This window comes from Phaethon aethereus, assembly GCF_964289735.1.
Source record: "Phaethon aethereus genome assembly, chromosome: 20".
Lineage (NCBI taxonomy): Eukaryota > Metazoa > Chordata > Aves > Phaethontiformes > Phaethontidae > Phaethon > Phaethon aethereus.
The window spans coordinates 10,823,928-10,895,221 of NC_138596.1; the positions used below are offsets into that span (position 1 = coordinate 10,823,928).

Genomic DNA, 71,294 nt, shown 5'->3' on the forward strand with positions numbered 1-71,294 from the left:
GCGGCTCTATCTGCGTGCGGGAGGCGTTGGCGGTGGCGGGGCTGGGCTCCGCGAGCCTAATGAGTCTGAGCTGAAGATGATGAATATGATTGCTGAAAGCGCTTTCCTGAGTCCTCCTTTCCTGGGGCTCAGGTTACGAGTTCCCAGACAGCCTGTCCAGCCCCAGCTTTTCAGCTCTGATTTGTAGCCCCCCAAACAGCGTCTGTCAGCTCCCCATGCCGGAGGAAACGCTGGGCCCTCTGCTGCCATGCCTGGCGGAGCTGGAGAAGGGGCCGCTAGCCCTGCTTGGCCACTGCAGACGGCTTCGCTCCCCAGGCTGCCCCACTGTTGCCCCGCTTGGTCCCACACCCCCACAGCCCCTCTGAGCCCAGCGCGGGGTGGATGGCACCAGGCTGATGCCCCGTGCGGGGTCTCCAGCCACCAGCATCTGCTGCGCTGTTGTGCTGGACTGAAGTATCTGTGGCTGTCGGGGACTTTCCCCACAGAGGACTTGGCACTAGTTGCCTCTTAACCTTTTGGGAGAAAAAAGGGGGGCTTTGGCTTCCCTGTTCTCTGCCCAGACCCCTACAACCCATGGGCGAGGGTCCACCCACTGAGCCACATTCCTCGCCAGGAGCCTCTCGGGGGATGTGCAGAAACGGATCAGGCCAGGGGTGCTCCACGGCCCCCGCAGGTCCCCTGGGATCAGGGGGACACGCTCTTCCCAGGCGCGACCACCCCCAGAGCACTGGATTGGGGGGCCACGGGGGTGTCCCTGCCCGGCCGCCCCACGGCCCCGCTCCCTGCGCAGGGCGCGGGCAGGCTCCCTGAGCTGTCGCCTCCCGACCCACCCCGTGGCTGTGGGGCTGCGGGACGGGGTGTCCCCACGGTTCCAGCATCCCTGGCAAGACGAGAGGGAAGGAGCGTGAGGTGCCGACCCGCCACAGGCTCTTGGGTCCCGCCGTCCAGCCCCCCTGGCGTTGCGGCTCAGGGACGCGGCATCACCCCAAACCCGGGGTAGGGGGTCCCGGGGGGCGGGAGAGGCGCTGCGGGGCGGCCCGAGGCAGAGCAGCGCGGGATCCGCGGCGCCCGGTGCCTCCCGGTGCCGCCCGGTGCTCGGGCCGGCGCCGCGCTGCCATAGACGGTGTTCTGCTGCCTCCCTACGGGAGGACGTGGCCGGCAGCACCGGCTCCCGCGGCTCCGCCGCTCCTCCGCCGGCATCGGGGCCTCGCCGGCCCCTGCCCGGGGATGCACATGTGGCGGGCCCGGGATGGGGTCACGGCACGGCAGTGGCCTCTCACCGGCACCTCAGGCCTTGCACCGGGTGGGCAGAGCCGCTGCTCTGCCGGAGGGGCTTGGGGTGCACGCAAGCGCGGCTGCAGCGCACCTGCGGAAACGCCTTCGCCGGCCTATTTTAGATTGGAGCAAGACCACCATGGCAGTTCCCATGCCCGTCCCGCCCGGCTGCCTCGGCAGAGAGCGAGCGCCGGTGCCGGCACATCACCAGAGCGGCACCAGCAGCACCGAGGCAGCCGGAGCTGGAGCAGGGCCATGGTTGCGTGCCTCCTGCACTGGGGAGGGGGGAGAAAAAGGAAGCAAAACTCCGGCGGTGTCCCTGGAAGGAGGAGGGAAGCCGCGGGAGGAAAAGGGGCGAAGTCGCAGCCCCGATGCCACGGCCACTGCTGCAAAAACCAGCGTGCAGCCAGCTGAGAGCATGGCACGAGGCACGGAGAGGCGCCCGCACCGCCCTGGAGAGGGGAGATCCCTCAGGCATCAGGACCTGCTCCGCCACCTCCGAGAAGGTCTTGGGTGCTCAGAGCTGAAACCCTCCCGCCAGAGCCCGACCACCCCAGCATGGCTGGCCATGCTGCTGCCGTGGCCCTCCGGCCGCTGCTCAGTGAGGAGCGCTCCCAGGAGCGGCGGCAAGGCCACATCCCCGCTCTCGGAGGAGCAGCAGCCACCCCCCTCAGCCCCACGCCCACCTGGCCCCGGGGAGCCTCTTGCTCTTCCCAAAAGCCACTCGTGTGAATTTATTTTGCCAGCGCTGACTCCAGGCTGTCCGTGCGCTTTGGGGAACTCGCACGCTCCACCTCTGGCTCCATGACTGCTGACAGTGGGGCCACACACGAGGCCACGATCTGGGGTCAAGGCACTAGGGGAGACCCCTTGTGCTGCTCGCCTCCCCCAGCCCTGCCAGCTCCTGCGCCAGGACCACCAAGGGCAGAGTCCCCTCCCTGCAGCGGGGAGGAGGAGGAAAGTCTCCGGTGAAGCACCAGATGCGGCTGGACCTCGGCCCGTCGATCGCCTGCGTGGTGCTTGGCGTGGGGCCCCACGGCGCCCGTGCTTCCAGCCGGGCCCAGCTGCTGCGGCGTGAGCAGCCGGCCCCCAGCAGGCTCTGCTCCGCGCTCCCCCGCGCTGGCGCCGGCCCAGCAGCCGCTTCGTCCTGCCCTGCGCGCGCCGCAGACACAGCAGCTGCCGGTGCTGCTGCCCCACGAGAGCCTCCCTCGCCCCTCCGAGGGCATTCATCAGGCCAAAGGAAACCTTTTTACTCGTCTGGCTCCCTCCTGCTGTCCCCCAGGGCCATGGCGGTCATGCACGCGGGGGCTTGGCAGCACGGCACTGGAGCTTCCCCTTGCTATGGCAGAGCGATGTCGGGGCGTTTGCTGGCTGGATCCAGTTCCCACACTGCCAAGGCTGTGGCAAACCCCTGGACGTGTCCTCTGTGCCCCGGCCTCGTGCTCGCGCTGAGGGAGGCTGCAAGGCCGCAGTCCCACCCCAACGCCCAGGCAGCACTGCCGCCCTTGCCCTGGCCGGGGACAGGGACCAGCCTGGGGACCCGGGGCTGGGTCCCATCCTGGGACATGAGGACAGACACGCTCAGACAGACAGCCATCATGAAGGGGAGGTTTGTTGGCAGCCAGGGCTGGCAGCACCGGCATCGGTAGCTGATGGTTTTGTGCTGAGCAGCCCAGTGGGGCACTGAGCGCCTGGAGCGAGGGGTCTGGGTACCGGGCGAGATGCCAGGAGTGGTGAGGGTGTGCAGGATGGCCAGGCCACCCCCCGCCCTGCAGCTGCCAGCAGCAGCCCCCTCCCTCGCCCTGCAGCTTGGGGGCAGCCCCTCCAAGGCAGAGACAGCCGCCCCTGGGGCTCTTGCAGCCGTTTCCCACACTGTGCAAGGAAATGATTATCAAAACCTGATGAGAGGGAAAAGAGCGCAGCAGTGAGCGCAGGAGAGGTCCCAGAGCTGGGACATCCCCCAGGCCTGCCAGGCTGGCCCGGGGGGATGCAGGAGGGTCAGGCTCTGCCAGGTCCCAATGCTAAGGCCAACAGCACCGGGCATTGGGTGCAGGGAGGGAGGGGAAAGGCCAGAGCTGGGGCTGGCTGTGCTGCCTGCAGGGATGGAGGGGAAAAACACCCACTCACAGGGTAAACTGTTCCGCTGTCTGTGGGGCTGTGACACCATGGGGCCGGTGACAGCAGCAGGTGGGGGACACGGCACTGCCCCATTCCTGCGGCACTGCCCCATTCCTGCAGCCCTGCAGCGCACAGGCACGGGATATGGGGGACGGGGCAGCGTGTTTGACACCATTCCCCGCCATGCTTCTGCTGAAACCATCCCAACGTCCTGCCAAAATCCACCCCTCTGTGCTGAACCGCCAACCTGCCATGGCTTTGTATTTAGTGCCCATCCACACAGCTCGGCTGCTCTTCGTCTCGGAGGCGAGCGGACAGGAGGAGCGGCTGGGCGCGCAGGGCCCAGCGGGACGGCGCTGCCCGCAGGCAGGCTCGCAGCAGGCAGGAGCAGCCCTGGCACACGCTGACCGCACGGACTGCACGCGTACAGCAAAACCTGCCCCTCATTTCCAGGGCGTATTCATCATCAGGAGGCCGCTGGGGTCCCCGCCCTACTGGAGCACATCAAGAGCCCACTGAGCTCATGTTTGTGTCATGGCTAATGTATTTGCCCACTGAAGCTGGATCTGAGGCCCTTGTTCATTTTTGGACACCTGCAAAGGCCTCTCGCCCGGTGGGGATGCTCCCTCCCTGCTGAAACCCAGCAAAGCCCTGCAGCGTGAGCCCCGCTCCCACAGGCCTGCTCCATCCCCGTCCCCACTGCACAGCCCTTTTCTACGCCAAGCACAGGAACCGCGCAGGAACCGCACACCCGCAGCCATGCCGGGGCTTCCTGCTGCTCTGCAAGGAGGTGACAGCAAAACCCGAGATAATCTTGAAACACACGCAGGCCTGTGCTGGGGTCTCCGCTGCTGCAGCAGAGCAGCACGGGAGAGGGCGAGCAGCCACAGCCCCTGGGCTCTGGGTGCCACCAGGCTCGGGGACATCCCTTGAGGCTGGCCCAGCAAGCTCTGTGGCCCAGCAAGCTCTGCAGCCCAGCGTGCTCTCGCCCACCGAGCCACATGCAGAACCTCTCCCAACCCAACACACTCCCTTGTGGGGTGGCTGGTGCCTGCCTGGGCTGGGCTGGCCTGATCCTGTCCCCGCTGTCAGCAGGCTGGCGCTGGGGGGCAAAGCGTCCAAGCAGGAAACACCCAGCGATGGCTCCACCGATAAACTCTGCTTTTCTGGCTGTTGGCAGCTGTGGGCAGCCCGGCTCCTGGCGCCAGCTGGGCAGCGCTGCCGGGACAGGGTGGGTCAGAGGGAGCTGAGCCAGGCCCGGGGCCACGCTGTGGCGATGGTGCTGCTGGCCGAGCTGTAACAGGGTGTCCCGGGCATGAGGACTCAGGCAGGGGGCTTGTGGGTCAGGGGATGGGCAGGTGGGTCCTGGGGAACCTGGGGACCAGGGCGTGGGCATGCAGGGGGATGTGGGGACTAGAAGATGGGTATGGAGATACTTGGGGACTGGGAGGGACTGGGGGGACATGGCGGGGACCTGCGGATGGGCAGGGGGCTCCTGGGGCACACGGGGCTCAGGGCACGGCCGGGCACCCAGGGGCGGCCACGGGCACCACGGGAAGCGCTGGGCGGGCCGGGGCAGCCCCCACGGCGGGCCGCGCTGTGGAGCCCAGCCCGTCCCGTCGGGGGCGGAGGGTAGGCGGGGAGACGGGGGCGGCGGGGCCGGGTCCGGAGCGGCGGGACGCGGCGGAGCTGCCTCTCGCCATGGGCGGTGGGTGCCGGGGGCTCCGCCGAGCCGGTCTGAGGTTGCTCCTCGCCCACGCCGTGCTGCTCTGCGCCGCCGGGAGCGCCGCGACCCACCACTCCGGTACGCGGGGCGGGGGCCGGTACCGGGAGGGAGGGGAGGGAGACCCAGGGGACCCGGTCCCGGCGGGCGCCGCGACATCCGGCACTGGGGGAATCTGGCACAGAGGGGCCCAGGGGAGCGAGTGGGGACCCGGCTCCGGGGGATCCGGTACCGGGGGGAGCGGCAACATCCTGCACCGGGGGTATCCGACACCGAGGGGGGGCCGAGAGCGAGGGGGTATCCGACACGGGGCGGGGGGGGGCGGGCCGGGAGCGAGGGCCGACCCGACACCGGGGGCTCCGGTACCGGGGGCTCCGGTACCGGGGGATGCAGGGGCACCTGGTCTCGGAGGAGGGTCCAGTACCGGGGATCCCGGACCCCCAGAGGCTCAAGGGACGCGGGGCGGTCGGCGGGAGAGGTCGGGGCGTTTGCCCCAAGCCCCTGCCCGGCGCTGCGGGACGGGCCCGCGGCCCGCTGGCTCCCCGGGGCGGGATCGCATCCATCGCCCCCGGCCGGTCCTCGCCCGCCGCTGCCGGCACGCAGAAGCCCCGGAGCAGAGGGCAGGGCAGGCAGGGAGCCCCGAGGACACCGCCTGGGGCAGGGTCCCCGCAGCACCCGGACCTGCAGGTTTTTAGCCTGTCATGCCTGACCGGAGAGCAAAATTGCCCATGAAAAACAAACTTCCCCTCTCCCTCCCGCTGCGGCCGCGCAGGGACCACACGCAGGGACTGGAGGAGCTGTCGCTGGCTTGAGTGCAGCCGCACGACAGCGTTGGGCTCCCGCCAAGCCCACTGCCGTCCCGCGAGCCCCTGGGGCAGGATGGGACCACAGCCGCCCTGGGGTGGCCCTGCCACCGGGCTGAGGGGCAGCAGCCCAGCTGCTCCCTGCAGCCTCCTAGCTGGGATGGTGCCCCTTGAAAAAAAAGGGAGCGATATCCATGAATGCCAATGGCCAACGCCTTTCCCCGCTCTCCCCAAATACGTATCGGGTGAAACTGCAGTTTGGAGGTGAAGATGGAGGGCTGGGAGCAGCAGGGATGGCTCCGGTGGCCTGCGCCATCATTTTGTTCCTGTGCCCACATGCTGCAGCAGCTTACCGCACGCTGGCACAGCCGTGGTGGGCTCGGGCTGTCCGTGCACCTGGGGATGTCGGGGAGTGATGCTGCTTATGGCAGGCCTCCATGGAGCACATTGCGAAATAAAACCGCGGCTCAAATCCCGTCAGCTCCAGCCCCTACAGTGCAGTTTCCTCCAGGTCCTTCATGTGGGGCATTGACTCCAGTCCCTCTTCCATGTAAATTTTCCTGCAGAAAAATGCCATTCCAGCATTAACCTGGTGGCACTTTTCAGTTTTTACGGTTCCTCACTAAAGTAACATTCTCAGCACGCGGGCTGCATCCCTTGGCGAGGCTCCGGCCATCTGCAATGCAAACGGTGCTGATGGTGACCTTGTCTCCAGCAGCCAGCCTGAGTTTACTTGCCACTGTGGGAAGCGACGTGCCCAAACCCCAGAGCCCCCAAAATGTGCACAGGCTGAGCACGTGGGGCTGAGCAGGCAACGTGGGGCGGAGGCACCCCCCAATGCAGGGGAAGCAGGACCGTGGGAGAAGCGACCCCAACGGCGCAAGTTTTGGCTGAGCAGGCAGAACCGGGTGCCGGAGCGGGGCATGTTGCCCTTCCCACCGCCCGTGCCCCCTCCCTGCAGCCATCCTGCCGGGAGAGGGGGGACTTCTCTGTCCTGGAGTGGCTGGTCCTGTGCAAAAGCAATGACCCCAAGGTGGGGACTTCCCTGTTTTGGCAGCGTACGTGTCCGAAATGGGAACATGACCTGGGGTTGCTCTGAGGCCCCACGGCTGTGGCCATGCAGAAGGCGGCCGTGCCTGCTCTGCGGGGGACTCCGGAAGTCGGGGTGCGACCCGGAAGGAGGTGGCAGGTCCAGCTGCCGGGAACGGTGGGGCTGGGTGCCCCCAGCATGACCAAGCCACCCTGCAGCCCCTTGGGCTGATCGGCCTCAGGCTGGAGGGTCAGAGCAGGCGCAGCAGGAGCAAGCGCTGGAGGAGGAGCGCTGGTGCTGGGGCAGCGGCTGGCACCCTGCTGCGGGGCCCGTTGGGCACATCTGCATGAAAGGAGGGAACCTATGGGATGGACCTGGCTGTCACCCGCTGGGCTGGACAGTGGGTGCTTGGGAGGCACCTTTGCGTGGTCCCTCCTCCAGCTCGGCCATCTCCCGGCTTGGGTCTCGTCTCCCTGAGAAGCTTCTCCTGAAGGTTGAGGACAGCTGGGAGCAGCATCTGTGTGTCCTGCTGGGACACAGGACAGGGCCTGGGGACACACATGCCCAAAGCAGCTGGGACAGACACGCGCTGGGATGGCACAGCCATGACCAACCCCTGGAGCTGGCTGCTGCACGCCACGATCAAAGCAAATTTCACAATGTGGGGGAAAAAAAAAAAAGATACCTGGGATATACATGAAAGAATGGCTCTCTTCCAAGCCTTTAATTAGGGAGGGAGATATCTGAGGAATTAGGGGAACTGTGCTGTGCCCCGAGGTGCTGTCAGCAGAGCAGCCGGACTCCTGCTGCTCCCCAGTGCTGCACCGAGAGGACCACAGCCCTAATCTTGCCCTCAGATCTGCTCTCGGAGACCAAATAACAGGATGTTGGGCTGAGGCTGGGATCTCCTGCTCACTTGGTGTTTGCTGCTTAGAGCACTTCTACTTCGCTCCTTGCTGGCTGCACCTTGGCTCTGAGCCACGATGTTTGCTCTCTGTAGACTTTTCCTCTGGCTGTGAGCGGAGCCAAGCGGTCCCATGGTGTTTCTCTGTTTTCCCCTGCAGATATTGCCCTTGGCTGCTGGCTTGGCTTCAGGGGTGTAGTTTTGTACAAGTATTCTTGCAAAATAAACCTGACTGTCCTCTCCACAGCCATTCCACAGCTCACACTGTTTCACCCACTGGCAAACAGGAGGTGCGGCAGCACCCGAACATCACCGTCTGCCCGAGTGCCAGCCGCGGGGCAGGTCGGGCACAGTCTGTGCTGAGCGAGGGCAGGCAGGGACCTCTGGCAGAGCCGCTTCTGATTCCTCCTCCCAGCACAGCCCCTCCGCAGCGGGGCTCACGGAGCTTCAACCCAGACTGCCCAGGGGAGCCTGAGCCCCAGCGCTGCATCGCCGCCTCCAGCCAGCCTGGCCGCCCGCCCGCAGCCCGGCTCAGGTGCAGGAAGGAGGGTCGCTGAGCCCCATATGGCGTGCAGCTGTGGCCCTGGCACGCCGCTCTTGCTCAGGGTGCCACCAGAAGTGGTTGCAGATGACAATCTGGCTGCACTCCGTGTGCTGTGAACAGCTTATGGGCCTGAGGAAACCTCCCTGAATCAGAAAAACAAGTGTGCGGGCCTTTTGTCGTCTTCAAAGCCTGTGGCCACAAAGCCATGTCCCATCGAGCAAGCTTGGCTCCAGCCCGGCTGTGATTCACCCCAGGTTGCTTTGGCTGCTGTTTGCAGAGCGGATGTTGTCCCCGAAATCTGGCATTTTTCAGCGGTGATGGAGTGTGTTCACCAGCTCCGCCGTCATGGAGGGGGCCGTGCTCCAGCGTGGAGGCTGGCAGCAGCTTTCCCCACACCTGGAGCCATCCCAGCAGGGCCGGCGCAGGATTCCTGGCCGGGGTGGGGAGAGGCACGGAGCCTCTGCAGGAGGAGGTCTCCGAAAGGATGCAAGGGGGTTGCTGTCACGGGCCAGGACGTGCTCCGTCCCCCTCCCACCCTTTTGGCTGGAACATGCTGCTCCCACTCCACCTCCGGGACCCTGCGGCGCTGACACCACTGTGAACCGCGGGAGGAGGCAGCTCGGCCAAGCCCGGCACGCTGCCAAACCCGCCTCGGAGGAGTGCTCAGCCACGACATGCCATTGAGCCCCACGCCGGGGAGAGCCCCGGCAAAGTGGCCCCGCTCGCATGAACTTCTCCTGATGACTCCCCACCTCAGCTGGAGAGATGGGGCAGGACGCGACCTGCCAGGCCAGAGCCCGTGGCGCGGAGCATCCTCTGGGTCGCACCAGGCACGGCACAGGGCTGCTCTTTTAGGGGCTTGCAAAGTCTGCAGCAGAGCCGAGCGCAGAGCTGCTAACGCAGGAATAGCCCGGAGGATGCTGCGGCTGCGCTGCGACGTGGCCCCCTTTGCGAAAGCTCCCGTCTTGCAAAAAAACGAATGGGTGGTCTGACCTTAACTTGTCTGAGGAAAATAAGAACCTGCCTGCTGCCTCCCGTCTGAATACATGAAAAGATCTGAGATGAAAGGGAGTCTGACAGAAGGGCTGGGAGCTGAATGCGTCTTTGCAAGCCAGCCCCCGTGACGTGAGGGTTTTGGGGTCACGGGGTCGGGCACAGCCAGAGCAGAGCTGCCAGCCGAGCCCTGGGCTCCCGGGCAGCCCCTGCCCTGCCCTGAGCGGGTGGCTGGCTGGGGGACTGAGTGACTTTGCAAAATTAGCATTATTTTTCAAAGGTGTTAATTTTTAGCTGCAATTTCCTATGGAAAAAATGTGGTTTCTATTCTGTGTTCATCCCTCCGCCCCAGCGTTGGAATTCCAGCAGAATTTGAACCAGGTCTGGAGGGGGCCTGGCGAGCTCATGGACCACGCGGAGTGGCTGATGGACCCTGGATGTCTTCCTTCATGAGCTGTGACACTGGGCACACCGGGGACGGCTCTCAGTCCCTTCCGCTGCTCCGGGCACGCTGCCCATCCCTGTCCCGCAGCCGCTGGCGCCAGAGCTGAGCGCTGTATGTCAGTGGCACCGCGGTCACCTGGCGCTGTGCATCCTTGGCGGGGCTGGTGACCGCCGTCCTGCTGATGCGCACCGAAACCCTCAGCCAGGTGTGCTCCAGGAGGCCTTGTCTCTCGGTGCTTTTATTCTCCTGGCACAAAGGCTCCATCCCTGGTCCACGGGGACCGCCCCAGCCCGGCTGCGGTGCTGCTCCCGTATCCCTCGGTCCCACGGAAGGGGCCCTTATCTCGCGCCTGCAGGCCGGGGGTGCGAAGGCGGCAGAGGAAGGGGCCGGGCGGGAGCCGGGGGAGCGAGCCCAGTCGTCGGCCCTTTTCATCCTCGCGGGGCGGTGAGGGGTGGAGGAGCCGCTTGCCAAAGCAAACTCCAGCCCTGACAATTGCCGTCGTCGTTAACACCGGTGCTGGGTTGGTACCGTTTTATCCCACGCCGGGGCTCTGGGGGCACGGCAGCCCCCTGTGCATGGGGCTACCGCCCTGGCCGTGCAGGAGACCACCGTGACATGGCCCCACGGTGGCATGGGGCACCAGGCAGGGCACGGCCCCGGGAGCAACAGCCTGAGCTGGGGCTTGCAGCACCCGCGCATGCGTGGCCACAGGGTGCAGACGGTTCCTTTGGCAACCCTGGGTGTTTCAGGCAAGGCTAACTTCCACAAGGAAGGAGGGACGGTGGCGAAGCGATGCTCCTGTCCAGAATACCTCACCAGGGAGGCAAAAGAAAAGCTGAGCAGTAGCACCTACCGCGGGCCTGATGCTGCAGCGGCCAGGGCAGCGCTCGGCTCCTGTAGCGCCTTTCTGCTGCGTCCCTGCAGCACGTCGTTGACCCCAGACTTGGGAGCTGGGCTCACGGAGGAAGCTGGCTTCAAAGCACCCCATCTCTGGGGGACCCCCCCCAGGGTGCATCCTCCTCAGCTGGACCCAGCTCGGCTGTGTCTGGGGCAGCCTCACCCCACGAGAAGCGGTGAGCGACCGGCCGCGGTGACGCTGTGGATGGTCGGTGACGTCTCTCTCCCCGCAGTGAATCCCTGTTGCTATTACCCCTGCCAGCACCAAGGGGTGTGCGTGAGGGTCGGCCTGGGAGGATACGAGTGCGACTGCACGCGGACGGGATACTTCGGGGCCAACTGCACCTCCCGTAAGTCCCTCTCGCCTGGAGGACCTGTGGCACCCGCGGGTCCTGGGGCGGCACGCTGCGCCTGCAGCACGCGATCTCGCCAGCAGCGACAGCGCGGGTGGGCCGGGGCCGTTAGCGGGCTTCGTTAGCGGGCTTCGTTAGCGGGGCGAGTGGTTTGCCTGCTCTGTCTCCCCCAGCCGAGTTCTGGACACGCCTCCGTGACCTGGTGAAGCCCAGTCCTGCCTTCTACCACTTCGTCCTGACCCACTTCAGGTGGTTTTGGGACATTATCAACAGCACCTTCATCCGGGACACGCTCATGAGGCTCGTGCTCACAGGTGAGGGGTTGGAGCGGATCTCGGGGAGCAGCAGGACTCGGGGACCCCCTGGGCATCAGCAGAGGTGTGGGTGGGAGTGGCACGGCTGCAGCGACGCTGAGCAGCTCCCGCAGGCACCGCGGGCACCAGGCTTGAGTCACCTCCCCGGGAGACCCGGGGAGGTTGTCATCCCGTCACCCCGTCGCCCTTCCCAGGGGGAGGCTGCCCGGCCAGGCGGCAGCGGGGCGCAGGGGCCGGCAGGCTGGGCTGCCCGTGCGTCCCCGGCTGCGCGCTGGGCTGCCAGCCAGCTGGGAAACGCGAGCGGTTCTCGGCACGCTGCGCTCCCCTGGCCAACGGGCTCTTAAGCAGCTGCACGGAAAGCAGTCTGTGGGAATACGGGGCTGGCCCTTGTTCCTCGTGTCCCCACATTCATCACTTTGCATAAATATTTAGGTTCCAGCCCTTGGAGCTGCAGCGACATGTTCACAAGGCACTGTCTGTTGGTTTTACCATTTCTATGTGGTTGTCGTCTCATTCATCATCCAAGAATCCACTTAGCGCATTAGTACGAGCCCGCCTCTTCTGCGGGGAATTGCAGACTTTAAAAGGCTCGGAGCGAAGCCCGGGACGCCCACATGCCTCTGCTGCCTGTACCTTTCTGGTTCTCAGGGCGCAGGGGAGGGCGTCTGGCAGCGCTGAGCGGGTGGGCGGGGGCCGAGGGCAGAGCCCGTGGGGTGCTGCCCCATGCCCCGGGCCCCACAGCGGTGACCCCCCTCTCTCCTTTCAGTTCGCGCCAATCTCATCCCCAGCCCCCCCACCTTCAACTCCGACTACGGCTACATCAGCTGGGAGGCCTACGCCAATGTCAGCTATTACACCCGCGTCCTCCCGCCCGTGCCGGACAGCTGCCCGACACCCATGGGGACCAAAGGTACACAGCTGGCCCGGGGGGACCGGCACCGCGCGGCGCCGGGCGTGGGGCTGAGCTGCTGGCGCAGCACCCTGGGTCCGTACCCGGCGCCGTATTGGTGTTTCCCACCTGCTCATGGCCGAGCTTTCGCTGCTGTGGACACACCGGCACGGCACCGCCGGCAGCGCTGTGCGGTCCCGCTCTCCTGCCCAAATTGGGCCCGTGGGCAGAAGGAGCTTGACGGCATCCGAAATGCTGCTGGGACAACCCAGGTTGAGCTGTTTGGGCACGTCGCAACCCGCATAAGAGGGGTGTGGGTGTCTGTGCAGACAAGTCAGTGCCTGGGGCTTCAGCAAGACGCAGCAGCGCTCGCCGGCAGCCCCGTGGCCAGCACCGGTACCCGGCCGGGTCGGCACCGGGCACCTGCTCTCAGCCTCCATCCTTCGCAGGGAAGCAGCAGCTCCCTGACCCCCAGCTCCTGGCGGAGAGGTTCCTGCTGCGGCAGAAGTTTCAAGCCGATCCCCAAGGCACCAACCTGATGTTTGCCTTCTTCGCCCAGCATTTCACCCACCAGTTCTTCAAGACGTCCGGGAAGATGGGACGTGGCTTCACCAAGGCGCTGGGGCACGGGGTGAGAGGGGCACGGGGGCACGCAGGGAGCGAGGAGGGGGACCGGGGCAAGCACGGCCTTTCGGAGCAGCCCTGACACTGCGCTCTCTCGGCAGGTGGATCTCGGGCACTTGTACGGGGACAACCTGCAGCGGCAGCACCAGCTGCGACTCTTCAGAGACGGGAAGCTGAAATTCCAGGTACCACCCAGCACGACCGAAACATCTCTCAGTCCTGTGGTCCAGGGTTGCTGGAAGCCCAGCATCCCTCTGGCAGCTCCAGGAGTGTCAGGAAACCCCATCCCTGGTGCCCCAGGCCCCCCCTCAGCAGCTGCTGGCCAGAGGGAAGAGCTCTGGGTCTGATCCCGCTCTTGTCTCCCCAAGGTGGTGGACGGCGAGGTGTACCCCCCCACAGTCACTGATGCTCCAGTTCACATGGTCTACCCATCTGCCATCCCCAAGGAGAAGCAGCTGGCGATGGGGCAGGAGGTGTTTGGGCTGCTGCCGGGGCTCTGCATGTATGCCACGCTCTGGCTGCGTGAGCACAACCGCGTCTGCGACATACTGAAACGGGAGCATCCCACCTGGAGCGACGAGCAGCTCTTCCAGACGGCTCGTCTCATCCTCATCGGTGAGGACCGGCAGCGCCGCAGGGCACGGGCACCGTGGAGCCCCATGTCCCGCCTCCCTGGGCAAGCCCCAAGGACTTGGGGTCTCTGTTAAGGGTGGTGGCCAGGATGACTTTAGAGGCTGGGGGATTTTCTCTGGCAGCCTTCTGGGGATTGTGTGCTTTGGTCCATATAGAAAAAATTGGCTCTGGTCCATCAAAAAAATTAATTTTGAATAATTTTGTCATAATTTTGAATTATTTAATCTTAACGTTCATTAGAAATTTACTATAATCTCAAAAATCCAGAAAAAAAGCCATGTCACCACATTACCTCCAAGAAGCGTATCGAGGTCAGCTTCCTCGGGAACCGTTTCAGTTTTGGCAGGCTGACCTTTGCTGGTGGAACAAAATCATTCCCTAAAAAATTCCCAACCAACTCAACAAGCCCGTAGTCAGAAAGGTCCCGGGTGGTGGATGGATGCTGGGACACGCTGCCGTAGCTCGTGGGTAACATCGCCCGGGTGCAGAGCCAGGAGCTCCTGCTGCTGCCAGCTGATGGCCGCTTCTCTCGCCCCTTGCCCAGGGGAGACCATCAAGATCATCATTGAAGACTACGTCCAGCACCTCAGCGGGTACTTCCTCAGCCTCAAGTTCGACCCTGAGCTGCTCTTTGGGACGCAGTTCCAGTACCGGAATCGCATCGCGGTGGAGTTCAACCAGCTCTATCACTGGCACGGGCTGATGCCCGACTCCTTCGTCATCCAGGGGGAAGAGTACAGCTACGGGCAGTTCCTCTACAACACCTCCATGCTCATGGACTACGGCGTGGAGGCGCTGGTGGAGTCCTTTTCCAAGCAGATTGCAGGAAGGGTAAGGTCCCGCGCTCTCTCGCTGCCAGCGCCGGGGCTGTGGAACGCCGGGAGGGATGCGCTGCGCCTTGGCAGAGCCGTTTGCTTGTTCTTGGGACTCTGTAGTAAACATGGCGGTGACGCCCGGAGCCTGTGGGGAGCTGGGAGCCCCTGGCCCAGCCTGGGCACCGGAGCAGCTTGTCTGGCACTGTTCTTTGCTGCCATCACATGGATGTTTTCTTCCAAGCGATTACATCTACATTTCTGACTCTTTTCATGTGCGAAGCGACGCGGCTGAGGCACAGACTTGCTGCTCTTCGGGTGTTCAGGTTCTCCCCCGTAATCTCTCCCCTCCTCCCAGACCGGTGGGTCACCATCCGTCCGGGGCTTCTCCTGCACCGTTCCCTGACCCGCGCTGGGAACAGGACCGGCTCTAACCCAAGCTGCTCTACAGCTTTTTTTTGGCAGTGGCCAGCGATTCCCCCTCTTCTCGCTGCCGCGATGACGCGCTGGTCCCCACAACACCACGGCCAGGACGTGGACGCTTTAGCGCGGGGTGGTGGGGCTGCGCTGCAGCTCCCTGGCGCGGATGCCGGTGCCGCCTCGTGCCTCACGCGTGCTCCTCCTCGTGCTCTCGCCCTCCAGATCGGCGGGGGACAAACCATCAACGCCAACGTCTTGGAAGTGGCCGTTGGGGTCATCAAGGAATCCCGGCAGCTGAGGCTACAGCCGTTCAACGAGTATCGGAAGCGGTTTGGGATGAAGCCCTACGAGTCCTTTCGGGAGCTAACAGGTAGGGCTGCGGTGCTGCCGCAGGAGCGCTCGGGGCTTCGCTTCTGTGCCCGCAGCCGGCTGCGAGACCGCGAGCTGCGCTCCCGCCGCGGGGCTTGCCTGGCAGAGCAGCCACTCCTGCCCATCCAAGCCTCGCCCGCTCGTGTCCCTCGCGCGGGGCTGGTGACTTGGTTGCAGGGGATCCTTCCTCCTGCGAGGCTGGAAGAGGGCAGTGATGATGCCTGGGTCGCGGGAGCTGCCACGTTCCCATTACCCACAGCAAGGGCAGTCCTTGCCGGGGGGCGATTCCCTTGCTAAAGCACCCTGATGTTCACTTGATGCAGGAGAGGAGGAGAAGGCAGCAGAGCTGGAAGAGCTGTATGGAGACATCGATGCTCTGGAGTTTTATCTGGGCTTGCTGCTTGAGAAACCCCAACCCAATGGTATTTTTGGAGAAAGCATGGTGGAGATTGGAGCTCCGTTTTCCCTGAAGGGGCTTCTGGGAAACCCCATCTGCTCCCCAGAGTACTGGAAGCCCAGTACATTCGGCGGAGCAACTGGCTTTGAGATAGTTAAGACAGCATCGCTCAAGAAACTCGTGTGCCTCAATGTGAAGAAGTGCCCGTACGTGGCGTTCCATGTACCAGATGCTGCGGAAAATGGCAGCCCTCGGGGTGGGGGATCATCTGCCGAGCTCTAACACCAGGACAGCCTGCCCAGGTAGAGACCGTCCCTGCCCAGGTGCCGGCTGAGCCGAGCTCCCGGCCTGGCACTGAATGTCCGGGTCTTCTTGCAGGGAGACGCCGGGGCCTGCCCCCCATGCCAAGCAGGAGCAGGACAGAAGATGGGATTTCCTGGGCACCCTCCACGCCTGCCCTCCAGGAGAGGCTGGTACCAGCTCTGTGGAAAGCTCGAGTGCCCCAGGAGTGTGGCTGCCGCCACTGTCCTCAGCAGACCCAGTTCTCTTGCTAGCGAATACCTTGCGCTAAGCCACCTCCGCGGGACGCTCTGCACGCCCCTGCGCTTTGTGACCCCCCACCGCTGCAGCGTTCCAGCACCAGGCCACCAGCAACGCCTCTGCCGCAGGGCGAGGGGCGCAGAGCCCGGGGAGCCCTCGCAGTCCCTCCTCCTCCGCTGCACCCCGTTAAGCCGCTGCGCTCCCGGGGAGCGCGCGGAGGGACGGGGAGGACACGCCGCCGGTGGGCATGCTGGCCCAGCGACGGCTGAGCTTGCGCTAGGAGCCTGCCCTGAGCCACCTCTCCTGCAGCCGCCCCGGGATGTCCAGCCCACCACGGCCAGCACACGGGCATGGCCGAGACACAGCCAAGAACAAGGAACCAAAGCAAAGTTTCTGTGGGAGGAGACCAGGGGAGAAGTGTCGGATCAGACCTGCCGCATCTCCCAGCCGCTGCCGGGACGCCGGCACGTGCCGCCGGCCGCCTGAGCGGGGCTGCTCGGAGCAAGATGCTACCTCTGTGCAAACACAGTGATGAAGTCTCTTCCATCCTATGATCGTTACACTTTCCTGCATGAAGAGCTCAGTAAACGGCATCCCCAAGGCCCACAGAGCCACTTCTGTCCTGCTCCAGGAACGCATGTGGATGTCCGCCCTCGCTGCCATAATGACATGGTGGCTGCCAGCCACTGCCACTGGCCTTGATCCCCATCAGATCCCGGTTAACCTCCAGGAGCATGGACATTTAAAATAATAAACGGTTTTAAAAACTCCTCTCATTTCCTCCCGCCGGTTTCCAAGCTTTGTCTCAGCAGTGCCAGGCCCTGCAAGAGGGCAGGACGCTCGGGCGGCAGCAGGAGCTGGGGGAGAGGAGAAGTCCCTGGAGCGCTGCTGGAAGGCTGGTGTCCTCTCTGGGGCACGGCTGGGCCATGCAGCCGGAGCGGCCGCGCTCGCTGGCGCCGTGCCGTGTCACTGCTGACTGCGCCAGAAGAAATAACGGAGCGACCCTCCTCCTTAGGAAGCGCCTCGGCAGCGGGTCTCTGAGCCCCAGCCTCCCGTGACGGTTTCGGCTACGCTGCCCACAGCCCCGCGCTGCACTGCTCCGACGCTGTAACAGCGCTTACAGCCAACGTTATGTATTTCTATCACATAAAATCTATCCACACGTGAATCTTGCTGGCCGGGTGTTTTGTAGGCAGGAGATAGCCACAGTCTGTAGGAGAGCAGATGGCTGCAGTCTGCTGTGCTGAGACCGAGGAGGGGACCGCTCCTGGGCTCCTGCTCCATGCCGGCGGCACTCCCAGGCAGCGTGGTGACGCCGTGCCACGCCGCCGTGGGGGCTCCGCTGCTCCCGGCCGGACCCTCCTCGTGGGGTTCTCCGCCCTGACCCCCCCGGGCACTGCCGGCTGCTCCCCTGCCCATCGCACAAAGCCACGGGAGACAAGAGGAGAACCTGGGCAGGGAGTCCCGGTCCACGGCGCTGCCCCAACACCTGGGGCCAGGCAGCACGTGAGGGGCAGGCAGGGGCGAGGAGAACAACAGACGTGGCATCTCCAGGTAGACACACTCAGGTGGACACAGCCCCCTCCATACTCTGCTGCCATTACCCCGGGCGGATGAGGGTGGATGAGGGTTCTCGCCATTTGGGGAGGGAGTGACAATCCTGTGATGTGCCACCTTCTGCCCTGGATGTTTCAGTCATTTCTGGTCGCACCAGCTGATTTTTTTTATCCCTGATCAACCAAGTATGTCATGATCCGAATTCCTCAAGAGGGGGTTGTGAGGCACTTCCGGGCAATAATAAAACCTGTTATAGGGAGGTGTTACAGGAATTTTAAACCAGGGGGATTTAAAGAGCTGGTTCCTTGGCAGGGACGTGTTAGGAGGACGTCATAGCAAGGGAGCACCTGCAAGTGGAGACTTCCAAGGCGAGAGCCCTCTCACTCGCTCTCTTTCACCCTTGAAAAATGAGATGGTTTTACCAGGGTATCATCTGGATTTTAGTTTCCTGATGGCACGCGGGGAGGCAGAGAGGCAGGCCCGACCCACGGAGGCCCACCGGGCAGGCTCGCCTGCTGCGTGCTCTGCTGGGATGGCCCTGCCCTGCCTGTGCCCTGCCCGGCCACCCTGGCACGTGGAGACCCTCGTCCCACCTCTCCCGTGCGGCTCGCAGCACCGTGTAGCGCAGAAGCGCTGAGTAGCAAGCCAAGAGGAGGACACAGTCCTGTCCCATCCCACAGTTCCCTTTCCCCAGCCCTCCCCTTCCCTCCCCCTCCTCTGGGTGGGCAGCCAGCACGCCGCGGTGCTGCTCTGCCCAGGTACCAGAGCGACCAGCGCCCGCTGACGGCTTGTTACGGGGCAGTAGTGGGGTCTCTCCCGGGGTCTGCCCCGCCACCGGCTGACCCTGTGCTGTGACCCCCCGAGGAGCACGACCCTCCCTGCGCTTCCCTTGCTCGGCCAGCAGCCCAACGCTCAAAAAAAAGGCAAACGGCAGCGAATGGGGTGCAACACACAGTCAGTGTGTCCCAACCCCCCACTGGGACCCACGCGCCCCGTGTCTCCAGCCAGCCGGAGCACACTTCCAGAGAGTGCGTATGAGTGCCCTTGCCCTGCGCCGAGCTGCTCCAGCCTCCAGCATCCTTCACGGGCTGGCTGAAGGCAGAGGCTCGGCTCGTTTCAGTTAGACCACAAACATCCTGCTTTTGTTTGTAGCTATCGAAGGCTTCCAGCGCTGTTTTGGTACCAACCGATAAGCGTACGAGAGCCCCCCAGGAACAGAGAGAACTGCCTAGATGCCCTCTGCCACCAGGGAGGAATGTTTCACCAGGAGCTCGCTCAGCTTAGCCAACACTGGCAAACCTGACCTCTTCCAGCCGTGCTACCAGCTCCCACACGGCTCGGTCCAGGACAGCGAAGCATCTCCCTCCCGCGCCTCACCCTTCTGCCAGCAGGAAAAGCTCTGAAACGGTTTCTTTGTAGGACCGACACTTACCAGCCACAGCCACAGCACCCAACACGCTGTTGAAACCTCCTCCGTGAGCCTGGGGACCCCCAGCCCCGCACGGAGCTACCCCCAGCCCAGCGCCAGCGAGCCCTCGCATTTGCTTTGCTAGCCTCTCAGCCGCCTCTCATCCTCACCGGCTTGTCCGTCGCAACGCCGCAGCCACATCCAAGGTAGAAGACAGTAGTTCGCATCTAAACAGGGTGGTTAGCCTGGTGCATCCACCAGCATCGCCCAGCCGGGGCGAGGGCTCCGAGCGCCCGTGCGAGCTCTGGGGACGGCGCGGAAGGGAGTGCTGCCAGACGTACCCTCTGCCCGAGCTCTCGGTAAACACAGCTCATAGCACGTCCTCTCTTTTTTTAAGCAGGCTCCCCCGAGGAGCCCAGCTGCAGCTTGCCTGCGCAGGGACGGACGTGGACGGGAGGACAGCTGCCTGTGTTCGTGCCGCGCGAGCAGCAACAATGAAAACATCTGTCTGCGGCTGTGCGACCTCTCAAGCGATGATTCCCTGAGCGGGAGGCCATTACCGACGGGGCAGATCAATTGTCTGCAATGCTTTTCACGCACAGCGGTCCCTGCGGTCCGAGCGACGGGGCAGAGGTTGCAGCCGGGCTGCAGGTGCTCCAGGGTTGCCCTCTCCGGGCGGCCCGCACCCCTCCAGCCCCACGCGCGATCAAGATCCACGCAGGGAAAATCATCTAAACCCCATGGTGGCAAAAACAAGTAGGGTCCTGAGGCTGAATGGAAAAGTAATCCCCTGTCTGAGTCCGTCCCCCGGGCTCCCCCGCGCCCGCCCCAGCAGGCCCCTTTGCGGCGTGAGTCACGCCAGCGACTGCCGGGAACCCGTCTTTGGATTTTCAACAAAGGCATCTTCTGAACATCTTAGAAAGAAGAGGTTAGATTGGAGGCCAAAAAAAAATCAGTATAAACTTTTCTTTTCTGAATCTTGTCCCTTATTGCCTGGCGCCTGGTCGGCACCGCGACCAAATACGCGCGTTCAGCTCATCCCGTGGTTTCGTTCCTGCCCTCGCCCAGCAGCCGTCTGCATTTCCTTGTGCATTTGCGTTCTGTGGCCAAATTCTGCTGTTTGTATTGGAACGGCATTAAAGGTGAACAAACCCAGGTGATGCCGCACTCCTCACTCCCAGTGCAGAATTATGCCCTCCTGTAAAAAGGCATTGCTTCTGGCTGCCCAGATTCTCCCTTTATGCCCGCTCTGCAGCTGGCTGCTTTTTCCAAAACAAAACATTTCCCAGAGGCAACGCAACCTACCTGACAAGTGTTTTTTCAGCTCTTATTTATAGTACTTCTTGAAGATGCAAATCAGACACAGAGAAGACTTAGACTTGGTACATGTACCTTCTTGATCAGAAGGGTGAATCACATAAACCAGACCAGGCTGCAGCCAAGGCGACGCACAAAACCGGCCGGAGAGCCGCTACCTGCAGGGAGAGCCAAGCCCACCTGGGCCACGTCCGCATGTTTGTCCTACGCCCGAGAAGCAGCAGATAGAAAATGGGACAAAAAAAGGACAGACAGCAAAGGCAGAGCACATAACCTCTCAGTAGGAAAAGCCTTGTTTGTTTGATCTTAACCGTGCGTTAACTTACAGTCGTATTTTACACATATGAACAGTGTAAACGTCTCAAAACATTTAAAGGTGGCAAGTACCAACCTTACTGTGCGGGACCGGCTGCTTTCTCGCTGAGCTCTCTCGTCCTGTTGAAACGAACAGATTTGAGGACGTTTGCTTTTCCTGAGGGCTTTTAGATGCTGGCGGATTGGCATGGGAAAACTGTTAGTGTGAACAACCTCTGCAGTGCGAGGCGAGGGGACTGCGGCCTCCCGTGGCCTTTCACGAGCGACGTTTCTCTCTCGGAGCAGTTTCGTCAGATGCACTAAAAAAAAGCAGCAGAATTGCTGGTGAGAGGAGGTGGGGGAAGAAAGCGGGAGACGGCAAAGGACGTGAGCTCTCGGGCTGGTACCTGCCCAGCCCCGCGCTGCCTCTGGACGCCCCTTCCCGCAGTTGCTGCCGGGGCCCCTGCAGATCCGCCCGCAGGCAGCGGCTGCCTGCGCTGCCTGTCCAGCAAACAGAAACCCTCCCGGAGGTGCCCAGGGAGCCGTGGCTCAGTGCCCAGGGAGAGTGGCTGTGCAAATCAACCCTTCCCTAACGTCAGCCGGCGTCTAGCAGCACGCAGAACGCCTGGCCAAGGCAAGGCAAGGTCTAGCGAGAAAACATCCGCGCGTACAGCCCCTTCAGCCACCCGGCGCCCAACTTCCACCACCCGCCGCAGCAGAGCCCTGCGCGGTACAACCTGTCAGCTTTCTGCCAAGAACCACGCCATGTGCTAGGGAAGCTGCTGGGCCAGGAAAGAGAGATGCAACCTCTTCCACAAAATTAAAAAGCATCCTTTATTCAAAACAAAACCATTTAGTAGGAATGCATCGATTTAAATGAAGTTCTGACGGTGACAGAGTACAAAGGCTTGGGGGGAAGGAGAGGCACCTGGATCAAACCGAAAACCTGGCGCTCTCGGTGCCAAGTTGGATGTTTCAAAACAGTTTTATTTGATGTAGGCATTCATACAGTTTCATTTTCACTTTAGTCCCCACATGTCTATATAAATACACCCCAATTCTTAATCTGCAGTTCAGGATCACACTTAAAATTAGAGAAATAAAGCAGTCTTTCAACACTTCAACTAAAACATTTACAGATACAGTGTTAGAATGAGTTGTAGTTTTTATTTGTATTGAACGGATAGGGCACAGACACTTACAAATTAGTCATTAACCTATTCTAAATCAGTTTTCTTACACTGTTTAACGCGTAATAAGAATGCTGGTTTTTGTAGGACACACGATTACCAGTTGGCCAGTTTGGAAGGATTTAGCTTCAAGAATGGACCAAAGCATCGGCAGCAGAGCCCAGCACTGCCACGACGCTTCTCAGCCACCGCCGCCAGCCTCCCCTTCCTTCTCACGTCTGGGCTGCCTGTGCTGAGAACGACAAGCAGCATTGTAGCACATCCTCTCTCTACCACCCCCCCCATTATATTCTTCCAGATCAACAATTAATTGGGTTCAGACTTTTTTTTCCCCCTTTTTGCTGTCGGCACTGTAAACCATCTATCATATACCTGAGCACTGCAGATTAAAAACCAGGAGTCACCTTGCTGCAGGCCATCCGACATAGAGCAGCAGGAGAGGTTTTGATCCCATTACAGCTTTGCTGTCATAGGGGCAAAAAAAAAGCACTTTATAAAAACTTCAAAGCAACTCAAGCAGCCAGCTCTCCTCCAACCCCCTCTCCAAGCCAGGCTTCATGACGATGCTAATATGCACCCTGTCTGCACAACAGACTTCACTGAATCTCATCCTGAATATAAATCACAGCTCCTTGGAATCTGTTTTTTTCTTAAATGTGCTGATGTCCATGCCCAATGATTTGACTTCATGTAACTTTCACGGATTTTTTCTCCAGTTCTGAGATGAAAAGAAATAATCTCTTAGCACATTTTAAAATCTGGATTTCTGCCAGTTTCAGCAGACAATTCAGCTGACAATTTCAGCTACAATTTGTGCCAATTCAGTAATTTTTAATTATAAATGATTTATTTTTCTGCTTATACTACTTTTTAAAACACAGTTCAAGTAGATCAAATTACAAATTCTTTTTCTATCCTAAGATCCATTCTTACTAAGAACCTAGTGCTTACAGAGAGACACACTAATTTCGTCCTGGTGTTCCAAAGTAAGTGGAAGTTATGCCTTACATAACACTTGGAATTAAATTAAATAATTAAACACATCATTACACTGGGTCATATATTTACGTAATGATAGCCTACCTTCCTCAAAATTAAAAATTTACAAGCAAAATACGTAACGCATGAGAAAGCAAACATGTTGTAATATCAAATTAACTATGTGGAAGATGATGCAATAATAACTAAGTATAGAGCGCACACATTCGAAGTGCTCGTTTGTGCTGTCTGAGCAGTTCAGCCACACCATGATCTGGCCAGTAAAGCCTTTACCTCGCTCTGCCCCGTCAGAGGGTTTCGTGCTGGCATTTGCTCTACGTTGCTCATGGCTTCGAATGCTACCCACGTTATCTCACAGCGACGCAGCACCAGACCTGCCGGGGGCAGCGTGAACTTTAATGTAACAGAAGCCCTGAAAATTACTTCCCCATGTTGTGATCCGATTTATGAAGGAAGTAGAGCGCAAACAAAATAAACAAACACACCTCAATGAAAACGTAATGACTGACAAAAGGTAATGACAAAGGTGCTCAGGAGGGAAGCGGGACACGCAGCTACTGCATTCAGTAGCAATAATGTTCATAAAGAGACAAATGGGCTCGGCCAGCGCCGGATGGCTTTTGTTCTGGGTCCAGAAGTGGGAGTCACCCTGTGTTTTTGGGGAAGATGAGAACTTTAAGATCAGTGTCACTGGGCAACTGAAACAGCTGTGGTGACGCTTTTGAGGAGGCCTTTGTTATTTCTGACAAAGGACACAGGGAAAAATTGCAGTCTTCACAAAGGTTTCACCCCCACCCCACAAGATTTTTTCTGTTAGCGAACTCCACTGATGCACGGTACGAAAAACAATGCTCCCAAAGAGCTGCCCTCAGAGGAAAACCAGGACAGTGGCAACGTTTTTGATCCTGCTGAACGCTCTGTGCAGAAACTGGATTCTGAGCTTCAGAGAAGGGAATCAGCTGTGAAAAAACAGGCCTGAACACCTGTACTGGCGACCACTTGGCGCAAAGCTGCTTTCCTACAAAGCCATCCCGTCATCTGTCAAGTGCGGGGGTTATAATACTCAAAATACATCCGATGACCCAGCTGAGGCAGACAATATGAAGGCAGACAGAAATGAACTTCAGCACTGATTTAGTAGTTTTAGAGAGATGTTAAATTCTGAGGTTATTCAAGTCCTAATTCTGCATTTTGCCAACAAAACGCTCCTTGATGCTATTCAACACACATGTTGAATAGACAGCCTGTCTCTTAAGAGGCAGAGATCATTTTCTGATGAAATGACTACTATGAACTCTAAGGGTTTTAAACCCCAAGAATGTACTAAGAGCTGTAATGGAAAGAAGATCTTCTCCTTTAAGTCTCAGGCAAGGTTAAAGGAAGAACTCTCTCCAGGTGAAAAGTAATTTTCAGGATGAAGTCAGAGGCTGTTTTAATTTCTAAGCGAGAAAGGAACAAAAATTTGATGCCAATTGTTAGAACAAGAAGGTACCTCCAAGAATGGGACTGCAAACTGGGGAACAGAAGACGAGACCTTGCACTGTTAACTGACAGCAGTTCACCTCCAGGTTAATAAAAGTCTTGAATGCTTAAAAACTTTATTTGCAGTCTCAGTTCTTGCCTCAGTGAGTAGGTGGCCACATCTCAATCCACCTGGTATTCACATTACACTCTTTCGGGGAACCTGTAAGGAGACTGACCATACATAGTTGACCTGAGAACAAAATGTTTTAAAAAAAATTCTAAGTGATGTGAAGAACAGAGATGACAATACACAATTTCCTAAACTTACTGAATTGTGTTAGAACTTCATGTTTAGTAAAATGTATTTGAATTCCATGAAAGAAAGACCGTTCTAGTGTGTACTTTACTGAACGAATTTAAGAAAATGTTAGGAATTCCTTCTGTTATTTTTAACGAGCAAAAGTCAAAGTGCATGAAGGGGAAGAATACATACCCACACTAAGGAAGAAAGAGAACAATCCCTAGCACAAGAACATTCCACAGTACAACTACACCTACTGGCCCCTTGGTATAAGTGGTTCAGTCTATTTCCAGATCACTGTCTTCACTGTAACATGCAGATGGATTATGTATAGAAGTCAGGAGCACTAGGTCTTTTTCTGGAAGCAAACCACATTCCTGCAAAAAAGCCTCCAAGTCTACAGCAAAAAAATCTTCTCCAAGCTGGTCAGTGATTCGCACAAAATTGCCAATGAGCTCACCTGCCTTATAGATCAGCAAAGCTGGCAGAGCATTATTAGTAAAGCGAGTGCTAGCACCAATGAGCGAACTCTTTACTCTGCAAAATTTAACTGTTGGATACTCAGCAGCCAGGCAGATCATACAGCCGTTCAGGGATTCAGTGCCAGGGATATCATCTTCATAAATATGCATCATGATCAGTGTGCTCTTATGCTCTTTATCAACTGTGTCCAAAAACGCTTCGCCACTGGTGATCTCAAAAACCTGTTTAAACTGCTGCCCACTGCACAACTGCTGTCTCATCTCCTCCATTCGTTGCTTCCTGTATCGCTGTAAAAATTCCTCATCATCTTCATCGTTGTGAATCATGTTATATTCTTGTATTGTCATCTAAAAAGCACATACAAAGATACATGAAGAAGATCAGCCTCACTATATGGGTCACTTATATAATGAGAATTTAAATCAAGAGGATTAATGTAGGTCACTCATCTTTAATAACAGCAAAGTGCAACCCATGAAGGCTCAAGCACGCTCTGTATTACACTCCATTTTGACCTAATTAGAAACCATGTCCAGTGGGAACAGCGATTTCAGCCTTGGGTATTCTAGTTTCCACAAGCTGCACTAATAACACAAGAGGCTGCTCCGTGCTCCCACTTTAATTCAGGTTAATGGTGGCTATGTGCTTTCACTAAGCCTTGAGCACTGATTTAGATACTGTGCCTGACCTAAGTCTAGCTTCTTTTTCATTAGCTTTTTCATTTAGTTTTTCAGTTAATATTTTGTGGCAACCAAATGCACTATCTTGTCCGTAGAACTGAAGTTAACGGGATTTTATGTATTTCATATCTGTTCACTTGCTTCATTAAAAATATTTGCGTCACTCAAGGTTTAGGACAGTGTGGCCAATGTTCACCACCTGAGAGCCAGAAACACTGAGTGCTAACCAGTAACTTCTCTGACTAGAACTGTCAGAGCTAGTTACACAGCCCAGCTGATGAAAACCATTCACTATTTCTAACGCTTCCTATCTTTGGAGCTCAAAGTCAAAGCTAAATTCTCAACATCCACTTACTAAATACAAAATTAGTACGGACTCCTAAACTCTTTTTTTTGTTTGTTTTTTTTGTTTTAAAAAGGCAGGGGAGGCAGTAGTCACAGGTTTGCTGTACAACTCTTCATATTAATCCCCTGAAGTTGACTTACATGATAAACAGATAAGGGAAATCTGGGAAAATGATTTGGACTTCTTCGATATAGCAGCCAAATTGCTTAGTTCTTAACACAGGCAAACACAGTGCTCCTGGAACACCACTAAAATGCAAAATGATGAAACTTGACAACACCTGGCAAACACAGTTATAGTATGCCTCTCATACCGCTGCTGTGTTCCTGTTCACCAGGGACAAACAAGAGATATCTACTGATAGAACAAGGATTCCTGTGTGCTTCATGTACACAAATGATGAAACTGAATATGTTAAACATTTAAGTGGCATTTCAATTCCTTTCTGCCATGCTACCTTTCCATTGATTTTTTCCTGAAGCTCTTTCTGCTTCTGCTTATCAGTCTCTTCATCTAAGTGAGATCTACATGTCATAGATAACTTTTTAATGAGTCGTTCCATTTCTCTGCGCTGCTCCTGCCGCTGTTCAGTTTCCAGTTGTTTGAATCTTCGCCAGTCATTAATGACTCCTTTGGGACCTGAAATTAAATATGTAGGTACTTGGTATAAAAGGGCAATAAAATTACACCTATCGTTTCGATTAATAATTTATAAGTCAGCAGTAAAATAGTGTCCCTGTCATAAACTTTTTGTAAACTGTGCAAAATGCTGAAATGAAACAAAAGAAGAAATTTGCCATTTACATGTCCTTGAGCTTGTATCTATTTTTTTCCCTAAGAAGACTACAGCTTATCTAACTAGGCTACTCTCGTAATTGTCTCAAAGATTATTCCAAAGATTAATATCTGTGCTCTTGAAATAGAACCACCAGCCCTCAAGAATTCCCTTATAGTTAGCATGGCTTTTCATAAGAACCAAAATAATGATGGGAAAGTAAATTAAGTCTGCCAATGCTCTTGTACAGAAGTACCTTCTGCAATGTATGGTAGCGTTAATCCTTATAGACTGCACCTTGCTGTTACCGTGCTGCTGAGGCCCAGTGGAGTTACTTTTTCAGGTCCTGTCCAAATATGCCAGTTTAGTACTGTAATGCTTCCATTATTCCTTCAGGTGAAAGATGTGAACACATGCAGGAAGAAGATTTTTTTCATCATTCTTAGAGAAACCGTAAAACACAGAGGGAGTGTCTTTCATAAGAACACAACAAATACCCTCGGGATCACACCACCGATCCACGCAGACTAGTATTGTGCCTCGGGCACTGGCAGTAGAGAACGCTACTCTGCGAGAGCCCGGCCACTTTCTGTCTATTCCTCACGTTCAGCACCTACATCTGTTACACTAGGACTGTTAGCAGTTAACAACTGCGTGTCTTACAGGAAAGAAATGTATGCACTATCAAGCAAATTGCACCAATCAGCTCTGTATACGAAGCCTAACCGCTTTAGATAAAACGCTGGAGTCTCTCAGAGGAGAAGTCAAACATTAAAATAAAGAACCAGCTATTAAACCTAAGGTTAGACTATAGCACTATAGCCAGGAAATGATCAATCTCTGACTCAAGTATGCATAAAAGCAAGACTTTCTTTTGGAAAAATGCATTTTAGAAAAACATGAATCTTCCAATAAACAAAGTATTTACAAAACAATTAGTTTGATATGATACCTGTGTTGACTGCACTGCCATCGCTGCTAAGCTCTACTTCCCCAATGCTTTCAGGAATGGTGCTCTCTCCTTCTTTATCTTCTTTCTCACTGTCTTCGTCCTCACCCTCACTACTGCTGTAATAATACTGGAGCTTCTCACCAAGTAGTTTATCATCCAAAGTAGTCATTATGTTCTAAAAAATAAATTAACAAAATAGAGAATGTATGCCTTGTTCCAATATGCAGTGTGAGATACCACTTTAAATGCATAATGATAGTCCTTTACTTCCTCAGAGCAGTTTTTTAGCCACATATGAACAGTTTACAGCCCACAGTGCACAGAGTCATGCGAGTTAATTCTTAGTCACAATTTCAAACTCACTTAAGTTAAAAACCTTTACAAATAGAACTGCTTTGTGGCTCACTAGTGCAGAAACACTTTATGTGCGTTCTCATTTGTGGAGAATGAATTTTCTAACTGTGATTCAGAAGTCTTTTCAGCCTCACCCAGACGGCTCCATGAAGTTGATTTCCCAGTTATTGATATTTAGATTTCCATTATTATTTGCATTATTTTAACAAGGATTTATTTGATCTGAAAAATGATCAATGTAATTAGTCAAATTAAAATGTTCTGACCTTTATTCCTTTCCAGTCTTCCAGAGACAAGCTTCTATCAAAACCTGGAAGAAGAAATTTCAATTATATAAATTCAGATTGTCAAAGACAATCTCACAAAAACTTTTGCAGAAGGTCAATACATTTAAATAACATAACACAACACATGCAAGGAAAAAACTTTAAAGAAAATGTACCCACTCTTGTTGTTTAATAAAAAAGGTTACTCTCAAACAAGGAAAACATACTTTCTGTATTGAGAACATGCATGTATGTATACAGAACATACATGTTCTGTATTGAGACAGAACATACAAATGCTTAGAGGAGACAGTGCTACAATTTCATGAACATCACTTCCAGGCTAAGAAAAAAACGTATCAAAAGGAAGGTCTTCACTTTGGTCATCTTCACAGAAGTCAGCAGCACCCTGTTTGTCTGGACAACACCGATAAAGCGACTGCAGCTATCCTCAAAACACTCACTTTTCTCCCAGTTAAACACTTCCTTCATCCAAAACATCTTCTGCTAATAGAAACGAACAGCAGCAGAATCCACCCTCTAAAGCCACCGACTGCATCAGCGTTTACAGACGGTGTAAACCTCTCGCATCAGGAGAGCAGAAAGGTCAGATGCTTCCGAGGGATGGAAAGTTGAAAAGCCACAGCGCACCTGAAGAGTCTGGGGATCTCTCCATTGACTCCTTCCACCACAGTCCCCTAAAAGAGCTGCTGAGCAGATCTCATCCTGGTGCAGACGTAAAACGCCCGAGAATTACTCTACTTTCTTGGGTGAGGGGCAAAGGGTGTAGGAAGGAGGTCTGGTACGTGGCTGTGACCTCCGATGCACGAACTATATTTAAACGTCCACTAAAGTTCATTTAAAAAAAAAAAAAAGCAGCAATCTTAATCAAATCAGTTGATTTGGGCTCACGCTTAATTCTGCAGGACTCCACAAGTCAGCCCCAGCAACGTGCATGACAAAGCCACCCCGAGCAATGTACGGATACTGTAGGGCTTTCCGCTTTCCAGCCAGCCGCCGGCCGGCGCTGCAGAAGGTAGGGCCGACGACGCGGATTACCGAGGCGGCGGCCGGACGGCCCAGGATTACGGAGATTTACGGCCCGAGCCCCGCAGGGCCGGGGCGCGCGCAGCCGCAGCCGTGCCCGGGGCGCCGCACTCCACGGAGCGCGCCCCTCCGGAGCCGCGGGCCCTCAGCCAGCGGCCCTGGCCGGTGCAACGGCAGCGCGCCAGTCGAGTTGCAGCAGAAAAGGGGCAGCGACCGTCCAGCCGCAGCCGGCCCTTCCGCGGACCGACCGCCTCCTCTCCCGGACCCCGCCCGTCGCCCTCAAGCCCACGCGGGGTACGACACGGGACGCGCTGCCCCCGCCCCGGGGAACCAGCGGCGCTCCGGGGGCGGGCAGGCCCCGGCGCCCGCCCGCGAGCCCCCCGCCCGGCCCGGCCCCGCCGTCTCACCCGCTCGCCGCCGCCTTCCGGGGCCGCCTGTCGCCGGCGCGCGGCACGGCGGGAAGGAGGCGGCCCGACGGGAGAGGGGAGGAGAGCGCCGCGGCCCACCCCCCGCCCCGGGAAGGGCACCGGCCGCCGCCCGCGTCCCGCTTGAAGGCAAAGAGGCGATTAAGGTGGACAAATAATTTTTATTCGTGCATGCAAATACATGTCAATACTGCAAACTTCTTCCATCAAGTCTCTCAAACACTGAAAACCAGGATGCTCTACTCCGGGACCTCTCCACTTCAAACACGCGGCCCCGCCCCGCCGCCGGAGCCCCCCTACTACTTCTAACACGAAGGGAAACATTACCATTGGGAACTCAAAACCGAAATAAACGGCATAGAATTTACTCCCCCATATATCCCCATTTCATTTTACAGATTTTTTTAAATTATAGTTTTAAATAGAAGCTGAGAATGCGCCATAAAAATGAGCATTAAATCCATCGTAGCGATGGTGCCTGCTTTATACATGATGGGTGTACACCATCTTTTATTTCATTTACATTTCAATCGAACAATAGATTTGCAAAGAAAATGTCTAATACAGACGTAAAAATATTCACACTAGAGCTTCACAATCGGTTGTACAATTGACAAACAGGCCTCTTTTCCCAAACTTTCCAGCTAAGCAAATTTATAAAATGTAATCAATGCAACAAGAAAAAAAAAATTTTCTTTTAAAACTTCCAGGGAAAAGAATACGCAGTAAACAGTATAAATGCGGACAGCAGATGCTGCAAGCTAACCACAATACTTCTGAGTGGCTGTACAGTGGGTATGTGCAGTACAAATAAAAGCCACGTGTGTTGTATCACAACTACCGTATAATGTACTTGTTTGCCCAGCTAAGAAAATGCATGCATTTCCATGCCTTGGATTAACTGAGACCTACTCTGGATACACTGATGGGCTATGTGCAAATGACCTTGGCTTTTTGGCAGTAATAAATGCAGCCAGGCTCTGTTTTATTTCAGCTTTCACAGCGAAATCTTGAGTGATTAAAAGGTTCCACAAGCATCCTTCTTAAATAATGGGGGGCAGTACTATCACTTTGATTATTCAGATTTATTTCATCACTGATAGTTTTTGGGGTTTTTTTTTATTTTTCTTTTTTTTCCTCTCCTTGTGCTCCCTTGCCAGCAAAGAGATACACACTGATGACTACTGCCAAAGTCAGCTGTTCATTTATACCAGAAAATTGGGTCATTTAAAAAAAAAAAAAAAGCACATTTATTGTGTTCTGCTTGCAGAAGAGGTCCCTCAATGAGAGGGAATTTCCGAACAAAGGGATTAAACTACAATATAAAGAAGGGACTTTTACAAACTATAGATAATCCGATAATTTCTTATTTTGTTACATTCTCAAATTCAGCGTCTTCCTTTAATAACAGTCTAATAATAATAATGAAAAGTCTGTTCACAAATATGATCAAGGAGCTGCTGGCATACAGTGTTTATGTACAGCAACAGGTACAACTTGACAACTTGTGCTTTAAAAAAGCAAACAAAAACAATGTCTGGAACTATTCTGAGTTTAGATCAAGTTCTTTTAAGCGTTCTTTCCTCAGCTGTTTCTGACCACTGTGCATTATTTTGTACTTCATCCAGCCTAGTACACTATTATACAAGAATAGCATTCAGCTCTTGAGTACAGGATAAATTAAAATTTCAATTGTATTATCAAAGCACTAAAACCTTCCAAATTAGATTTCTACAAAGAGCAATTAAGAGCTTATTTAACATAATCAGCTGTATACAACTTTTTTTTTTCCTAAATCAAATGTCAAACTTTAGTGTCCCTGTACTAGACTACCAAGAACCAACGCCAGTTTGCTTCGCAAAGAGTCTAACCTTTCCTTTGAAGGGTCTAGTATACATTCTACAATGCAAAATCTGCATAAACACTAAGATTCATTTCTTGTCACCTGTTTACAGGAACAAAATATCAGTAGCAGGGCAATCACTCTGCTATAAGTATATGTTAAGAATGTACAGATAATTACTTTCTCACACAAGCGTTCTCCCAGCACAAGCATTAGTCTCCATTAAGACCTATGTGGGCAATGAGGCAAATCAACGAATGAATCCAGGTAGTGAGGCAACACAATTAACTTAGATACTAATAATTCCTGTATCTCTTGCATGTGAAATCCCTGCTGTATCCCTAGTGGGGATAAAAAAAAAACCCCAAAAAACCAAAAAAAAACCCCCCAACAAAACAACGCAAAATGCTTGTCCAAGCAAAGCAAAAGAGCCAATCTCTTTTCCCGCATCTCCTATGGGCCTTTTTTCTGACAGCACAGGTAAGTTAGGCCAAAACCTAAATAGGAGTCACTGCTATTAACACACAAAGATTAGTCACTCTATCTCGGCATCAGAAAATAAGCCCTTCCATAGCCCAAAGGCACCTGATTTGCAACTAGACAAATGAATACATACTTGTATTGAAACTTCACCAAAGAAGAAAGCCACAACTAGGTTCCCACCTGTAGCTTCTCCTTGTCAGGCCACTGGAGGGCATAGTTTCATGGCAAAAACCACACAGCATTAAAACTGTAAGACAAAGCTGGCACGCTGTTAAAACCCCCAAATAATTCTTTTGCCTGCCATTCTATATATTAAAAAGTCAACTAAAAAAAAGCTAGCCTCAGTTAAGAACCGACTTTCCATATGAAGTGTATGGTCATCCTAGAGAACTGCTATATCATGGGACCTCCTGCTGCAGACAAGAGTATATAGGTATATTTGTTCTTAAATATGCCAATATGGTTGGCAGGAATATGTTAGGCTTATGTAATTTCACTGGACAAAGAGGCAAATGTATGTAAGCATCTTATCCCAATCCCCCTCCAGCAGAGCACAACCAAGTTTTTAAAATTGCAATTTAAAAATTAAAAAGTTAAGGTAAATACACAATCAATTTATGTAGTATATATTCACCCTCAGATCATGCTGAAGATGTTCTGTGGAGTTCTGGTGCACAGAGGGCTCTTTCCCTGAGGGCAAATAAGGACTTCTCAAACCTTTATATTTTCTCTATTTTTGTAACAAAATAGCAATTTAAAATTTAAAAATCTTCTAAAAAAATTACATCACCTTCAACATGGAAGATCTCACTGTTTAAATATCCATGAAAGACACATACTTGTTTGCATATCTGTTTTGGAATTACATTGTACAGCAACTAATAGTATCTCAGAAGCATTTCAAAAGTAATATAAATTCATATTTACAGAATGGTCTTGGTATAAAATATACAACAATCATATTTATGTCTAACATTCTAAGTTAAAGTTAACATCAACAGGAAATAAGTTAAGGTGACAAAGGTGGTCTGGTTCTTGTATCCATTCACTTCAAGTTGCAAGTGAAACAAAGCATCAGTCTAATCCTAGCTATGAGGTGGCACTGGCTAGAGGAAGGTACAGCAACAGCCAAAGGAAACTAAGAAAAGACTACTTGACTGTTTTTCTACATACATTCCTTTACATTTGAGTATTAAATAGATGTGTAAGATCTTCCATACTGACACCAGAATATCAAAACTAACCCTTGGATTTTCAGGTATATTTACAACATAATTATTTCATGGACAGGTTCATTAGGAGAGATATCAAACACCAATATTTACTTAGTCTAATCAGTAACCCTCAGGGAAATGCCAACCCCCACCCCCCAGAAGCGTGCACAAAACAGTTATCAAAATCTTACCCGACCACATAGCTGTGATTTTGTAAAATAACAACTCAGACGACCAGTAACATGATCCTCTTTAAGCATTTTGCTAGCAGGAAAAGCCCTTACATGCAGTACACCTGGTGAAAGATCAGCTTGGCTTAAAATATTCCAGTACAATTTTCAGAGTAAACAACTTCACAGAAGTTAATAAAAACATAAAAAAATGTAAAACTTATCACAAAGAAAAGTAAGAGGACAAACAAGAAGATAGTAATCATCAGGAGGGAGAGTCCTGCTTTCTATAAAAAAAAAAAAAGTGGATTTTTAAGCTTCTCAAAAACAGTATGCCCAGGGCTCTAGTTCATGTGTATTTATGAAAACCAATTTTCAGTTGACATGTCTAATATGATTCTCAATCACATCTTAACAGGGCATAAATTCATACACTTTTCAGTACTCTGAAGGTCAGATAATGCTATATTATTGTATTTTCAAGATCTCTGAAAATAAGTTGCCACTGAACAAGCAAAAAATTAAACCTGAATACAAAATTATGATTAACAACATTTAACAAAGGTAATACAACTGCCTTAAAATCCCAATATTTAGTTTAAATTAAAAACAAAACAGTACAAAAAACAGCAATACCATCTTGTTAGCCAGTGCAAACACTACATACAGGGTTTTCAAAGGAAAGCCAAGAGCACCTGATACTTTTTGCCAAGTCATCTGGATTCTATAATCTCCAAGTTGAGAACTATTAATAAAAAAAGAAAGAAAAAGAAAAAGTGAAATTGCTGTTATGTTAGTGCATAACCTCTCAAAATGGCTGAAAACTGTTTCATGTATAACTTGGGGAAATTAATACCTAGTACATTAGCCGGAGGACTTAGGCACTTGGTTTACTTCTGATAACTTTACTTGGACAAGTAGCCTGTGTATGTCTATCTACAGTACTAAATCAGAAACTGAGGGCAGGGAGGTGAATGGAAACAAAAAGCTGCAGCAAAGCACTGCACCACAGACCTGCAAATAACGTAGCAGTGCAAAGCTAATGGTGTGTTAACCCTGTAAAAGTCTCAAGTCCAAATCTCCACCTCTCAGTCTTCAAACAGGAAACAATACTCCATCCAAAGTTCCACAACTAAAGAAAAAGCAGCTGCAATAAGACGCAAGTTCTTCTCTCATGAAACAAAATAGAGACAAATAAGTTAGTCTTCCTTTCACTAGATGTATCATTGTAGGATCCTGCTAGTTTAAATAACTGAGTTGTTAGTTTTCTACAGAAGCCATTTTAAACAAGAATGGCTCAGATACCGCACCGGATTGCTACAAACTCATAAAAAGCTGCTTTAAGCTTAAGTAAAACAATGTCCAAATTCCATTCATCTGTGGAAAGTGAACGCCTTACCCTAGTAAAGTAAGTTTTTTTTTTTTTCTTCAGAATGCTAATGCGAGAGGGGCTTGAAGTATCAAAGAGTCCACAGGAAATGCATGACCCCAATATTATTTTTTTTAAAAAAAATATACATTATATAATATATATTATATATATAAAAAGCTAGTGTAAATGCTTCCATGGTGTGGTCACAAGCTGGAAAGATGACTGCCTTTCAGCTGTTAACCATCCTGCCATTTGCAACAGGCTTTAAAAAGTCATTTTTATCCTCAGACATAATGTGAGCAGTTTTCAAAATGAGGCTGCCAACACTGACTGGTGTGCTGATGGGCAGGCAGCTTGCATTGCTAACAGATGTTGTGATCGGCTGACTGAAGCAAGAAGTTACGGGCAGGACTGTTTTCTGCTCCTCCCTGAGGAGAAAAATAAGTTACACAAATATTAAACAAGTACATGCACAAGTATCCAGAACTGAATTGTGTGCATTAAATAAATACTGACAAACTCATTTTTAGCAACAGGCTAAACACCTTACTATGGCATGGTACGGTCAAGATGTTAAATGCAGTCTGCCTCACTTTCAAAGGCTGCATTACACATTAAAGACTACAGAACATATAAACCTAAAATAGTGTATTTTTAAAACTACCTCTCTATGGAGATTTGTGCAAACATTATGACACTAACCTTTTGAAGTTTTTCTCAGTCTATGTTAGCTATAAAAATACTTTTGCATTTTTTGCTTACCGAATGTGAAAAGTATTAACAGGTGTGACACGTTTCAGTATATACGATTACAACAATGCATACGCACAAGGGTACCATCCTGTGACTCTCATACTTGTGACCTAATTCTATTTCTTAACAGGTTCTTCTCACTTCATGTATACACAATGCAGATGTCTAATCCAAGTCTGAGTAGGTATGTAGTTCATCCTTAAACAATCATGCTTCAACTATTCTGATGCTGCTGTTTGTCTAATACTGGCAGACACTGCTGTTTTGTCTAACACTCACAGAATCACAAGGTCTTCACCTAAACTTTGTCTCTTCTGTTCCATAGATTCTTTCTGGTGCTGCTTTAGTGGATGCCCATTCTCTACGGTTGTTCCATTGAGCAGCTGATCATCTTGAGAACTAATACCTAGCTGTATATCCAGAATCTCCTACAGGAGAAAAGGAGAAATGTCCATCAATATTGTCACTACCAGCTTTAAGTTTTCCTATTACATCCCACTACATAAAGCTGATGGAAATGGGAGTCTCATCATAAGACTCCTTAATTTTATTTCATACTATTGGAATGTCTACCACATTTTACTATAGGAAAAAGGACAAAAAACAATTATTCAAAGATGGCAGTGAATGACAACAAACATCAGTTGCTAAAAAATGGTTTATCAGATGAGATACAAAGGAGGCAATAAAGACAGCAAGAGCTGTTTCAATAATTAGGGGCAGAGGAAATGCTAAGATAAAGGTCCTTCCATCCACGTAATGGTGATTCACAATTCATACTACAGTACTGCATCACATACCACTGGCATAGCAAACAAAAGCTGTATCCAGTACTGTAAGCCAGTATTAGAATGTATTATGGAATATGTTCTTCATAAGAACTTTAATTTCTTTGAAGTGTATGATGCTTTAAAAAAAGGACAGTTGATCGTAATGCTTGGAATGAACACCAGAATGTTTTATGACTGCACAGCAAAGGAGGATAGCATAGGAGAAACTGGGGCAGATGCAAAGAATTACAAACAAACAATGGAGCAGTAGTAAAAATAAAAGAATACTGGATTACAATCACTTAAATGACTTTACTATTAGAATCAGGTGAGCACAAAGTTTAAACTAAATGATCACATTTAAATGTAAACTTCAATGTAAAACATTCTTAACTACAGTTTCAGCACTGAAGGGGAAAGGTACAGACTCCCCATGTTTAGTAATGTTATCACAAGATAAAGAGCAAAAAGCTGAAAGCTATGACAAAGAACACAGGGAGCTGTTTTTAACTTAGGTAATATTAACTGCCAAGTATCTGAATGAGAAGTATGAGTTGCTACACATTAGTGTTAAAATAAGGCAAGTGTTTGATATCCATACAAAGACTAAAAACAAAAGGCTTTGCCATCAACATAGTCTACTAATTCAGAAAGAAATTTAGAAGTTTTTTAATAACAAATGAAAGGACCCAGTCACCTCTTTAGACACACAAATTTTTTGTACGTACTTCTATTTGTTCACCTTGCCCATCAGGTTCATCTGTATCAAGGGCTGACAGCTCCAATTCAATGTCTCGATCTGGCTTTGTGTCTGCACAGTCTTCAGTATAATCAGTCTGAAAAAAAAGAATTAATATGTTCTCTAAGTATCAAGTTAGCTTTTCACCTGCTTCACACAACACTCTAGTACTAAAGTGAAGACAGAAGATGCGTTTCTAGGACACAACATTACTACAATACAAAAGAACTAGTTAGATACAAATAGAACTTCGGGCATAAACATATGATAGGATACAAAGGTATCCTAAAAATCCCAAACATAGGATACAAAGCTAAATCTAATCACATTAAGCACTGAAACAGCGAGATAAAATGAATACTGAACACTTCTGTAGAGTCCATTTGCAGAATGTTTAGATTTATAACACGCACAACTAGAATGAAAAGTAATGATTGCATGGCAATGGATTGTCACATTCTTCCGATTTTGTAAACAGATGATTGGAGCAGCAGCATAGCAGATGCACCTACTTGATCTCAGGGAAATAACTGGGTGCAACAACAACAGCAACTTAACTTGCGTTATAAATATTTGGGAATGTTAAAACTAAGAGTTTTAACTCTTAGTTAAAATGCATGCACTTATGTATATACAAAAAACCTCAAAGATTTGTTTCATCCCAATTACCCCTTTCTTTACCTCACCATTCCTCAAATCAATTTCCTTGCTTAAAAGATTTAAGGTAAGACGACTGCCTTCATCTAGAGAATTCCACTTCTGTTGCATGGCTAGTGCATTCGCCTCTCTCTGAAGTAATAATGAGTTACTTTTGGCCTACAGAAAGAAACATATTGGTTACCAACAACTACAAATAAACCATGTATTGTCAAATGGCAAAATAAACCAGCTTACAAAAAGAAGAGATCTCTTGCTAGATGGATAACTAGATATTCCTTTAACGCACAGCATTTATTTTGTTCTGCATTTGCTGGCATGTATTAGGCCCACCACTTTCTCCCCAAAACGGCCTTGCTAATGTCAATGGAACAGCTCATAAGTAGCAGTCCTTATGCATCATACTAAGCGTTGTGGTACTAGTGTCTAGTTAATCCTTAATGATAATTTTGTCAATTGTACTGTTTTCTGTAGGCTACACTATGAAAATTTATTTTAAATAACTTTACTAAATCACTTTTTTTTTTAATTAAAAAACTCACATGGTATATCATCTGATCTTACCTGCTGTAATTCAATAGTCAATAGATCTCCAGTGCTGGAATGCTTTCTGTGACCAGACAAATCTGTAACTATGAACCTGTCCCTTTAAGAGAAAGAAGGCAAAACTAGGAATTAAAAACAAGTTCTCTAAATCAAAGGCCCCATAAACTTTGCCAGCCTATGTTAGATTTTTGGACAGAAACTATGTGCTAAGATAACGTGCTCTTCATCTTCATTTGGGTTCACAATATCCCAAGGCATTATATGGAGCAAACATCCTTATTTTACATATATGGGTAAGATGTAGCAAAAAAGCTTGAGGAAAAAAAAAACTACTCAAGATCACAGATTTTGACATGACAGCTTGGCAGTACCTGACTCCAATTCTTTGATTAGGTCTCTCAAGGGATACATTGTTAGTAATTGGGTATTATTAGCTGCATTAAGTATTAAAGACTACACAAGTTTTAACCTAGTTTTTCCAAGGCTTTATATTGGATAGAAATCTTTTACTTTAAAATTAAGAACATCTATTAATAGTTCCAGATTCCCCCCTGCCCCCCACCCAGATTCTGAAGAGGAGCAAGCTATAGAAAATACTTTTAACACAACACAGAAAAAAGGTCCATACCGTTCTGCGTAACGTGCTGATGAAGTAGAATCTGAGCCATAGGCACTCCATCTTGAGTCAACAGCATTGACATAAGGGACATAATCTGTAACAAATTAAGATACCATGCGTTATATTCTCTGTTCTTGAAGTAGAATATACAGGTGTTTTAGTTCTTTGCATCTCCATTGCTGTAGTAAGCATGAATAGGATGAAACGCTCATGATGTATGATATATTGTCATATGAAACCTGGAGTTGTACCTGATACACTGATGGGCTTCGTAGCACTTCCTTGGGAAGCAGTGGCCTGAATAGGATCTGTCGTGTGATAACCCGTGCGGGATGACCTGGAGATTGCACCCCACTTGGAGATGATCGGTCCATCGCTAAATGGGATTATAGGATCTTCTTCCTTTGCCCTTCTCTGGGTTTCAAATAAATGCACTCTCCTTTTAACATCCCCACTGTCCAAATCCTACATATTTAGGAGATAGAAGATGATGCATGGACTTATTTGAGGTTATTCAGATTTTTCAGTTGGCCAGTAACTTCCTGAGTATTGTTGCTGAATACAATGCTGAAAATCTGTCCAACTAGAGAGCCAAGATGGGCTGCAATGATTTAACTATTGCCCTTTAATGGTAAACTCACCATAAGAAAGTTATTGCCAGTGTCAGAAGAAATAACTTTGCTTTTCTAACCTTGTGTTTCCAGGCAGAAAAAGTTACAGTATTCTTTAAGGTCCTTCAGGACCCTTTCCTATACTTGAAGGAGGCAGTATCAAACAAGGCTTGGGATAAGATTTGGTAACACTTGTTTCATAGAAGATAAAGGTAACCTGCTACACTATATAGCAGAAATTCACCAAAAAGCACAAGCTCTTACCTCTCCAGAGGTAAGCTATATTCCATGATTCATACTATGAATTTTTTGTTCCCTAAAGTCTTTCAATTAGTTTTTCTTCTCTCATGGAAATTGGGTGATAAAAACCCACGTATTTTATTTTCACAGATTTGTTGGCATTAGGAGAATGTGCCTTACAACCAAGAGGTGCAGTCTAGGAAAACAGTTCATACAGATTCTCTGGGGGTGCAAAGCAGCATTGATTATCCTGGGTCCACAGTATTTCAACTTTTGTCTGAGTGTATACTGCTCTTGGGTAACTTCAAAGTAAAGATTTTCTGAAACAATGGCAACGTAAGATCTTAGAATTCTGAAAAAGCCAGTGATTCATTCACACAAGATAGACTATTGCGCTTAAGCCAAATAGGAAACGTGGTTTTGCAATGGAAAACACCTGCTCTGAACTGGCCACAATGACCCTGTATTAACCAGTCAAGCTTGCCACTGCAATGTATTCTGAGACTATTTTAGATGCCTCAGAAATTGTAAGGAGGTATGTGTACACATATACATTTATAGGGAGAGACAAACAAAATTAAGTAGCCATAAGTTTTGATCCCACTCTAATAATCAGAGAATACATTTGAAATGAGTGAATTCTTACCAGTTTACAGACCATCTACTTAAAATATCTTGGCTACAAGTTTGATTTACAGAGCTCTGTTATTAAAATAGTTGTTTCAGGCATTTAAGAATTTTATTCATGGCACTACATTCTGTCACTGAAGTAAATACATTGCTTATTTACAAAACTGGGAGAAGATATTCCAAACAACTTAAAATGGGCAGAAACACGTTAAAATACTAAGAATAGAAGCTATCAACTTAAAAAAAGGCTTGTTTAACCAAACAGAAGACACATCAGCATGTAAGTATCATTACACTAATGAGATAACACGCAGAAAACCCCTACCATTAACACGGCATTTGAATTGGCAATCACATCCTTGGGCTCTGAGTCGATAGCATTTATACAAGAGCCAATAGTGCCACAAGACCACGGTGAATAGTGAGACAGATGGTCTTCCTCAAATTTAGTTCCACTCAAATCACTGACACTCTCTGAGAACTATGGAAAAGGGAATAAATAAACAGTGAATAATAAAACCCGGGAATTCCGTCTTACAATAAGAAAAGACATTTACTGCTATTTAATTAAATAATCTCAAAAGTCAATCAAGGAGTTTTAGCCGTATTCAAGACTTGACTCAGGGACAACATAACCTGTTCAGTCAAATTTTAAACCAGTGAAGTTGACAGCTGTCAAAGAAGGGCAAGTTTGTCACTACAAATAACTGCCTGGTCTGCCAACATGAGACTGAAATCAATGTCACAATGTTAGTGGCAGGTTTCTTGAGGTAAATACCTACAATAATTAAATTGAGAGGAAGCCATGCCTTTTCCTTTAACGTATAAGCCAGTGGCAGATAGAGGTATGACCTGGAAAACCTCCAACCTGGATGACAAGGACTAAATCCTGATCTACCTTGAATGCTCCCATACAGGACTTCAAGTACCTTACAAGACGTTTTCTAAATAATCACAGTCTTACACCTCAAATACATCAACGTAACTGTCAAAACCACAGCTTGGCACAGTGGTACTTCAACTAGCTGCTTGGATGCATTTAATTCACACATACAGAAAATAAATATCACAAGACATTTCTCAAAAGCACACTATTTCTATTCATTGAGTTTCCATTCTTGTTTACAGAACTTATAAGTACACAATGTTCTACCAATGTCTTTTGACACTTTTCAGGGATATGTATTCTCTGGGATTTGACAAGCCCTTGCAGCTTGATTCAGTCTACTCATCATGTCATAATGCCATTTGGAGTATAAAAGGGAAAGTCCTTCTTAATGGAAAACAATTGTTCCCTACACAAAAACCTAGAGCTTCACAAAGCTGGTTCATAAAAAATTACATTTTCTTTAGTGAGGGTAAATTGAATCACTTCACTTCTTGACCTTTTTTCAGCAATCATGTTTAGCACCACCTTAATATCAAATTCAATAAATGCATTATTTGATATTACTTTCCTTTTGCTAAAAGATTAAACTCGTTTTATGAATAGACGGCACGTATAAAACCTTTACTAGAATTATTACATGGTGTCTTACAGAAACAGGAAGGGAAAATAAAGAAGTTCTTTGGCTTCCCACCTCTGTGCTGAAATCTACACTGAAGAGAGGAGAAGATGGTGTTGGAGATGGTGTTGCCATAGGAAGAGTTGACGATACCAGAGGAGTTTTCTGCGTGTGGTACTGCGCCCATTGCTCTGGCTTCCGTCTTAACTGCTCATCATAACCAGTCTTCAAATGACCACAAGGCTCCTAGCAATAATAAATACAGGACTGTATATCCTATCATACTCTAATCAGAAGGCAAATGCTTGCATGGGACACCCTGGACCCCCAAATTCCCTTGGGTCTGTAATCTTCTATTGATATCACTAGAAGAATTTCACAATGATTTGGAGAGAACCTGGCCCATGTATGGCAATTCACAACTTAATACATAATTACATCAAGCAACATGCACGGGAATTAAAGAGGCAGAGGGGCTCTGGTCCTAATCCAGGTAAGAGTAGTCTATTTTACAAGTCCATTTTATTAACATTAAAAACAAGACAAGAACTTTGTCCAGGTCACATGTCTTGATCACTGTAACCCCAAACAAACAGAAGAGGTCTATGCTAATTATTTACCAACTTTTCAGTAATAACCTTCAGAACCAAGACTACATCCTTCCCTTTCTGGCTCTCACTTACCCTTGGTAAAGGCACAGTCCTCTGTTCGTTTGGAGGTTGACAAGCCACAGAGTAATACCCATCCAAAGAGTTGTATCTCTCACGTAATGATGTCTGATAGACAGATGAGTGCATCACATCCATGGGAGGTAAAGAATTGCTCCTAATAATATCATCTCGTGGGTACATCTGTGGGCGCCAGATGCGCCTGCTGTCATAAACTGGAGCATACATTCCAGAAGGGACTGGAGGAACTGGTCCATACGGCTGCGGAGGAGGAGGTTGGTAAGGAGAATTCAGTCGATCTCGAGGGGGAAATGTACTGTAATGATCGGCATATGGCACGGAAGCAGGTGGGAGGGAGGATTCTGGAACGTTATTGGACCTCACAAAGCGAGGAACACAGGGAGCCACACCAGCTGGTACTGTTGGAGGTGGTGGATAGTATCCTTAAAAATTGGAAAAAGGCATATTTAATGTAACCACAAATGACCCAGAATTTTACACCTTCTAAAACTGTAAACAGTGTTGATAAGTACCTTCAGAGAATGAAGTGCCACACTTTACTAACCTGTTACTGACCCTATCATTTTTCTGTGGAATATAATTTTATGTATGACAACCATATTTGCAGATGTAGTGCTGACCCTTTACCACCTCAACCCAGTTTGGAAAATGGGAGTTTCTCTGACATTACTGCTATGTACTATGGTATAACTATGTAACTGAAGAGACAGCATCTTAAGCACTTCTTTATATTGGCAGTTAAAATAGTTATCTTTAAAATAAAAAGCCATATTCCTAAAATAAAGTAATTTCAAAGGTCCATAAGTAACCATTTCACACTTGACTTATTCTTTTTCCTTTGGAGAGGGTTGTCTGAGAGGGGACAGAGCTTTTGTTTTGAGAGCTTATGAATGACCTGATGCTAGAACACCCAATTGTTTGCTTGAATATAAACATGCATACTGCAACCTAAAAAGATGACTGAAACCTTTCAAAAACATTTGAGCAAGCACAAGTCTCACAGTAGAAGCATGCTATGCCTCTGGGTCTGAATCCTTACTATGGATACCCTCATGGATAGGGCATGAGGTGAGCAAGCCTAAATAAATGCAATTAAATGTTAACAAAAGAAAAAGACGACCTCAAGGTTCAAGTTCTTCTGGATGCTGAGGTACAAGCTGCATAACATACAGCACACAGAGTCAAGAACCACCAACACTGGGAGCAAATTACAGGTCCATCCTATACTCAGCAACAGACCAGATTAGTATTCCATTAAGTGAAGATTCAGCTGATATTTAAAAAAAAAAAAAAAAAATCCACAAAACTAAGATAGAAGTTACTTCTCAGCATTCAGGCTTATCTAGAGAAACGTTCAGAGCTACTTTTCATTCAGTGCTCATCTCACCTGTCTGTGGGTACTGTGGAACTTCATATGACAGCTGAGTCCTGGGATCTTGGAAATATTGAACATTATCAGAATGCGGAGGGTAGACAGGTACTCTGGGAACAAACGGGCTGGATTTTGGAGGCACAGAATTAACTTCTGTTCCAATACTAGGAGGACCAGCTGAGGTAGCTGCTGCCTGGCTTACAGGAGTCTTGGGTGGAGAACCAATTTTACTGAAAAGGATTACCAAGAAATCATTAAGCAGATCTTTACTTATTTCAGTTAGTCATCTCCTTGTGTACACTCCCAATGTGGAAATCTGGGCTATTTGATTTCCTCTGGAATTTTATTTTTCATATGCCAAAATTATACTATTATTAGATCTCACATTTTCTCCTAAAAACTCAGAAGTGGATATAAATGCTTTGATATATACCCAGAAGCTTACATACTAGTTGGAAGTGTATGCTGGTAAAGGCAAAAGCTTTGAAGAGCTGTTTAGAGGTTCAGTGCTTCCTGGAGAAGTATCTAAAAAGTTCTAAGGGAAACTCCCAAAATGAGAAGGTTTCCAGGATTGTTAAGGGACTATGCACTATGTGCAGCCTTCTTGGTTTTAAGAAATGTCAAATTTTGAGTGCAAGTTTTTTGTTTTATTCTTAAGTAATAACTCAATATTAAGTAAGATACCAGGCTGAGAACAACAGAATAAAAAGATAAAGTGAGAGATTTACCATTTTATCTATATTGCATGGGAGGATTCAACAGCTAAAACAGAGCCAGCATCGGTTGACAATGAATCCACACATTTTGTGTAGCAGTATCTGCACTGCAGTACAAGATCTTACACAATTCTGCAGCCAGTGAGCACCAGCAACAACCAGCAAGCCAGGACCAGAATTCAGTATCTATTGTTTGCCATCCACAGACTCCATGATAACCTTAAAGCACAATGTTGTGCTCAGTTATTTTTATGAAAAAAAAGTTACCTACTTTTCAGGTAGTGATTCTGTAGGTGATCCAGAAACATTCTGTCCATTGGCTCCAGACTTCCCTCCCTTCTTGGTGTTCTCCAAAGCTCTTAAGGAGGTGTCCGCACAGCGAGGGATCAACTGAGGAACACCACTTTCTAGATTAGCTATTCCATTAGTACTTGGCACCATCTTCCCTGTTGTTTCAGGGCTTCCTATGACAGAAATTACGTTTCCTGTTGTGGTTGAGACAGTGCTATTTACGCCAACTTTATTTAGAAGGGGGAATGTTCTCACTGTTGCACTGATTTTTTTGTTCCTCAAGCGATATCTATAAACAAACACATGTACAAACACACACACAAGACAGGTGACTTAAAAAGTGCTTATTGTGATGTTTAATGTCTATGTAAAACTAGCAAAATGAAGGGATTGAGAGGAACATGGTATCAAAACATTTCAAGACTTCAAAAACTGGTGCTTATAATCTCAACAACCCGCAAATAGAACATCAACGTCTTCCTTGTAACCAAAGATCATCTCTCCTCTTAGAAGATCCACTTCTGCAGTTCTTTAAAAATGGATTTGGGTGAAAACAGCTTCAAGAATGCACACATTACATAAGTTCAAATAATTAACTTTATTCCTTAATTAAAATGTAATTAACATTTTCTCTCTTGTAAGTAGTATTACCAACCCCTGACTGACACTGAGCCTAGACTCAGTTTCAGGAAAGGAAATTTTACTTCATATGGGGTAAAATAAAAATTAAAACTGGAATTAATTTGCAGACATTGCTTTACTGTACCTTCAATTTCATGTAAAGAGTTGTCACTTCAAGAGATTCGCAAATTCTTCCAAATGAATAAAGGTATAGAAGAAATTGTTTTCAAAATTCTATGAAGATTGCTTGGATTTAAATTACAAAGAAACAAAAAAAGTCAAGTCTCCCACACTCACTTTTCAAGCTCTTCCTGAGAATGAGCAAATGTACAGTTTGTTCCCCTTGGACATCCCCCTTGCTGTCGAAGGTCTCGGCACATACTTGTTTTATATTTGCTATTTGGTTGTGGCTTTAAAAAAAAAAACCAAAACACACAAGACATTACTCTTACAATCTAACAAACTTTTATATAAAAGTAGGCTTAAAACACACAAAACACATCCATGAGATGTTTTTACATTTTGCACTTTTAATCAGAAAACCAAGGAAATTTATTGTTGATGGGCTCAGTACTATGCCATCGTATGGATCTGCAAGCTCTGCTGCATTCCGTATTCAGAAATGTTATGTTCTCAAAACCTGAATGCAGTAAATAACAGTATCCTCAATTATTCCACAGAAAAGGCCAAAAATATTTCAAATCAATAGCAATTTTTTGAAGTTGCATCTTTCAGTAAATGTAGAAGACATATAATGCAAGAATCAAATATAGTTACCTGTGGAGTTTCATGGCCTTTTCTACTGTAATTCTGAATGAAATCCACCAGCCCATGTACCACAGTCTTTACAGCAACCATTGCATTTTCCAGCTGCTCCCACGTTGGAGACGCTGCATCTAAAATTATTAAAAGCAGGCTTGTCATTCCATCAATAATTCCAGTAGCAGCATAAGAGGCAACTCTTCTAGTATTTCAAAACACCAAGTACTAGGACAGAACTCAGACAGCCCTGAAGAAGAGTTTATGATATACTATGTTAATTATGGGAATTTTGAAACCAGGAATGGGGGTTATCATCTTAATAATTTACTTTGCTAGATAGGAAAAATATCAAGAAATGCTTAAAAAGCTTCATGTGCATACCTGGATTTGGATCTATGTTTGCCAGGAGCTCTAAATGAGGCCTCAGCCTGTTTAAGTTTGCAGGATCCCCCGTGCGCTGCAAGACAATTGTCAATTCTTGTACACTCTTTGCAAAAGATTCGGGAGATTGGAGCTGAAAACAAAGTCAGCGTTAGTGTGCTGCATCTTACAACTGTGAACTATTAATCTTAATGATTTTCATTACACTGGCAATATGTAGTGTCTTCAGATGGCATATAGAGAGTATCAGTGGAGAGAAATTTAATTTCTCAGCTCAGAATCTGCCCTATGAAGCTTCATCATAAGACACAAAAAAGGGAATTAGTCTTAAACTACTGAAAACCAAAATGTCTTCATATGAAGAATACGCTCCAGTGGGGGAAAACACCTTAATTCTAGTTTTAATTAATATTTGATATGACTAAAGAAAAAAGTTAACTCAAGCAGTTCTTGGATTTTTATTATAACATTCAGTAGTCAAATCTGATCCTACAAAGATACTAAAATCATCCCTTTGACTAACCTTGTCAATAATGGATTGCATGTGTGATTTATGCGCCAAGTCACCATAAAGAAGGGAAGACCACTGTTCTGGTGATATTCGAAGTCCTGCTTCCATGGCAATGTGAACAATTTGGGCATCATGTTCTCTCCGCAAAGCCTCATAACTCCGAAACTCTTCTTTAAGTTGCATCAGAGAAGAATCTTCATCCCTTTTAGTGACCTAATAAATAGTAATAGTTAAGTACTCCTCCTTCAACAAAAAACCTCCAAGTCCATCAGAAAAAGACAGTTACACAGCACAAATCACAAAAGAATTATTTTTGTATATTTAGGATATACTTAGTTTTCTTCCATGTATTCATCCACTTAGGTAGCAGTGCACAAGCAGAACAGCCAGCTATTCAAGTTTTTACAGGATCACAGGTACAAAACTACATCAACTCACTACTTCCAACTAGGAAAGTCATCAGATTTTCTTAAGTCACAGGAGATAAATATTTAGTAGTTCTACTAGTAGTTTTTGCTATGCAATATTAGAGGATGACTTAAAGAAACAGGAAAGTCTCTAGAAGTGACTTTAATAAAAAGGAAGAAAAATTTTAAGATATTGGCATTTAAAGAACAGAATATTTAGCTGAGAGCCCACTATAAATGTTAAGTAAAACTCTTAGGTTACAGAAGGCATTCGTCATAACAGAAAGCCACAGGTCTCATTATTTTAATGTTTAGTTCAGTGATGTTGTGATAATAATGTTTTTAACTGTGATTGAAAAAGAGACTCATGGAATTAACTTTTCATTCTTCTCCAGGTATAAAGAGTTGGCAATATTCAGTTTAAACAACCCATCCCTATATATCAAAAATAAAGCACCTCTTCAGTGCAAAGCAGCAAGATACAAACAAAAGAAAAAGGAGAGAGAGTAAAAAACGTGTGCAAACACAGTGTTGGGAGTTCAGGCTGAGAGCAGTCTCTGTATATGGTGTCCTCCTCTCATGCCTGCTGTTGGGGCTAGGGAAGTTCCCAGGACTACAGTATTCCGAAAGTTTTCTTTAGCATGCTGGAATTGGATTCTAAGCTTTGAGAGCACCCAGGCCAGTCTGGCATGTCTAGCCATGGCCAAGTCTTATGAATCTAAAGAAAGTAAAATGTGATTATATTAACACTTCTTCCTGAAACAGGCTAGGAATGCCTACAGAGTCAGGTTTCATGCCTCTTTCAGGGGAGATAATTTGCAGATGATGGGCAGCACTTAATAATGCGGGCAGTAATTTCAGAATCTATTCTGGCTAATTCCGTGTGTGACCATTTGTTCCTTTTGTAGGGAATTTTAAATATCAAACAACTACTTCATGACAGTTTTAGATAAAATCTTAAGGGTCTACATTATTTAAATGTTGAAACTGAATTTATGTAATGTTTTACATAAAGGCAAAAGATTATAATCCTAGGTAGGGTTTTCTGGAGCTGCACTAGTTCACAGTAACAAACTTCAAATATTGGTATGTTACCTTAAAGCATGATGCTCTATACAGTAGCTGCACAACGTGACCAATGCTTGTTTTAGAGGCCTGAGGAAATCTTGGTTCCAGCCTTTGCACAACAAAAAGTACCAGAACTTTTCTTGAGAGTGCAGAGCCATCTTCCAGTGCCAGTAATACAAGTTTCAGTGCCTCCTCTTGCATAGCTTCAACACACAGAAATAAAGATAGTAAGTGAAATATATTGCCAGAAAGCAGCAAGGCTATCATATATTAACACAATAAGTAGAGGCATCTGAATCATCTTGAACATAATTCCTTATTACTTTGTTTCACTAATCATAAGAAAAAAAAGCTTTGTAAACATTGTAAGAAATTTGCTGATTTGGAAGAAGCATTCAGAAGCACTCTACGCACAGCAAACTTAAAGAGTTAAGACTAATTGTCAGTAATAAATGCGTCAGTAGTGCGGTTTTTATACTTGTCTCCGCTGTGCAGTCTTGTAGCCTTTGTCATTTTGGACATCTCATCAATGCTACACCATGAAACTGTATAAAAATAAATATGGGAACAGTACAGGAATGCTATCATCAGTTATTGGAATCAAGAGAGGACTACTTCTAGTTTAAACAGAATTTCCTTCTCATTTCTGTGCTTGCTTCAGTAGTATTCTTAACTAAGAATTTGCTGTTTCTATCAAAGATATAAACATTATCATTATAAATTTTAATATTAAGGTATGCTGCAACTAAAGTTAGGCTGGTTGTGTTTACAGCCGAAGTATGAACAAGAAAGCATCTGCAGTTTCCTATCCAATTCTAATCACAGACAGCAGTACAACCAGCCTGTGTCATAGTTACACTGCATTACAAACTGTGCAAAAAGCATGCTTATGTACTCGTTTGCCAGGATTTTTTAAACACTTCCTCACAATTTCAAAGAATAGTTAATAACGGGGGGAAAACACACCAAAACAACCCAAACCAAAAAACTTTAAAACAGTAGATTTCACTAAATTGTCCATTTTTTTCCCCTTCTCCTTTCTTCCTGGCAAAAAGTTGAAAAACAGAAATAATTACATCTTCAAACTCAACAGAAGAAATTTCCAAATAATTTTTTGTTAAGAAAGGGTACGGATAAATATACTGTTTCAGATTCTACAGGTACCTTACCTGGTCCTAGAAACTGGCATCCTCGTGCCCTGACAGCAGCCCAAAGATTGGCAGAAAGCTGCTGAGGATTTTGGTGCTGCAAGATCAATTCTGTAACAGTCCTCTCTCCCAGTGATCGAGCTGCCCTCATAGCTCTAACCCGACCCTCTTCCTCCACCAGCTGACAATTCACCAGTGTCACAAGCTTCCTTTGCATTGGACGGCTTAGTGCACTCTGGTTCAAGCTTGCAACACCTTCAAAGAGAGAGAGAAAAGGCAAACTATTGCTTCTAATCAGACAAATTTATCCAAATAAGACAAACAAAAATGTCAAGTAGTATGTGTCTTTCTCTAGGACTTAGATACTAGCCACAGGTATCTTCCCTTCTCTTTAGTCAACTCTGTGTAATTCATTATCAAAAAGAATTTTAATTAAAGTCTCAAATTAATATCAAACCCATCCTTTGAGGAAAGTTCAGCTTTAGTACAAAGTTAGCCCTAAGGTAACATTATTAAATAAAAACGAGTATTTTGTAAACTTAAAATAATTTTTAAAAAGTATTACACATGTGAATAAGCTTTTAAAGACATAAGGGAAATTTTATTACAAAAATTAGAGGATTGTCCCATTGACATCTAAAATCAGTGCTGGAAACACAATGTTTTGTGTTTAAAAGTAAGCTACATCAAAATTACGCTGTTCAGTACAGACTCACCTTTTCCTCCACTTAATGGCTTTAAGTAGAGTGCCAAATCCTCAACACATTTCTTTGCTACTTCATAATGTTTGTTCTCTCCTACATTACTCAACTTTACTGTCTGATGATCAGGTACCTAAGAAAATGCAAGGGGGAGTAGGGGGGACAAGAATTACATATACCCGCCTGACCTATCTCGTATGCCTATGATGGTACCAACACCACTACTGTTAATTACATAACACTGCAGATGTACGCTGCTTTTTAGAGATGTGAAAGACAGGACCCACCCAAGGTATGCAGAATGTAATAAGGAATAACAAAAAGGACTCAAGATGAGGATCAGGATGATGAAAGATTATTTTTGTTAGTACTCAACACATTAAGAACAAAAGTAGGGCAGAAAACAACCAAGGTCTGATGAGAAGGTATGTAAAAGATGAGTGAAGAACACAAGATTTGAGAGGATGATCAGTGTACGAGATCAGCATGATTTACTACAGACAAGGCAAGTTATAAGACAAAATTAACTGGAAAGAAAATATGAAAAAAATCAAAAGCAAAGATAAAAAATTAATTTAGGCATAATTTGGGCATGCTGAAATCTTCAAAGAGAAAAACTAGCAAATTTAACTTGGTGGAAAAAACTCGGAGTAACAAGGTCAGACAATGAAAATAGAGGGAGCATTAGTCACAATACGTTAAATTGTTTGAAAGACATTGCAAGAATTCAGGAGACCAGGAAAATGAATGTTGTAAGATCAAGGCAGTGATTTGACACAAACTTAGAAATAAAAAAATGAAAGGAGCACGTGAACTTGACAAACAAAACCATGGACATAGATAGTGTTATTACCAATAGCTGTGCCAAGGCATAAGACATTAAAAAGCAAAGTCAAAAGCATTTTCTTACTGCATTACTCAGGTGTTACAGCAAAAGTAATACGAAAAAGCATATGAATCAGTGTAAGGTGAACAGACTTATTTAGTCTCCATAAAGCACAGTCCTGATTATATAATCGCTGTTTTGCCACTGCTATGAGACAACACAGGGAACATTCCTGGCCTGATTAGCCAGTGTCTGAAAATGCAACTGAAAAGCCATCATGCATATTTAAAAAAAAAAAAAATTATGCACACACACTTCTGAAACTTGGTTAAACAGCTAGCTAGTTTCGAACATGTGACATGTAGAAACAAGATTACTTGCAAGAGTACGATGAACAAGTGCAATCTGCGGGTTCACTTTTCTAATGACAGCTGTGGCAGATAATTGTCTATTTCCTAATGGGTATTTTTCTCCAGTCACAGTTCAAGAGCCTTTTTAAACCAGAATTCAGGTTACAACTAGAACATGTTTTCATTTTATGAGAAGAGGATGGTTCTGAAAATAGTGTGATTGCTTTTATAGTATGTGTGGTCTTCTAAACATTACAAAGTTAAAGTCTTACCATTTTTTTTTAGACTAAAACGAGGGAAAAAGATCAGCACACGTATTGCAACCAGCATGTAAATGGTAATAACACAAAGTGGCAAAACATAGAGCTGCTTAAATCATACCTGGGCTCCAACTAACTGGAGGAGTGCAAAGTTTACAGGAAGCACATCGATGTCTGTATTGATGGCAGTCTGGTCGAAAGGACATGCCTTGCGATGAAGCTTGTTCAGGCAGGTCTTACAGACAGTGTGAGAGCAACCTAAGCTGATGGGTTTGTGCACATTCTCATCAAACTCGTTGTAGCAGATTGGGCAGGACAGAAATTCTGTCCACTGAGCTGCCTGCACAGGCATTGTGGAAGCTGGACACTTGTTTAGCAGGCTAGCAGACCATTATTTCACTGTACTATGTTTTGGCAGCTGTAAGTGAATAACAGAGTATTTAAAACATGATTTCTGGTAATTTAGAATGATTTGTAATTAAAAAACCCCACAATTTCAATATTTTACAGAATAAAAGCAAATCCTTATGTTGAAGTACTCAAAAAAACCAACTTTGTGTTAGTTTAATAATTGTACCAAAAAAGGCTCATGAACTGAATTAATGCAGACTACCATAAGCTGAAGTCGAACCTATACACAATAAATGGCATTAAAGTTCCTCTTGCAGGATTAAATACACCTTTAGCATAGGAAGAGGAAGACATTTATTGGCACAGAAATTGTAAAGGCATGAATCACAGTAACCATCTCTCACACTATCTCACCACAAGTTTTCAAAACCCTGAAAGCACTCCCTGGTTGTAAAATGGGCCTGGGGTGGGGAAAAGACACAGAATTGTTTGGGGTTTTTTGTTTGGTTTTTTTTGGGGGGGTGGGGTGGGTGGGTTTGGTTGGGTTGGGTAAGGGAAGTGGGGAGTTAAAAAGTTATTTCCATTTGAAGTGAAGTAGAACGGTGCCTTCCTTCTGCAGATCTTACTCAGAATTAACCAGACACCAAACTAAACACATCTTTGCTTTCTTTAAGACACATTTCCTCTTTCTGTAAAAGACAAATCTATTAAAAAAATCAGTTAACAAGGATCATAAGAAAACACTAAAAGAATGAGAGATTAGTTTTTCATTTTTTGATTCTCCTGTGTTACATCCCCCTTTTCTCCCAAGAACCCACTGGAGCACTCAAGGGCAGAGATTGCTGTATTCAATTTTGCTGTTCACATCTCTACCTTACACAATAATGCAACTCCACCTCCATGAACTCACAGCGAGAAAATCTCTGATGTGTTGAAAATCCAGGTGTTTAGGGTAAAACTTATGATAAGACAAGCAAGAACTTCAAGTGGCTTGCTATTAAGTCTTTTCTCTTGAAACATCTCACTCTGTGCAGTAGTACCATACAAACTGTTTACATAAATGTATTCCAAAGAAAATATGGATTTATAGAAATTGTTTTGAAAGACATCCCATCTTATATAACTTATGTTCTTTAAAAAGATAACAGGCCTACAAAGTTCACCAAAACCGTTTACAGTCAAGCTTTCATCATGAAGATTTAAATTCACTGCTGCTTCTAAGAGCTAAAGAGCCCCACCCTTTGCTGCAATGTGCCATGATGTTGACTTTCTATGCAACCTAGAGACCAGTTAGTTCACTTCAAGGCTATGAACAAGCTTCTCCTAGCAGCTTGTTAGAAATGCAAATATACAAATGTTTTAATTACATGTTTAACAGTCTATTTTTTTTTCTCCAATGACAGGAAAAAGGTAATTGTTTTGAGGAAGCTGAGATCTCCCCTCCGCATTTGAATTTTGTAATTCTTTACTGCAATTCCATTGTTGGCTCTGCTACAGTTTAATTAATGCTGAAGTATCGGACCATTGAAATAATTACTAGAACACCAAATAGACTCTATCTGTGGATGTATTTTATGTTAATTATGACCATCTGTTTAGGAATTCTATTTAGTACTATGAACATTCAGTGCCCTTTAAGTAACAGGATACTTTGTACAAGCTGTCCTTATCTCAGCGAGCTTTTCAACATTATGCAGCGATTTTTCCCCCAAATTAGTTCCCATAGCCAGTGTAAAACACAGCAATCTGGAAGTTGAACCTGTCCCTTCAAAACCAAACTGCTGAGGTAACACTTTCAACATAAGCCAGCATATTCACATGCACTGGACAATACAGATTTTCATCCAACTTCTAGGAATGCACAATCAAAGCTCTTGCAGGGATGAAAAAAGTTGCAGTCCTCTTTAATGTGCTATTACTACGTATGTCTTTTAACCAAGGAAGTTCAAAGGCAAAACAAATAATAGCAAAACCAAACAATGAGCCAACATGCCTAGAAAGATTTTTAATTCCTCTATAAAGAATCCCACCATTTCTTTAGCACATCTACTTCAGCTTCCCTACCAAAACAGCAGGACAAGCGATGCACAGAATTGCAGCTTAAAGCCTTGCAGGAAACACTTCCCTTAAAGCTTTTTGCCAGCATTACCAGAAACATCAACAACTACTGCTGACCTAGGAACACTATCGATGTTTTCTCACCTGTCTGACTGCATGACACAGGTAACAGCACAAACTAGACGACTCTGGGAAGTGTGCTACTACCATGACTCATACAGGGAAAAGTGGAAGAAAAAGCTAGTACACACAGAGCTCAATTACTGATATGTTGTTGGTCACTGACTATCTCCTAATAAACAGCCTCTATTTCCACACTGCTCATTAATTATCTCAAATGCAGGAATCCCTGCTCTGAGGCAGCACCCGCATTCAGTTTCCACAGATACTTCAGAGACTTGCAAGAAACAGCCACCTCTCTGTTTACAAGCTTTTAAAATGTAGTTGTTTGTTTTGCTGACCAGCTTAGAAATGAAACACAACACATTTTTCAAGTGTGCACCACTGATTTCTAAATATCCATCTTGGAGTGTTTAATCATCAGAAATGACAGATTCTACTAAGCATGTGTTGACCTTCAGATTTCTTGACAGAAAAAAAAAAGCTAATTAAGTCAGCAAACAGCTGGGGAAAGCACTCAACTCCTAAAACTTCAAGCAGCCATACACCGAGGAAGTCTCCATACTTTATTAAGCATGCCAGCTATCCTGCCATTCTTGCACTCCAGTGTGTTAAGAAAACAATCTCACATCTCCTAATTACCATGTCAATGTCTACAAAAAGCATAAGCCAAATGTTTAATAGATTCTTGCTCCTTGTCAGAAACAATGTATTTCAGGGATGTCCTCTTGAAGAGCAAATTGCTCCAGTGCTCTAAACTGAGCAAACACAAGGAGGAGAGCATAATATAGGCAGCAAACTAGAAATCAGTTTGGGTTTGTTTTAATAGTATATTCAGTTAGAACAATTACCCTTGGTCTATCTGTTCACTGCGGTAGACCTGCTATCTATGTTCTACACATAGACAGGGCTTTTCTTCCCTGTCAACGTAGAAGCACCCTGAAAAAAAAAAATCCCAAAGAAATGACTGGTACAGAAACTGGACACACATAGAAAGTAAACATCTTGAAAAGACATGGCAGTTTTTACTTAAAATACATTTACATAGTATAGTTACAATAAATTTTATAGTATTACTATTAGAAGCAAGCAATACTTCAGATGGCAAACTGGAAAATGCACAAGCCTAAGTTCAGAAATTACATAATAAATAAAAACTATTATATCTGAGTAATTTTCTGTTGCTAATACAGTAACATTTTCCCAGTGCAGTAATGGCTGCAATGGAGTGGAGTAACAGTGACTGATTTTTCTCATGATAATTTTAGACCAGAATATTTGATGAAACTGGAGGGGGGGAAGGTGAAGCCTCCCAACCTTTCTCAAATAGCTGTATCATACACAAATAAAGTTGCAAAATTTAAACATTCTTATTTTACATTCATTTTTAGCTACCTAATCCCATGACATTCTTTACAACTAATCCAAGTCATTGTACTTACTCAACCACTTTTGGACATGATAACTATCACTTAATCCTGATTTCCTCAAGAAACCTCAAGAAGCTTAGGTGATCATACTTTCTATTAGGCTGTTCCCCTCTCACATGAACCTCAGGACCCCTGGATCATTTTGGAGTAAACTTGATAGAGATGTGCCATGTCTGAAATGCACATACGTTCCATGAAAGCTGGTATCTGGAAAAAGGTCCAAATCCATATGCTTCTCAGGAAAGGCTGCAGCACCAGGCTCAGCAGTTAGATTATCTGTCTGTTCTGCCTACTTTTCTGATCTATCACCATATATGCACCAGCCAACCAGAACCCAGCCAAAAAATATCACATTTTGTTCAGATATAATAAAGGGCTATTTGGTAGGGACATGACAAATCTGCAGAAATTCCAACAAACCTTTGAAGACAGAGGGCTCGATCTACAAAGGGCAATGTAGAACATTTGGTGCTTGGCCTCTCAAGTTCAGCATCAGTACTTGTTAAGCAAGGCAAGGACAGGTTTCAGAACCCCATGGCACGATACTGAGCCAGCACGTTGAGCTGAACGTTGCCTGCACTAAGAAAGCTAATTACTTTAAATACTTTTAACCCATGCTTTTATCTTACAAAGCAGCATCTAAACACACACATAGAGATGAGGCAATTTCAGTCCCTCTCCTTGAAGCTAATCCTCACACATAAAAGGACTTAATATTCAAAGACGACTGCAGCCTCATCTTCAGCTGTCACAGAATCACAGAATCACTAAGGTTGGAAAGGACCTTCAAGATCACCAAGTCCAACTATTAATCCAGTGACACCGTGTCCCCTAAACCATGTCCTGAAGCGCCACATCCACACTGTCCAAGCAGACAACTTGGATTTTGCTTCATTTTTAAAGATCATTTGTGCATTTTTGCTAATCAGTCATTGGATCAAATTTAGTCATAGTACTTTGAGCAAGGAACAAAACAATTCAGTGCCTCCTCCCCAGCTACATGCCCCAGTTCCTAGGCAGCATGGTGAGCATGGATCTCGGCCTAAGAAAACTTTCTTCTCTTCAAAGTGAAATGGGTTCAACATAAGGTAGAGAGCGTTCCCCTTCAAAGCTGCACATTGCCCAGAGTCAGGGCATTTACCAAAATGTGAGACATGCAAGTTTCATCCCTTTCCAAAGGGAGAGTTGAAGGCTTGAACTCTGCCCCCTCATAGCCTAGGCAAACGCCTAGGAAAAAGAGAAGCAGCAGCATCACCATCAGCCATGTTTCTGAACAGAAGCTGTCGTCTTGTAGCTCCGCATTAGGTCTGCTCCGCTCAGGCCTACTTGATCACGTCCCTTGTGGCAGACGGGCAAAGGGAAGGCTAGTAAGCAGAGCTTGTACGAGAATATGACATGGAGTAATTCTGTCAGTACTGAACAAAGGAAGGTCATCTTTACACATGAAGGAAAATCTTGAAAAACCTTGTGGGATTATATGGCATTTTCACAAATTAAGGTAGTCCAATTACAATCCCACTAGGGATTTAAGACTAAATCTTAGAATTCAATTGTTTTTAATCATTAAATTAAAGAGTCCTTGATATTGACTTGCTCTTAATGTTGACTGCAGAGATCATGGTATTTTCTTTTTAAAGTGATCTTCATTACAATTTTCCATTTATGCAGATTAACCATTTGTTTGCACTACAAGGAGGTATCTTTTTCAAGCCTTCCTTCCTAAATTATGTAGTTCTGAAAGCATCCCAACTGGGATGTCCAAAACTTAGTGTCCACATAATCAAATTATCAGTATTAAATTATTCTCTGAAAGGGCTAGAATCTTTTATTAATTTCTCTTCAACAGCCATCATTCATAGATCTAAAAAACTAGCTTCATTAAAGGCTTAGAAAAGGGCCATCCCCATAATAGCTTTGCATCACTTGGCTATGATGGCTTGAAATTCAAATAAATCCCCTTTCAGAGCAGACTTGCTTATTTCTACATTCCATAATATCTGTCACATGTAAATCTCTCTATATCACGTGCAAATTCTATATATAAAGCAGAGTCTTTAATGACCACTAAAAGACAGTATTTCAATACATTTTTTTCACTGAACATTAATGCTACTGGGAGGATCTACAGCCCAATTTTAGTTCCAGAAAAGTTATCAAGAGAAAACTTGGTGACATACTAGAATATATACCTCTATCCAGCCTACGTTTTGCCAAAACACCTACGGGATGCTTCCCTTGCTATCTTCTCAGAAAATTACAGCTTAGATCCCGTCGCCCTCCCTAAAACATGCGGCTGAAGAATAATTCCCTATGAACAGTGGTACAATTCACTAATACAAATTTAAGTTCATGGTTGCTCGGCAACTGCCAAAGTTGACTCAATTCAGTGATAAATCCCCCCCAATCAACATGAGAGTCAGTGTATCCTTAACAGCTCCCACCTGCTCTTTCCTGTTCAAGTGTGGCTAGCAGAAATCCTGTTACTAGATTTTAAAAGTTTCCCCTATACTTATGTAATGCCACTGTGGGCTTTTTTTGTGTTTCATAGGTGTCACTGAAAGGAGAGTTTGTCCTTGCCACAAGTCTGATACGAATTCAGCTCCTCTAACAGTATTGACTTTTTGGGACTAACTGAAGGGCAAATAAACGAAAAATTTTCTTTGCCACCAAAATCAGTTGAACTCACACTGAATGTAGAGAAAGGGAATTTATTTCTAAACAGATCTATTTTGACATAATTACTTTGAGAAGAGATACACTGAAGAATTCATTGCTCTTCATTAATATTTTCAGGGGGTAAGGACTCTCATGTATGGCTTAGTTCCCCATGCCTTTTTTTTTTTTAAACATGACCTCCATGCTTAAACTACACATTTTACAAAAGAGATATTCTGTATTCTAACATTTTAAAAATAATTTCAATTAAATATTAATTCCATTGTAAGACACAGTCAAGAAAACAGAGGGTTCTATCAGAGTGGGGAAGCCTTTTTAGTTTGTACAGACTAGCTTAACATGCCACATAAATAGATTCCGCTCCCCCACCCTTCATAAAGATTGTCCAGTCAGTAAGGAGAGACCACTTTATTCATCTCATTAAGGGGTATACCAGATCTTACCAAACAAAATGTACCATAGACCTAACAAAACAAATGCTACTAGCTATTACCCCCTGGACACTGTAAATATTCTATCTATAGTAAATCAAAGCAGCCTTAAATAAAAGGGATCAATACTCAAGACTAAGACTTAACTTTGAGATATCTCAAGCACTGACACTCAAATTGTTGGAACTTAATATTTTTGAGAGGAATGGCGACGACCTCAAACAAGACAGGAACACGAGTTAATAAGAAACCTTTTCTTGTGGAAAGTTTTGCTTATGTTGCAGAAACAAGAAAAAAATCATTAAAAAGGCATGCAGGTGTCAGGAAAGTGATTAATTACAAAAATTAAGAATTCAGTGCTTCACAGAATAATACTTATACTAGCAACACAAGCTTCAATTTCTAGAAATTCCACAGATGTTTAACAAAGACCAAAGGTCTAATAACAGTATTTTGATTCTGAAGATTTACAATTGTACTTGTAGGTTCTCATTTTAAATGAGAACATCTTTTCTGCCACAATTACAAATTTACACCCTTGTAATCTGAAAGGCTGTTTTTAACTTTTGTTTCAACACTATGATATAGCTATAATGAACATGAAAGGACAACCACAAGAGTAGTTACAGGAATTACAATTAAGCCCAACCAAAATCCCAAGTTTGCACTTAAAGTGAAACAGACCCACATAAATTTTCCCACTTGTCAGCCTAAACTTTGACATTATTTTCTCTCATTACAGATATATGCCATTCCACTTTGAACCTGACTGTAACTGAATACTCATCGCTCTCCAATCACACTGCTGCCCCTTCCCGTGCTTTGTGCTGACTTCTACACTTAAAATACTCAGTGCACCTCAAGCATCAGCAGAACTAAGACACGCTTTTCCTGCTCAATTGTTTTGCTTTTTTTTGTTTAAGACACGTTAAACGTGACACGATGGGTACAGTTCTAGGGCCTATTTTCCACCGTCACTCTTCTCCACCATTACCCTAAATCACAGCTCCGCAGCAGCGGCAATACTCATGACACCGGTGCAATTCTCCTCCGTACTGGAGGACAGCTCAGAACAGGCGGCTCGGAGCTGAGGCGTCCCGAAAGGGCTGCCAGCGAGGTAACCGGGAGCCTCACCGCCTTACGTTCGCCGGTGCCAGCGCAGAGAGCGCGGAGCCGCCCCGGCCGCGGAAGGCCCGGCGGGTTCTCCTGGCAGCCTCGGCTCGCTCCGCCAGGCCGCTGTCAGCAGCCGCCGGGCGCGCCGCGCACCTGTGCCCGGCCCTGGCTCTCGCCGTCATTTCGGAGCCGCCATCAAATGGCTGCCCCGCGTCCCCCAGCTGGCCCAGCGGCCTAGCGGCGGGGGGGGGGGGAGCAGAGCGCCGGCAGCCCCCTCCCCCGCGCCGCGGCAGCGGCCGGTACCCGGCGGGGCGGGGGCGTTGACAGGCCGCGCTCGACGGGGTAGGCCCGGCCGCTTCGCCTCCCCCCCCCCCCCGGATTCCGCAGCGCCGGGACCCCGCAGGGCGCCAGGAGGCGGGGGAAGAAGGGGGGGGGGCGGGCGGGGCCCCGCCGGGTCACCGCGTCCCCCGAGCCGGCCGCCCCCGCCCAGCCCGCTCCTACCTGCGAGGCGCAGGCGGCGGGGCCGGGAGCAGGCGGCGGCCCCGGCCTCTCACACGCCATGGGGCGGGCAGCGCGGCGCGGCCCGGCGGAGGCAGCGGCGGGGGCCTCGGCGGCGCCTCCTCATCGCGCTGACAGCCGGGAGCGCCGCCCCGCCCCCTCTCGCGAGACCCGCCCGCCGCCGCGCGAGAGCCCAACGGCCGCGCCGCGCCCGCCACCGCCCCGCACGTGACCACGGCGGGGGGGCTGGGGGAGAGTGGGTGTCGCGGGTCATTGTGGGAGCCGGCTGGGGAGCTACCATCGAGACGGAGGCACAGACGCGCCGTCGGCCGTGCGCCGCCGCCGTGAGGAAACCAGCAGCCCTTGAGATAGCGTGGCAGAGCGGCGGCCGCCGTGGCCAGCGCCCCCTCCCGGCGCGCCTAACCTCAGTGGCGCCTCAGCGGCTCCTTGACGCGCAGCGCGCCGTCTTCGCTGATAGTGTCGATGATTTATTTTCCTTTTAAAATTTTAATTTATAACTTTATTGTTATTATTATTATTGTTATTGTTAGCGCGCAGAAGGATGAGGGGATTGGAGGCCATCTCTGGCGCACGTTACTTGTCCCAGTGCTGCCCGCTGTGGCCTCCTGAGGAGGTGAGGGACGAAGCCGCCACACAGGCGCCCCCAGCCCGGCGAGACTGCCTCACGGCCAGCACGGTACAAAGGCGGTGTCGGGAGCGCCAGGGTTGCTGCTTTACCACAGGCCACCCCAGAGAAGAGCCTGGGAGAAGCACCTCATTTCTGTGGTCGCTGTTTTAATCAAGGCCAAGGTGGTGTAGAGTTGTGATTTCTGAGGAGGGAGCATTCAGCTGGCAAATAGGTGCTGCTGATAGACCCTTCTAAAGGACAGAAAAAATGTGTTACTAAATGACTGCCACTTGAACACCACATTTTGTTTACAACATCTTGTTTAGTCACCACAGCAAGCCAAAATACTAAATACTAAGGTATGCACTGACTTACTTAACTGCCATTAGAAGAAAGTGTATGTATTTCTGAAACAATGTCTTGTTTGCATTTTGTTTATTCTCTTATGACAGGACAAGTGGTTACATGTATGGACAGGGGAGAAGAAACACCTTTAATGTGAACATGTGCACAAAATAAATTAGTTTTTGTTCACAAAGCTTACCAAGACAATCTAGCCACTAAACAGAAGAACATGCTGTTGGCCCACCACACAACAAGACTCCCTCTCAAGTTTACATGCAGTACAACAGCAAACTGAAATAACTTGCAACCCTGCTCCCATAGAAGATGCACTTCAAAAGATCAGCCTCTGTTCCACTTTGACGCACAGGGAAATACCCATTTATACCCACCTATAAAAACCAGTCAAACAAAGACCATGGAATGATCTTTTGAAGTGTTATCAATGATAATACGCCTGCCAAAAATGCATATTAACTGAATAAACTTAAGCACAGTTGAACCAAATCTGTCCCATAAATGCACAATACATTTATTTACTTAACTACAGTAACAGCAGCCCAATGTAAAAAGGATGAGGGGAGGGAAGTAAACTTTTTCGTTGTTTTATGACTTCTTCCAAGGATGAAGGAGTTTATGTTAAGTAACTAAGTCTGTAGACACAAATTAAAAGCTACATGCAAACCTGTACGTATACCCAAGTTAACATCTGTACATATAGTAAGGGCAAGTGCAGGTATTAGCATGCTTTTGAAAATCAGACTCGATTTTTATGCAAATGAGAATCCAAAATTAATGGTATTCTGTGAAAAACAAGGAAACAATAGTAATCACAAGGTCAAAAAGGCTGTAAAGTGACAGACTAATGAATGCAAACAGAAGACAATGCTACAAAATGCAATTTTTTTTTTCAAAATGTCAGGTTGCACCATAAATGACTCCCAAACCTTTTAACTACAGTAATTGTCATGACAATTACTATAGTTAAGAATCACCAAAGTAAAGCAAATTATCAACTTTTAATATGAAATTATAGCAGAGATTGTGAAAGGTTGAGCCTTATGCTTAAAGTATTGGATAAACCAGGTGATTTTAATTCACAGTCACACTAGCAACTTACTTGGGGGGTGTAATTTCAGTCATTATTCACAGGGACACCCCGGTATGCAGACTTGCACGCATGCCTTTCCAGTGATCCAATACAATGGAGTCCTTCACAAGTCAACTGTCTACGTAAAGTCAGACATTTTTGTGAATTTTTGGAGGAATACAGCACTAGCGGTATGCTCAGCTTCAGAACACACTACTTTGCCTAGACTACAAGGTTTCTGAGGAAGACATATGCTGCCTACCACAATAAGGCCTAGTATGAACTGCAAATATTGCTGCAATCCAACAAATATGTACTTTTAAGTTTTAGTAATATCAGATGAAGAGCTTAAAAAAAACCTCATTAAAAGTTCTTAAAAACTCTTCAACTGAAATTTCCAAGAGCTGAAGACAGTGATAATGCTGGCACAGCTGACCATGCCTATTACAGATAACAACAGGAAACTGCATGGCAGGTAACGCACCACTTAGCCCCTCACATAGCTGATAAATAAAACCCCAAGCAATGGCTGGTGCACTCACAGACACAGGGAAGGAAAATAGGTGAAACCTGTAAACTGACATAAAAAAATATTGTCTTGTATTTTAAAAACAGCCAGGTTATAGAGCACACGGGCCAGACTTCTGGACTCGGAGCAAGAACTTCATAACAGCACTTCTGAAACTTGAAGGAACGTGTACCCTAGTGACATAGACAAGATGAAGAACTACTGCTTTTTGCTAATTGGAGGGAATCTAATGTAAGTGCCATTATCTCATAATAACAACTCAATAGACTCTTTATTCATATCACAGTAAGTGGAAGAAACATATACCAAAGACAGATACAGGATAAAGATTCTGCATTACAGGGCTTTTGATGCTTGTGATGAAACTGAAATGACCTTTGACGAAGTACAAACACACCTATCCAAACACACATCGTTACCGTTTTACTGTATCACAGAATTAGAATATGAGAAGACCTCTATGTCTAAGCTGTTCCTAACAAGATAGAAAGGATTCTTTTTCAAAATTAACCTAGAAACTGCTACTATGTAACAGCACACAGCTTAATTTTTCACATTGGTGTATGTATCTGAGAAATCTCAGATAAAAATAAAGGCAAATGTTACAACTCAAGAAACAGGACTAACTTAATCAGAGTTAGTCAAATACAGGTGCAAAACATTGGTATGACAGAAAAAACCAATCAGAAGTAGTTTACAAAAATTCAGAACTCATTCATAAAACTGAAAGCAAGTACTTCTAATGAGAGTATCCAGTTAAAAATGAACTGCAAGGTGACAGTTTGTTTCTTTCTCTTTCACCAATTTTCTGTTTGCAAGAGCCAATTTGAAAGCTTCCTTGATTATTTTTTGTTTGTTGTGTGCTCGCTCTTAAATATGACAGGCTTGAGTATGAAAACGTGCCTCCTTTCTGTTGAAAGACCTAGCAAATTTTGGGCAAGTAAGGGGATGATTTCACCATAAATAATACATGAACTGGATGGGAATGACTGATTTGCTGAATAAATACAAACATCCCCTTTCCTTAGGCGATATAGATCAGGAACATCACGGGTCAGGCTTCAGGTTATTGCAGTATCAGTAACAGTCTGAAAAACTTTAAAAAACTGAAAGCCCTTGAAACAGGGGAGTGCAAGATGTAATTGGCAGGGGTGTGGAATCAGAATGCGTCCAGGATAACAGAAGAGAAACATGAAATAGTTTTTCACATATTTTGCAGTTTATTTTCAACTAGTAAATACCTTTTTCGCACTTAATAGCGATAGCAACCTTACTGCAGCAGCCAAGTTTGCTGCTTGCAAGGCCCGTCTTTTGATCACCAGTCACATATTTGTGCTTCTCTCCATTACGTGGGGATGTGTATCTAGAATTTCATCTAGAATTTGACTAGGCAGGAGCTTTTCATGGAGCCTCGCTCCACATCCACCCATCCATTAATCATAGTCTATTTTAACTTTCGTAATAGTGTTCAGGTTTGGTTTTTCACTGCTACTCCTTCCATGAACAGAAGTTAAATGCTTTTTAAGAGCAGACTTGTGTTTAAAGTCCATGTCGCAACAATGACACTTGTAGGGCCTGTCACCGCTGTGTATATTCAGGTGATCCTGAAGCGTACTTTTGGCAGTGAAGGTCTTCAAGCACACCATACACTGGAAGGGGCGGATGCCCATGTGCCCCCGGATGTGCCTGTTGAGATTCTTCTTTTGTGTAAATGTTTTGCCACACTGCAAACACAAGAACAGTTTGTGCATTTTTAGATGTCTGAGATAGTTCTCAAGATGCAGAAATCCCCTTGGACACTTTGGACACTGGTGCCGCCATGAATTGCCAGAATCATCCAGGCTCTGGAACCCATTCATCAGACTAGACGTTCCTTCTGGATTGTCACTGACAAAAGCCTGAAATTGATTTCCTGACATTTCTGTGTTTCTGCTTTCAACTGTAGAATTTATCAAGGAGTGCTGGGTTTCCGGAAAATATAAATTTGTTTTAGAGGATGTGCAAGGCTGAGGAAAATGATCGTTTTCTACATTCACTACGCTCATAGAATCCATTCTGAAGATACAGATTTCATCATCCTTATATCCAATTTCAACTGTTGGTATTTCTGGGGTTTTTGCGTCCTTTCTTTCCGAGATCAAGCCCTGCACTGGAGGATGAGAGACATCCCCCTTCTCCTGTTTCACAGGGTATTCTACATTCACTGGGCTGTCTTCAGAGATCTCAATTATTTCACAATCTTTATCTACAATGTCATCCCCGCTTCTCAGTTCAGCGTCTGACGAATGACACCTCTCTGCAGCCTGATTAGCGTTCTCCATGGAAGCGTCTATTTCCAAGTATTTCGACAAAGCTTCGGTACACTTCTCCACAATGTGAACCATCTGGAGATAGCTCGCAGCGGTGAGGTATTTCAGCAGCTCCTTCTTTTTGACCTCCAGAGCCCCCGTGTAACAAGACAACAGCAGCTTTCTGCCCACCTCGGCACTCTGCAGGATGGTGATCCGCACCTGCTTGGACTGGTTGAGCAGGAACTGGTCCCTCATGAAGGTGGAGCAGGCGGCGAAGATCACCTTGTGCCCCTGGAACTCGGTGTCGTTGATGTAAATGGAGACGTCGCAGAAGAGGTTCTGCTGCCGCAGGAGGTTCATCTTCTGCAGCACGGCATCCCCCTGCTGCTCGAACTGGAAGTGCAGCACCTCCGAGTCCGCAGCCATGGCGCCGGGCTCCTCCCGCGGGGGAGGCACCGGCACACGCCGGAGAGACTCACGCCGAGCCCAGGCCGCCCCCGCCGGCAGGGCCCAGCCGCGGCCTCGCTCCCCGCGCGGCGGCCGACGGGCTCCGCGGAGCCGCCCGCCGCTAACAACACCCGCCCTCCGCCTCACTCACCGGCCGCGGCCCGGCCGCTCCCTGCAGCCGGTGCGCGCTCCGCCGCCGGTGCCGCAGCGCCCCGGAAGCGCTTCCCCCGCCCGCCCCTTCCGGCGGCGGCGCCGGAAGCGGTTCCAATGCCCCCCGGGCGCCGTTATCGCGGCGGGAAATGAGAGGCGGCGACAGACAGAGTTAGCAGCACGTTTATTAGAAGACTTGGCACTGCTACAGCGGCTGCCGCCGGGGGACACCGTGCCGCACCGACAGAGGGGCGCGCCTCGCCAAACGCCCGCTAGAGGTAGCAAGGTACGGGCCCGGCGCGCCGCCGCCCCCGTAAGGCATCTCGGAGAGCCGCTGCCCGGGGGCTCCTCCTCGCCCCGCCGCTGGGGCGGGCGCCGTCAGCGAGAACACGCCGAGGGAGAGGCGCAGCGCCGGGCCCCGCAGCTTCCTCCTCCCCGGCCCCTGCGCGGGGAGGAACCTGCCCGCCAGCCACCGGCCCGCCTGCTTTGGTAATAAGACGTCGTGTAAGACTCCTGCCAGTCACTGAAGAGGTAGCTAATGCTCAGTCCGTCCATTATACAATCTCAAAGGAAAAACGTCCGTCCTGTCTTCTCCACCCTCACCAAGTCAGGAAGGCCAACTGTTTTTCCCCCACTTTGTTTTTAAAAATCAAGATTTAACGTGACTTTAGAATTCTCTCAACAGCTTCGGTTTGTATCACATTTTGATTCTCCCTCCTCGCCATTACTTCTCCCAATGACACCAGAACCAAAATCAGCCCCACACAACTAATTTTTAAGTTATTTCAACAAAAGTTCAGCGGCAGCTATCTACGTTTTGCCAGAAAGCTAGGGGAAAAAAGAAAAAAAAAAAAAAAGACTGACATTTCAATTTTTCAGTTACTAACTTGCAAAACATGTCTTCTAAAACAAAAAAATAAATTAAGGAAAGACTCATCCCTGATCTATACAGGAGGCTGTGCAGCTGCACCACATGCTGCAGGAACACATGCTACACAAGCTACCACCACTCAGAAAAGTGGTGAGCCTAAACCTCTGGTAAACCTAAGTGTTCTAAGATTTTCTTCTTCTATATAAAATAAATAAATAAAATGCCAACATAAAAAAATCCTAATATATTCAAGAAGTTATTAAAATATTTTTGTAATAGACTTCAGTTATTTTTAGGATATGCAGGAAGTTGTACAGCACATTAAGTTGTGAGACTATCCACTTACCAGCAAATAGTATTCTACACATTAACACACAGATTATGATAACCGCCATAGTCCTCATCTGAATATGCAGCATCAGTAGCAATAACCAATGGATCTAGTCTTTCACTAATTGGAACATTGCAACGAAGACAACAGTTTACATACATGGACAATTAAGTTCATCTTATTCTATAATCGAGCTGCCTCTTTATATTCCATTTATAGTAATTCTCACTCCATTTTAATCTGTAATTCAGAGAAGAAGCATCAGACAGACTTTTCTAATACCTCTTCTACACTCTTCACTTGTCTGTTCCATATAGGGGCAAATCTTAGATACTCTACCACCAGTGCACTTTGCACCGTGCCATCAGCGTATTGCCCTCTTAGATCTCCAGTGTTTCTGGAGTCACGTAGCCGCCTCCTGCATAAATCTTTTGGTCTGCACCCTTTTGCCAGGCCAAAGGCACAGACATTAGTAAGAAGTCACTTTTCATCCAACAGATGTGTCCATTTTCACTGAAGAAGCAGTCTTCTGCATTTCTGCTTTTTCCTATTTATTTCTGCCATGGTCTCACCAAATGACCACAAGCAGCCTTTTAACTGAATGGCCAGCAGTCTCAGCCTTCTTGGACGTTGACATCCCCACAGCACAGGATGGATTGAAAACCTATATATCTTGACCAAATCATTTTTTTGTTTCTTAGGAAACCCCTTGTCTCTTCTTATCAGCTTCAGGTCACCCATGGCTACTTCAACAAGCTGTATTCTCCTTGCAGTAACATTACAGCTTCATAATTCCACAAAAAAACCTTCCCAGACAGACAAAACTTTCAATACTGTCCATTTTGCTGCCACTTTTTCTAGCATTTGTACAGTTTTATTCCTTTCTTTGGCAGAAGACCATTTTCTTTATCACGTCCACATTCATATCTGGTTAGATTGTTCACCAGTCCCTTACAGCACGTTGACCTGGCTCTGCAAGCTCTTATTCCTCCATGTCTATCTTCATTTTGACATTAGCGCTATAACTTATTTCCATATAGTGAATAATATTTTATCAAAATGTTTGAACAATACAGAAGATTCTGCCTAAAGACAAAATGGAAGTGTCAGATGCAACTATCATGGTCAGTTTTAGCTCAAAACGATTCTGAAAGCGAGTGGCTTTAAGAAGAAAAAACAGGTTTTCTTCCCATGCAAACCTATTTTCTGCCCCAGGAACCTGAACAATTTTTAAAAGTACCAAATAGTTAGATTTTAGGCCTAAGTGTATTTGCTACAACTTGAAGGATGTAATGCCCTGACTCCATTTCCATTGCTTACTTCATAGCTGTCCATGTAATAGTTCATGTAACAGTCAAGTACAGTAGTTTAAGAACTCAATTGCAAAAACTGATTCACAGAATCACCTTGCTTTCCTACTTGAAAGTACGTGGATTTCTGAAAGTGTTCTGCAACATTAACGCTTTTTATCTTACATCAGTGTAACATCTGCATAAGGAAATCCTGGCTTCTACACACACATGTCTGAAGAACAAGACCAACTTTTGATAATTACATACAAAACATCTTTTGCTCTAACACACCTTTGGTCATACTTGTTTAACATTTTTCACCATACAATAGCAGCCTTTCACCCCCACCCTCTCATTCAAACACACAAACAGTACTACTTTTAGGTAGGAAGCATAATCTCAGCCTCATGGCAAACCTTGTGGAAAAGAGCTGCATTGGAAGAAATACTTATTCCTAATATAAACAGCAGTTCTCTACTGAGGATCAGCCATTTGATTATTAGTCTATGCTACACTTCAGTGTAATAAGAGTGCTGTTCTACTGGGAATGGTGTTCCTCAGATAAATTAGTTTCTTTCAGCCTGACTGGGATGCGGATAATTCCATGGCACTTTTGAGAAGCAATATAGTATAATCCCAGAATCCCAATTAACATGCCATTCCCGCTACATTTGATGGTTAAGGCGGTATACAAGAGGTATTGCTGAGAACAGTCAATAGCTGATATACTAACCTACGGAAATTGTGCTACCTCATCCTAGGCTCTGTAAAACACTAATGGTCATGAACTATGCAGGTCACTTGAAAAACAAAGTATTCTTTGAATGTCCAAAAAAATCATAAAACTTCATGTTGTTCATGTTCTTATGGCAGGTATTTTTGTTTCTTTTTTCAAGTTAAGTGACATGTGGCCCTTATTAGATATCAAGGAGAGAGATACAAGAACTAAGGAGAAAAAAAAAAAAAGCAAAGCATGGAGTTGTTATACATCGCAGCTTTTAAAACAGATTCTTTTCACAGTGTCAAAAAGCAGTATTTCTCCACTCCAGCTTTGCTCTAAAACCAACAACCGTTGTGGCTGATGTGATGCAAAATTTTTTGAAGATGGATGATAATTTTTAGTTCTGAAGTGTTCCACTTGTCTCAGTACACACATTGGTAAGTGCCCTTTAAAAATCCTAGGTATGACAGCGTAAGAAGTAGGTCATACTTGTACTCCAGGCACTGGCCTCTCACATTCCAGAGCTGCAATTTATTCTAATTTTGAACAGTTGTATGCAATGATCAGCTAACCCTGCCAAATCACTTAGGGTTTTATCTTTTCATAATGCATGTTGAAGTTAAAAACCCTGAGAGCTTTTATGATAGCGTTGATTGGCAGCAGAAGTTTCTTGAAATAGTTTAGAAAGGGCAAAAAGTGACACAAAAATACTTCATTTCAATTGTAAGAGTCTAGGGTAAGATCAGAGAAAGATCATTTTAAGAGGTAAGTTTAAATTTAAACTATGTGGAGTGCTTTCAGTTATCCAGTGCTTAAAAAAAAAAAAAAAAAAATCGGGTTATCTCACAGACTTGTCCTCTTTGCTCTTTCCTCCATCTGCCCAGACACAGAGAGGCCTCTAACTGTACAGCAGATGGTTTACTTGCAGCCCACAGCAACAGTCTTTCAAAAGGTGTTAGTCTTGAGTCTCCTAATCAGAGAGAAATGAAACAATTAACCCCATAATCCACAGTAGAGACACAGACAGAAACCTGAAGGAAGATTGCTATTCACAGAAAATATCAAGTAAGACTAAGAACGATGGCCGAAGACCTGCCAGGTTTTGCAATCCAACCCGCCATCCATCCATCCATCCATCCGTAGCCTTTCAGGGCATACCATTAGTTTAGGTAAGAGCCCAAACCAACTTCTTGCTCCTCTCAAGTCATCATCCCTACAAAGGGCTGTTTTTAATTGCTTAATTGACGCAGGTACTATCATTTCTTAAACTGAGCACAGCCTGAGGCAGCTTCCCTGCATCCAGTACCTGGCTTGCATCAGCTTGCTGACAGACCTTACTGTCTGTAGCAGTGCTACATGTGAATGAATCGAAGTCCACTGTTATGTCTTGAACGTTTCTTTCATTGGCATTGTCAAAGCTATTTTTACCGTGTAGCTGTTTAAGATGTTTCCTCAGAACGGGTTTATGCGCAAAAACCATGTCACAGTAGTTACACTTATGGGGCTTGTCCCCACTGTGCAGGTTGAGATGGTCCTGTAAGGAACATTTCTGAGAGAATGTTTTCCCACAGATCTTACATTGGAACGGTTTGATGCCTGCGTGCACTCTCATGTGCCGGTGGAGATTGCCTTTCTGAGTGAACGTCTTGCCACAGAGTAGACACATAAATAGTTTATGCATCTTTAAGTGATTAGCATAGTTTTCCAGATGCCGAAATACTCTTGTGCA

The 71,294-nt window shown here is 47.2% G+C and overlaps 5 protein-coding genes across 7 annotated transcripts in view; 1 reads left to right on the plus strand and 4 right to left on the minus strand.

Moving 5' to 3' along the window:
* Positions 1–5,094: 5,094 nt before the first annotated feature.
* Positions 5,095–15,825, plus strand: PTGS1 (prostaglandin-endoperoxide synthase 1; the record flags this gene model as incomplete). Its single annotated transcript, XM_082008934.1, has 10 exons — positions 5,095–5,197; positions 10,966–11,082; positions 11,259–11,399; positions 12,166–12,309; positions 12,738–12,919; positions 13,014–13,097; positions 13,281–13,527; positions 14,090–14,376; positions 15,000–15,147; positions 15,470–15,825. 10 exons carry the CDS (start codon positions 5,095–5,097, stop codon positions 15,823–15,825), a joined length of 1,809 nt encoding a protein of 602 aa, XP_081865060.1.
* Positions 15,826–24,891: 9,066 nt separating this feature from the next.
* On the minus strand, positions 24,892–28,018 carry PDCL (phosducin like; the record flags this gene model as incomplete). Its single annotated transcript, XM_082008828.1, has 3 exons — positions 24,892–25,443; positions 26,580–26,761; positions 27,850–28,018. The coding sequence occupies 3 exons, from the start codon at positions 28,016–28,018 to the stop codon at positions 24,892–24,894; spliced, it is 903 nt and encodes a 300-aa protein (XP_081864954.1).
* Positions 28,019–33,581: 5,563 nt separating this feature from the next.
* RC3H2 (ring finger and CCCH-type domains 2) lies at positions 33,582–52,548 on the minus strand (the record flags this gene model as incomplete). Of its 3 annotated transcripts, XM_082009021.1 has the most annotated exons (20): positions 33,582–35,451; positions 36,056–36,204; positions 37,275–37,382; positions 37,961–38,101; positions 38,507–38,588; positions 39,117–39,201; positions 39,359–39,572; positions 40,914–41,069; positions 42,169–42,339; positions 42,777–43,204; positions 44,170–44,384; positions 45,142–45,450; positions 46,080–46,192; positions 46,560–46,678; positions 46,926–47,058; positions 47,449–47,649; positions 48,939–49,114; positions 50,081–50,314; positions 50,776–50,893; positions 52,318–52,548. In XM_082009021.1, 20 exons carry the CDS (start codon positions 52,546–52,548, stop codon positions 35,253–35,255), a joined length of 3,582 nt encoding a protein of 1,193 aa, XP_081865147.1. In that variant the 3' UTR covers positions 33,582–35,252. The 3 variants fall into 3 exon arrangements, with proteins under 3 accessions (XP_081865147.1, XP_081865149.1, XP_081865148.1); XM_082009023.1 differs by lacking the exon at positions 42,169–42,339; XM_082009022.1 differs by lacking the exon at positions 37,275–37,382 and having other exon boundaries at positions 37,967–38,101.
* A 12,347-nt stretch (positions 52,549–64,895) lies between these two features.
* Positions 64,896–66,179, minus strand: ZBTB6 (zinc finger and BTB domain containing 6; the record flags this gene model as incomplete). The annotated part of the gene is made up of 1 exon (XM_082009086.1): positions 64,896–66,179. One exon carries the CDS (start codon positions 66,177–66,179, stop codon positions 64,896–64,898), a length of 1,284 nt encoding a protein of 427 aa, XP_081865212.1.
* A 3,521-nt stretch (positions 66,180–69,700) lies between these two features.
* Positions 69,701–71,294, minus strand: part of ZBTB26 (zinc finger and BTB domain containing 26) — a 5,405-nt gene continuing 3,811 nt past the window's right edge. The window contains exon 2 of the mRNA XM_082009171.1: positions 69,701–71,294. This exon is cut by the window's right edge and continues 835 nt beyond it. Coding sequence (XP_081865297.1) covers positions 70,803–71,294 — 492 coding nt within the window. The 3' untranslated portion in view covers positions 69,701–70,802.